This window comes from Odontesthes bonariensis, chromosome 8 (assembly GCF_027942865.1).
Source record: "Odontesthes bonariensis isolate fOdoBon6 chromosome 8, fOdoBon6.hap1, whole genome shotgun sequence".
Lineage (NCBI taxonomy): Eukaryota > Metazoa > Chordata > Actinopteri > Atheriniformes > Atherinopsidae > Odontesthes > Odontesthes bonariensis.
This window is the reverse complement of record NC_134513.1, coordinates 4,788,116-4,860,204: the sequence shown is the minus strand read 5'-3', so window position 1 is coordinate 4,860,204 and position 72,089 is coordinate 4,788,116. Positions and strand designations below refer to the sequence as shown.

General features: G+C 41.3%; 1 protein-coding gene across 1 annotated transcript; it reads right to left on the bottom strand.

The window, feature by feature from the left end:
- Positions 1-21,178: 21,178 nt before the first annotated feature.
- lrrn3b (leucine rich repeat neuronal 3b) lies at positions 21,179-40,322 on the bottom strand. The gene is made up of 2 exons (XM_075471391.1): positions 39,939-40,322; positions 21,179-27,013 (listed from the first exon to the last, which is right to left on the bottom strand). The coding sequence occupies exon 2, from the start codon at positions 26,607-26,609 to the stop codon at positions 24,480-24,482; it is 2,130 nt and encodes a 709-aa protein (XP_075327506.1). The 5' UTR covers positions 26,610-27,013; positions 39,939-40,322; the 3' UTR covers positions 21,179-24,479.
- Between the last annotated feature and the right edge of the window lie 31,767 nt (positions 40,323-72,089).

Sequence of the window (72,089 nt, the reverse complement as noted above, 5' to 3'; positions counted from 1 at the left end):
TGTTTGGAAATACGCCAAAAACCACCTTTTTTATTTATTTTATCTCCACTTTTTCAAATTAAAAACTTCTAAACTGCCTGAATCGGATTTTATTTTGAACACGTTCGTCCTAAACTGGCTTTTTTAAAATTATTATCTCAAAATACACACGATTTAAAGGGATACTTTGTGTGTGAAGCACTTATGAGTGGTCTGTGTTTTACCTTGAGCAGATGGGGGTCAGACTGTTCTCAGTTTGGAGGAGTAGAAACAAATCTTGGCAGATAAATCGAGCTAAAAGCTCCTCAGAAGGGGACCATGAGAAGAACACACTTTTTTTCACCCCATATGAAACAGCTCAAACCTCTCACTGGAAAAAAATCAGAGTCTTACCAAGTATATTTGTCTTATTTCTAGTCAAAATATCTCATTACACTTAATATAAGACACAACTGCCTAACAAGTACCATTTCAGCCAGATATAGGGACTTGTTTTAATACAATACATCTGGAATATCTTGTTAACTGAAAAAGTCTTGAAAACAAATTGTTTTGAGTTGGATTTCGTATGAAACAAGCTTTTTTTTTTTTACATTTGAAGAGGTTTTTAAGCTAATTTCAAGATCACTTTTATCTCAAAAGTCCTAAATATCACATCTTATTTCAAGAAATCTTGACAAGCCGATTTTCACTAGTTCCATTGGCAGATTTTTTTGCTTATTTCAAGCAAAAACGTCTTGTATTTGTTGTTTTTCTTACTTATTTTTGGAGGGGCATTTTTTCCAGTGCTGGTTCAAGCAGATTCTGCATGCTGCAGGTTTTTAGCGCTTCACCTCTGCATCAGGGAGTTGTTTACTCTGTCAACACTTTCTCACAAAACAACAACAGTGTGTTGCAATATGGACTGTGATAAGTGGACCTTAGTCTCACTTAAAAACAAAGCAGAATATCCCTTTGAAAATCAGCTTCAAAATCAAATTCAAATTCAAATCAAATCAAATCAAATCAAATTTATTTGTATAGCACATTTCATGTACAAAACAATATTAACATTAATATGAGTTCCCCTAGTCTGCCTGCGGTCCCCCAGTGGCTAAAAATGACGATAGACCTAAACCATGCACTGGAAATTATTCTCCGCCTTTGGTAATGTGACCATGCAGATGGCCTGATCGGGAAAGCCGCCTCTTATGACGTGGCGCCTCATATGATGTCGAGGTTGTTTCCCCCCAGAGCCCATATATGGCTATGCCAAAACTGCCTTTCCCCGCCCACAGCTCTTTGGCCAGCTCATTGCGCTGTACATGGATGTAAAAAATCTGTTTAGAGCTCCTGCATCAGAAACTCTATAGAGCCAGTGGACAGATTTAGTTTTTTCTGGGAAAGTGACGACAGAACCGAAGAGATTTGTGTTTGTGTGCGCCAAACATTTCACCGACGAATGTTTCCAGAACTTGAGCCATTACGAGCTGGCCTTGCGAACGTCTGGAAATGAACCCTGGATCAGTACCAACTCTCTTTGGCCCAACTACAGACCTCGGACAAGTAAGTAATTTAACGCTCTATAATTGTGTTGCTTTCCTGTATGTACAGTATAGTTACATAGCTTGTTACCACAAGAAAGGGTTTGTATCGTTAGCTATGCAGCTAATAGCATCTGCAAGCTCTTATCTCTGCCAACAGGGTTGTTGGAGGTGTTTGCATGCCCATGAGATGGTTAGCTCGCTCATTTTAGACCAAAACCCCCTACTTCAAGCTTCCTGAAGAAGAATGAATCCGCAAATTCAGTGCATTTCATCAGGATAATGATTCATTCATGGTTCCAGCGCTAGCGCTACGTGCATCTTTGCAAACCAGAGCAATCCGATGAGAACGTCAAAATCCTCACTCCTGCTTTCCCCTTCACGCACGCCTTTTTTGTCGTCTTGCTGTGTCTTGTGTAGCACTTGCTTGATGTTTGACTGTGTTAGTAAAGTTGTTCACTAACTAGTTTGTCATATTGTCAAAGTAAGTTCATTTCAACAAGTTTCGCTAGTTTTACGGCATAGGGCTGCCGTGCCATAGCGATTCACAAAACATTTGCGCATGGTACCACGGGCGTAAGTAAGGCCACACCCCCACCCTCCGCTTTGCCCCGCCTTTCTCCTCCTAATTTCCATTTAAAGCTGCAGACCCTAAGCAGCTAATTCTGAGGATCCTAAGGAAAGCTCATTTTTGGGACTGGCTGTAATTCTGCACCAAGGCAGAATTTTGGGGGAAAAAACTCAGGGGACCACTAAAGCCTATAAAAAATATATAAAAGCCTCCATTTATTTTCATGCCATGGCACCTTTAAATTAATTTTAAAAAAAGCAACAGGTGTCAAACTTTTTTTCGGGTCCCCAGAATCTGCTTTATTTGCTTATTTGCTGCACGTGTGTTCTGTGCCTTTAGCACTCGGGGATCGTTCTGTACAAAGAACTTTAATTAACATGCTTCATGTCCGTGTATAGGTTTGTATAGACAGTGTAACTATTCATTCATAGATGCATTAACAGTACGTGCGAAGCCTCTTCTGTGCCTGTGTGACGACAGTTTGTGTGTGTGTGCCTGACACCTGACCACCACTCATCAGTCCATCTGTTGTGGAGGCTTTCGCGGGCTCAGGCTGCTTCTTCTGTCAGATGGCAGATCTGATGCAGAGCTCACATCCTGCAGACTTACAACTCCAGCATCCTCATGAGTGAAGTCGGTGTGAAACGCTGGAAACTTCTCTTCCTTGGTAACAGCTTTAGGAAGCGCGGTGCTGCATACAAAAGCGCTGAACTTGTGCATTGCACCGAGGGGCATAGCAGGTTTGCAGTTAATTCTTTATGTTTGGAATGAAATCCAATATTACTTTTTTTAAGGCCAGCCTTGACTTCCATATACACTGTATCTAGTAAAAGTCTCATAAAATCTTGTTTTATATTGTTATATTGTTTTATATTGTGGCCATGGGCACACAAACCTGACTCTGCACGAGTTTAAGCAAATGTCAAAGCTTTAATGAACTGCTTGTATGCTGAATCAATATTGTGTTATATCAATAGGCAATTAGTACAGTAAACGCTCCTTCACTAACATGAAAATTTTTACTGACGTGAAGTTATGGAGTCAGCTAGTCTCAATTAAAAATGCACAATGGAATGCAAACGTTTGGGCACCCAAAATTCAAAATTCCTTCCTGGGAATAACTAACCTCGTAAAAGGCTTCTTTGATACTTTAATTATCTCACTTGTTATCTTCACTTTTAGGATAACAAAATGAGGAAAAAGCAAAAGTTTCAGGCCATCCTGACTGACCTCCCCGTTTGATAACAGTCCCAGCTTGTACACACTTGCTCTGGGAGACTTTTGGATTTTTTTACTCATTCTAATACTGGAAAAAATCTAAGTCTTACCAAGTGTATTTGTCTCATTTCTCGTCAAAATATCTCATTACACTTAATATAAGACACAACTGCCTACACTGGAAAAATGCCCCTCCAAAAATAAGTCAAAAAACAACAAAATAAAAGACGTTTTTGCTTGAAATAAGCAAAAAAATCTGCCAATGGAACTAGTGAATATCGGATTGTCAAGATTTCTTGAAATAAAATGTGATATTTAGGACTTTTGAGATAAAAGTGATCTTGAAATTAGCTTAAAAACCTCTTCAAATGAAAAAAAAAAAGCTTGTTTCATGTGAAATGTGACTCAAAACAATTTATTTTCAAGACTTTTTCATTTAACAAGATATTCCAGATGTATTGTCTTCCAACAAGTCCCTATATCGGGCTGAAATAGTACTTGTTAGGCAATTGTGTCTGATATTAAGGGTAATGAGATATTTTGGCTAGAAATGAGACAAATATACTTGGTAAGACTTTGATTTTTTTCCAGTGTGTGAAAGCTTTCCACAGATTTTCCGGTTATGTGCTGGTTGAGAGGGGTCGTGGCAAAACGCCCATCAACACCTTCCCCATGCCTCTTGTTTCGACACCGGCCCAAAGCATAATCAAGCCACCACCGTGCTTTTCAGGTGCTTTTTTTAATCCAATCCAGCATTCTAAATCTGTATGATGCCAACATCCTTACCAAATCCGTTGGAGAAGAGATTTTAGTGGGATTTTACCCTTTTAACGTTGATTTTAACAACAACTTGTACATTAATGCAAAAAAAAAAAAAAGCCTTAATGGAGTATGACCTTTTATTCATTCCATTTTGTATTTTCAGTTGACATTTTGATGTTCTTACTGAATTTCAAGTGAGTTACAGTTGAGCACAGCTTGCCAAACAGCGTAGGCAGTATTCAAAATTAATCTTGTAGCAACTCGATCACCTCAATCTATGGAGTCCCCTGTGATGAGGGACCTGGCCTTCTGGCTGTGTTATTCCATTATAGAGCAGCTCATGAAAAAAACAACTTCCTCTCTGCTCATCTTCAGAATAAGATTTCAATTGATTAAATGCCACTGTTGGAAGGGAGCGACATCGGATTTAACCAAAGTCTCTCAGCATGTCGCCATCGCTCCAAATAGGTGGAGTTCTCAGGAAGTAGGAGAGTGGCAGGATTAATGTGTAGAGAGGCAGAGTGGGATGAATGATGGAGGGAAGGAGTGAGAGGAGAGAAGCAGCGGGGAAATGAAGCGTGCGACGGATTGGGCGGAGATAAAGGGATGCTGAAAGAAATGTCTCCCTGATCCGCAGTATTATCGTCCAATGTGTCTGCGTCAGACTTGGCAAAGACATCATTAAGGAAATCTGAGGTTGTCTGGATCCGCGGAGCAGCACTGGAAAAAATGCCCCTCCAAAAATAATTTAAGAAAACAACAAATACAAGACGTTTTTGCTTGAAATAAGCAAAAAAATGGAATGCCAATGGAACTAGTGAAAATCGGCTTGTCAAGATTTCTTGAAATAAGATGTGATATTTGGGACTTTTTAGATAAAAGTGATCTTGAAATTAGCTTAAAAACCTCTTCAAATGAAAAAAAAAAGCTTGTTTCATATGATATGTGACTCAAAACAATTTGTTTTCAAGACTTTTTCATTTAACAAGATATTCCAGATGTATTGTCTTCAAACAAGTCCCTATATCTGGCTGAAATAGTACTTGTTAGGCAGTTGTGTCTCATATTAAGTGCAATGAGATATTTTGACTAAAAATGAGACAAATATACTTGGTAAGACTTTGATTTTTTCTAAGTCTTACCAAGTATATTTGTTTGTATATCTGTTAGTATATCTGGAATATCTTGTTAAATGAAAAAGTCTCGAAAACAAATTGTTTTGAGTCATATTTCACATGAAACAAGCTTTTTTTTACATTTGAAGAGGTTTTTAAGCTAATTTCAAGATCACTTTTATCTCAAAAGTCCTAAATATCACATCTTATTACAAGAAATCTTGACAAGCCGATTTTCACTAGTTCCATTGGCAGATTTTTTTTGCTTATTTCGATCAAAAAACGTCTCGTATTTGTAGTTTTTTTACTTATTTTTGGAGGGGCATTTTTTTCCAGTGAAAGGAGCCCATTTGACCTTTGGCGTGGAGGAGTCAAAAAGTTTGTTTCCAGTCAATAGCCCGACGGAGGTGGCTCTATGAGACGGCTCCACGTGTTTAGGTATGCAGTTAGAGCGAGAAGGACTGATGAAAAATGTAGAAAGACCCCAAGAGAAGGTGGTGATTGGGCGAAAATGAGAAGCCGAAGGGCGCCCTTCCCTACAAGTGACCCCTGATTGAAGGGACGCTCAGTGGCGAGCTCGAACTCCTCTGCAAAAAAAAAAGGCACATGTTTCATACTCCGTCATGATGAGGCATCCCTGCAGGGACGGAGGGGTGGGGGGTGCGCAGTGGAGGAGTGATAACCCGCTGAGGAGCTGAGGGATGAGAGCCGAACGGGTATTTTATTTTGTCAATTGGAGTGTGCAAATGGAAATGTCAGAGCGGCCGGGAAACTAATGAATCTGATAGGAGAGATGCCACCTCTTTCACCGAATGCCTGATCAATTGCTATTGTCTTTTCTGAGCGCTGATGTGTTCTGTTGTTATTTTTTGATTGTTTTCTCCTCCTGGCCCGAATGTTTGTGGTTAAGAGTTTGATGGGGAATTTTTGAGTCGAGGAAATAGAGGAATCGATCTCGGACAGGAATCGATGGCTTCATCTGTTACTTACAAGTCGGGACTTGTCAGAAGTGAATTGGGATTCGGAGTTTTCTATTTCACTTAGTAAACACAAACAAAGGAGGGCATGTCGGCCCCCTGAACAGCACTGGAAAAAATCTAAATCTTACCAAGTATATTTGTCTCATTTTTTGTTAAAATATCTCATTACACTTGATATAAGACACAACTGCCTAACAAGTACTATTTCAGCCATATATAGGGACTTGTTTGGAGACAATACATCTGGAATATCTTGTTAAGTGAAAAAGTCTTGAAAACAAATTGTTTGGAGTCATATTTCACATGAAACAAGCTTTTTTTTTACATTTGAAGAGGTTTTTAAGCTAATTTCAAGATCACTTTTAACTCAAAAGTTCTAAATATCACATTTTATTTCAAGAAATCTTGACAAGCCAATTTTTACTAGTCCCATTGGCAGATTTATTTTTGCTAATTTCAAGCAAAAACGTCTTGTATTTGTTGTTTTTCTTACTTATTTTTGGAGGGGCATTTTTTCCAGTGTGTTTGGATGCTTCTCCGCGGATTGCAGTTAAAAACATCAACTTTGTCTTTTACTTATTTCCATATTTGTATTTTCCGACAGACGTTGAAATTCCCTAATGGCAATAACAGAAAACAACTTGTCTCGCTTCAATTAGGGAAGTAACTTCCTTAACCTTGGAGCAGTTTTGTGCATCAGCGAGACAAAGTGAGAGATGTGCTGAGTTTAAATTTAGACCGACAATGATCCGGCGTGTCAGGGCTTTGTGCTTGTTCAGTCACAATTTCTGGTCCCACAATGAGAGGCTGCGAGTGCTGCGCGGGATAAAAAGAAAACCCTGCATTTGTGCTATTCCATTTTGACAAGCAGGCTAATTTCTGCCCAGGGTCATCAATATTTCTGACACTTCAGTGGTGGCATAAATATAGAATGAATGTTCCTTTGTTGTGCCGGAGGGAGCCACACGTCTGCGAGCATCAACAGAAATCACTTGGATCCGTCTGTTAGCTCGTTCAGCTAGTTGACAACGCTGTCGCCAGTCCCCCCGGAGTCTGCCTGTTTTTAATATCATGCATCATAAACAATATTCAATTTGGATGACTGAACTATGAAAACACGTTGCAGTGGGACGGGGAGATGACAAGAAACCAACCAGCTGCATGAGTGATGAGTACAAGCGTTGGTCTGGGTTAAAGCGTTTCAAATCTATGTTTGAGTGTTTGTTTTGATTAAATCTGAGGACAAAGAACTGAAGAATCAAGCTGCTGTTGTGTCTCAACCAGAGGTGGGTAGAGCAGCCAAAAATTGTACTCAAGTTACTTCAGAATAATATGACTCACGTAAAAGTAAAAATAATTACCTGAGTAAGAGTAAAAAAGTGCTTGGTGAAAAAACTACTCAAGTACTGAGTAACTGTTGAGTAACGTCTGATTTATTTGTTAACACAAGCATTCAATCAGACAGACAAAGATACTAAATAATCATCTTTAGGCAAATTAGAGTTCATCCAATTGATCAAATAAATTAAAATGAATTAATTAATTACGAATTAGCTTAAATTAAAAATAATCCAGGTAAATTCAAGAACTTCAATAAAAAATAAAAGAGACTTAGGAAATGTTTAAAACATATGTAACCCATATGTAACCTAAAAAACAAACATTCATCTATCCATGGGGGAAAAACGAGTTTAGGAAACTTAGCGCTACATGTTTCCTCAAGTTAGATGTTGAGTTTCTGCTGAAATGTGCGTTTGTTTTGGTTGACACAGAAGACACATAATGTAGCTGCTGTTTCTCACTCTTTGTAAGGTAAACATGCTTTCAGTATGAGGCCTCGTCTGCGTCTTCATTTCCCACCGTTGGTTCTGACATTTTTCATCTGTTTCTTTGTTTGTTTGCTACGACTGCTAATGCTAAAGCTAACCCGTCCCGCCGCTGAGATCGAGTACGGTCACGTGACCAGACTGCACGGCTGTGTCTGATTGGTGGAACACAGTCAGGTGGTAGAGCCTTTGGTGGAAGTCTCTCTCTCTGTCAGAATAAAACATTAAAATGAGGCGTACGCGGGGGGATAAAAATAATGAGGCGCAGAATACCAAAGAGGTAAGAAGAAAAGTAACCAGCTCATTGTAGCCTAATGTAGCGGAGTAAGAGGACAGTTTCTGCTGCACACATCTACTCAAGGAAAAGTAAAAGTATAGTGATTTAAAACTACTCGTAGAAGTATCATTTTAAGTAAATGTAACTCGTTACTACCCACCTCTGGTCTCAACCTGCAACTGATTCGCTCTTCCAACTTCTTTTTGAGACATGTCGCTGCCATCGAACTCAAGATGCACTGGGGAAAACATGCCCCTCCAAAAATAAATAAAAAAAAACAAATACAAGACGTTTTTGCTTGAAATAAGCAAATAAATCTGCCAATGGAACTAGTGAAAATCGGCTTGTCAAGATTTCTTGAAATAAGATGTGATATTTAGGACTTTTGAGTTAAAAGTGATCTTAAAAGTAGCTTAAAAACCTCTTCAAATGAAGAAAAAAAGCTTGTTTCATGTGAAATATGACTCAAAAGAAGATGTTTTCAAGACTTTTTCACTTAACAAGATATTCCAGATGTATTATCTTCAAACAAGTCCCTATATCTGGCTGAAATGGTACTTGTTAGGCAATTGTGTCTTATATTAAGTGTAATGAGATACTCAATGAGACAAATATACTTGGTAAGATTTAGATTTTTTCCAGTGTGACATTTCTTTATGAAATCGTGAAACATTTGATGTTTTCTGTGTTCATCTAATTTGGATTCTATACAGTGTCCCAACTTTTTGAGGGATAATTTGTGCTTTTTCTTGGGTTACCTCAGATAATCTACATCTGTATATTCTCCCAGCTGTGGGCTTTGAAACCTCTTTGTCCTTTGATTGAATCCCCCTCGTTTCTTTTACTCCCTCGGGGTTTCGATCAGGCTCAACGGCCGGTCTCACGTTTTCTCACCTTGCTAATCTTTTGCCGGAGTTGCAAACGATGGCACTTGCTCAATCTTTAAACCCCTTTCGTTTGAAGCCACTGGGTTGTACGCGGCAACCGGCGCCTCCCGGCTCCAAAGGAAAAGCCGATAAAGACAGAAATAGTCATTTCTCAGAATGGAGATCCAGAGCAGAGCCTTTGCTACTAATGGCCTGCAGGACTAAGAGAGAAGAGCCAGGCCCTCGTTATCACCCATGTTCTTTTGGAAGCACTTCAGAGGGCCGTGGAAAAGCTTTCTCTCATGACAGAATTGAGACGGGGCTAACAAATGGTGCAAATCTCCACAGCAAGTAACACAGAGTGCATAGATACTGTGCTTTTAGTCACACTCATTTATTTTTCACTCTCTGAAAAGGCGGCAGCGAGTCCTCACAAAACCACGTGAGAAACAAATGTTCAACGAGGCCTCCAGAAAGAGCTGCTTTTCTTTTTTTTTTTTCCATTGGAAAAATAATTAACATGATGGAATTCCACCATTAACATAATACAAGTCAATACATTACTCAGCTTCCTTTATTGCATAGATGAGCAGCTATCAGTCTGTGGAAGCATCACTCTGGAAAAATCTATATCTTACCAAGTATATTTGTCTCATTTAGTATCTCATTACACTTAATATAAGACACAACTGCCTAACAAGTACCATTTCAGCCAGATATTGGGACCTGTTTGAAGACAATACATCTGGAATATCTTGTTAAATGAAAAAGTCTTGAAAACAAATTGTTTTGAGTCGGGTTTCATATGAAACAAGCTTTTTTTTTTTACATTTGAAAAGGTTTTTAAGCTAATTTCAAGATCACTTTTATCTCAAAAGTCCTAAATATCACATTTTATTTCAAGAAATCTTGACAAGCAGATTTTCACTAGTTCCATTGGCAGATTTATATGCTTATTTCAAGCAAAAACGTCTCATATTTGTTGTTTTTTTTACTTATTTTTGAAGGGGCATTTTTTTCCAGTGTACATTACGGTGAAGTGCAGATTGCCTGTCTGTTTGTTAGCCCACTCACTTAATTTGAGTTGCAGATAAGTTCATGTAAAACACAATTATCATCAATATGAAACGGTCATTCCACTCTGGCATGAACTGATCTTAAAGTCGGGGATTCGTCTTTTGTGGAGATGGGAACGAACACGCTGGAGAGGAGAGGAGAAACACGAGCATCCGCAGTGAGAAAGGAGGCAAAGAGCAAAGGGAATTTATCAAAAAGATAATGAAGATCAAACACACAGCCTTGGTTATTGTTGTTCTAGTTTCCAGGGAAGCGTGTAATGAACTGAAGGGATGTGGTTGTTTTGTATAACCTCACTGTGTGGAATCACACTGAGCTGCCATCCACACGTACCAGGGGGTTGGGAGGATGATTGATGGCAGACTGCAGCCATTTGAGTGTTCATTTTGGGCGCAAGTTTAAAACATTGCAATAAACAACCCTGAGAGGTAGCATGAAGACATGCTGTCTTTTCCTTCCTCTTGCCTCATCAGCAGTAACAGCTGAACGCGGGACAAAACTGATGAGTATAAATGAGTATAACTGTGCTTGCCACGCAGTTAGCATGCAAACATGAGCAGTAATTTGAAACGTGTGTTGTCCAAAAGTACTGAGCAACACTCATTAGCACTACAGACTCTACGGCTGAATTAGATTTGAAACTTAAGCAAACAAGTTGCTTCCAGGCCTCCCATGGGAGGTGTTTTTCCAACATGTCCCACAGACAAGTGGCCTCACACACTGGAAAAAATGCCCCTACAAAAATAAGTAAAAAAACAACAAATAAAAGACGTTTTTGCTTGAAATAAGCAAAAAAAATCTGCCAATGGAACTAGGGAAAATCGGCTTGTCAAGATTTCTTGAAATAAAATGTGATATTTAGGACTTTTGAGATAAAAGTGATCTTGAAATTAGCTTAAAAACCTCTTCAAATGAAAAACAAAGCTTGTTTCATATGATATGTGACTCAAAACAATTTGTTTTCAAGACTTTTTCACTTAACAAGATATTCCAGATGTATTGTATTAAAACAAGTCCCTATATCTGGCTGAAATGGTACTTGTTAGGCAGTTGTCTTATATTAAGTGTAATGAGATATTTTGACTAGAAATGAGAGAAAAAGACTTTTTCCAGTGCAGTGATGTGGATAAGTGGCTGAATAGTGCTACACTGGAAAAAATCTAAATCTTACCAAGTATATTTGTCTCATTGAGTATCTCATTACACTTGATATGAGACACAACTGCCTAACAAGTACCATTTCAGCCAGATATAGGGACTTGTTTTAATACAATATATATTGAATATCATGTTAAGTGAAAAAGTCTTGAAAACATCTTGTTTTGAGTCATATTTCACATGAAACAAGCTTTTTTTTTTCATTTGAAGAGGTTTTTAAGTTAATTTCAAGATCACTTTTATCTCAAAAGTCCAAAATATCACATTTTATTTCAAGAAATCTTGACAAGCCGATTTTCACTAGTTCCATTGGCAGATTTTTTTTGCTTATTTCAAGCAAAAACGTCTTTTATTTGTTGTTTTCTTACTTATTTTTGGAGGGGCATTTTTTTCCAGTGCAGTGATAACTCAGAACTTGCGAGAGATATATCTCTTGCTAAAGATACTGTATCTCTTGCCCAGCTTTGAAATTCCTCACTGAGTCCCCAAGCTGGTGACTGGGGAATGGGAGGTTTGGGAATTTATGCTGCTGTCCCTGTGATCCAGTTCAGGATAAGCATCAGGAAATAGACGGATGCATAAAAAAAGAAGATTTTAGTTTCTGTTTACTCATTTTGGGGACAGATGAAGACTTCTAGCATCTTCAAAAGCTACGAGGCAATCGATAGGAATCTTTGTTTCAACCATTTCCGATCTCAAGAAATTTCTGTCTTAAAAAAGTTGTGTTCCACGGTTCTGATTCCTCAATTAGTAGAAGAGGAGTCTGTGGAGGGGAAAACATAAGATCTAAAGAGCTTCAAGCTGACCTGGAGAAGCCAAAGATGTAAAATCCACGTGTACCCTAAGCTACTTACTGACTGAGGGTGAATAGCAAAGAGGACAGATAAAATCTCTGTGGGAAAGGAGTTCACCGGTTTGCAAACAGCTGATTAAATGATGCCCATAAGGAGAAGAACATATCTACAGTGAAACATGGTGCACTTTCTATCACGCTGTGGAGTTTCTTTTCAGGCTTCAGAGCAGTTTGTGCTGAGAATTTTGGATTAAAATCGTCCAAGCACCATCCTTTCACCAATTATTTTCCAGATGGAATCCCATATAGCAGAATTAGATTGAAATAAGATTTAAATTTATGCTGTCATGGAAACCCAATTGGCTGATGTGGAATAAATGCTGGACTGTCCCACCACAACCGACAGTAAATCTGTAATTAAACCAACCATAGAAAAAGCTGGTCTGTGCACAGCATTTAAACACAGTTTATGGTAAGTTGGTCTTTCAATCTGCCAGTTTAACCGTTATTCAAGGTTGATTCAATGGCATTTTTTAGTATTTGTTTTCAAAGTAGTCCAGAGACAACGCTGCAGCTTTGGAAAACACGATGCAAAGAGAGAAAATACAAACAAATACTAGTCAGGTTCCCTGTGTACAAAAATGTACTTTTGTGGGAATTTTTTTGGGGGTTTGTTGACCCATACATTTTTGGAATCTGCTGACCTTGGGGATTTCAAAAACCAATGTTGCCACTCTAACAGACACCTGTATGGCGGCCATTTTGGAATTTCAAAACGGGCGCCATAAAATACAGAATTTCAGCTACCTTGGCCTCTAAACAGCCTAAAAACTCAATTTAACATGCCAATCATATGTTTTCTTGGTCAAGGAATCCAATGGTGACTTCAAAATTGTGCTCTGAATCGTGCTGTGGCGCCCCCAAGGGGTGGGAAAGAAAATTGTGGCACCTCCAAGAAGTGGAAAAGGAAATTGTTACTCTAATCCCCCTTAATGACCCCATGTTAGAAGTCCGGGAACAAAATACTTAAAATTTCTGCATATGATTATAAAACTATAATCTGTACATGAATGTGATATATATTTATTTCACCATAGGCTGGTAACAGTCGGGACTCAATATAAAATTCTTTATAAGGGGCCTGAGGGGCTAACCCAGTGTAAAGCCTAGGACGGGTCTGTTGTCTCTCAGCGATGAGTCCAATCATATCGGATTGGAGACACTGGAATTGCTGGCAATGGTCTTGGATAAAAGAAGTAACTGGATATTAATGAATGGCTGGTAAATAGAGACAGGGAATGTTCAATTTAACTAGAAAAAATGCATGTATACGGAAAATATCTTCATTTATTTAACAACATGTGTGCAGCAAATGCAGAAGCAGAAGTATTCGAAGCTCTTCTTGTGATTGTCAATACAGGAATGTGTTAATCCAGCTTCAGTTCTTTGCCCCAAATTGTCTTATGAATCAAATTAGATCATCCTTAGCTAGCTGATGTGTATTCAGAGCGGTCGATAAATTCTTTTTAGGGGCTGCTAAGATCGCGTATCGTCCTTTCTGGGACCTGAAATCAGAGAGCTTATGGGCACTGCTGCTTTAGGATCTGGAGTCACAGTTGAAAACCATGAGCCTTTAAGAGGGAACAGTCCCATGCCAAGCACCCTGTATATTATGTCCAACACCACAGTGAAATGCAAGATGTTAAGGTTGTCAACATACCGAGCCCGTCCAGTCATAGGAACAATAAGTGACAGATGTGTTCTTTTCTGGTAAAGCCGGTAAGCGCCAGCAGAAGCCCACAGAACTGAGCCTCGAAGACGGACTCCTCTGGCTGATAACTCGGACATGAGCCTCATTTAAAGTGTTTGATTCATGTGTAACAGCTGCATGGAAAGAAGCAATGTGTGTAAAGTCTGCCCTTCTAGCCCATCACTCATCGAATGACTCCTTAAGCTGCTCAGACTCAGACGAGTGTTATTCTTCGTTTCTCAAATTCCTAGGAGAACAGCAGCACAAGCGTGCTGTTGTCTGTATGTGTTTCAGTGTGTGCGTGTGCATTAACATTGATTTTTAAGCTAATACTAAGGCTAGTTTAACACAAACCAGATTTAAATCGTGCAGTTGAAATTGATTTTTCATTACAGGACAGATTTGGGGCTTTATATGCAGCTTTCACCACATAAATGGCAGAAATACATAAACATATACTTTGCAGCAATAGTGTTGCTTATTCAATAATCTGCTCTTAATGAATGAAGCGGAGAGCAAACGGTGCATTTAGTCTGGAGGAAACATCATCATCATTTTTCATGTGAGCAGGCACAGAACCAGAGGAGGAATGCCCAAGTTCACAATGAAAGTTAAAGTTAAAACCTGGTTTTGTTGAGTGATTCTGCAACCAAACACTTGAGATACATTTTGTATTTGTAGCTTTCCTCTACAAAAGTCCTAAATAATCATGTATAGTTTTAATATAAGGTGGTAAAATTTAAACAAACTGGTTTATTCGCATTTGGTCTTGAGTATATTCTAAATATAGGAGTTTAATTATTCCCAGGATTGTAGGCAGCACCTATGTATTTCTGTTAAAAAGGTAATTGCATAGTAGTTAACGGGCATTGTTGTGCATTCAAATGAGATTTTTAAAAAAACAAGTTAAATAAAGCTCAACAATCCTAAATGGAATTCTCATCATTTCATTTTAAATAGCTACACTGGAAAAAATGCCCCTACAAAAACAAGTAAAAAAACAACTAATACAAGACGTTTTTGCTTGAAATAAGCAATAAATCTGCCAATGGAACTAGTGAAAATCGGCTTGTCAAGATTTCTCTTAACAAGATATTCAAGATGTATTGTCTTAAAACAAGTCCCTATATCTGGCTGAAATGGTACTTGTTAGGCAGTTGTGTCTTATACTAAGTGTAATGAGATATTTTGACTAGAAATGAGACAAATATACTTGGTAAGACTTAGATTTTTTGCCAGTGTAAATATGACAAATTTTTAATATATGTCAAAAAAGAGTTTTAAGTATGATACATTATGTTAAACACTGAAGTCATTTCTAGACTTCTGAATAGCTCTGAATTTGCTATTAGTTTCAAAATACTCCAAATTAGCTTTGTTTTTCAGTTTTATCTCACAGTTGTTTAACTTTAAAGCTGTTTGGATTCACGGTTTGTAGCATGTCGGACACCAGCAGCTCATTGTCCACAGCACCAACATGTGAAGGCGCTTGTATTGTAACCTGAAACCACAACGCGTTAGCCTAACCATGTGTGTCTTATAATATGAGACCAACAATGTTTTTTTTATGGCCAACTGATCCCAAACGAGAGCCAGTTGAAAAGTGAAAAATCCTCCGAGGTTAGGTCTCCACATCCATCACCCTCCTACGTCCTTTCGGATCACGGTGTGGTTGTGCAACATTACAGAGTTTCACATTAAGAAAATCACCGGCATTTTGCAATTTTCATTGGAAAATGTGGGAATTTCACACATTTTGAGTGAAAACTGAATTTGACTGTATCACATTGAACTGGATTAGATTCCATTTGTATTTAATTGAGCTCACATTTGACAAATTTGATGTTCCCGTTCCCTAAGAGCTGTCCCGAGGTGTCTGTAGATTGGTGCAAACACAAAAGGAAACGATTCAAATCAAATTGAACTGGGATGTTATCATTTCTGAGGCTTTAATGATAAATCTCTACATTTATGTTGCTGTTACACACTCTGGTCTGAGGCTGCAGTTTCTCACTGCCAGGCTCATTATTTAATCATCAATTGACTCAATATTACTAAATCAAACCCTTAACTTCACTACGGAGAACCAAGATAGATGGGAGAGAATTAATCAAGCCATGTTGGAGGCTAATCCTGAAGGCAGATGAGATAAGATGAAGGTTTTTTCTGGAAACAAACACTCTGGCACAGCGGATTTCATGTGCTTTGTTCAAAAGAACTGAATTTCTTTCTTTATTACTGCCAGCCTGTGTTGACACCTCACTTGCTCGTCAACAGAGGCCCAAAAATCCCCAAACCAGCAATCTAAAAACAAAGCTGTGCTTTGATGTTTCTTTCTCTTTTTACTGCGTCTCAGCATCACTGACGTTTGCTTTTCTCCTGTCCTGCCTTTTTTCGCTGCTATTATTTAAATTTTCTTTTTTTCGCTGCCGTCTGAAAACCTGCAATTTGAGGCTTTGTGATTGCTGAAAAGAGGGGGATAAGAAGGGGTGGGGGAGCTTGATACAAGAGATTTTATGCATGATATTTTCCTTTGTTTTTCTGTTCTTAACAGAACGATCTGAATAAATTACAATCAGTGGATGTAATACGGAAAGATGTGGTTAAATGCACAAAAAGCACTCGAAAGTTGAACTCATTGAGGTCAAGTCATTATTTCTATATCCGCTATTTAAACGCTACTATGGTTAAATGAAAAATTGCGACATTTGTTGCAGGCACTCTATCAATTTGGCCATTGCATAATGACCAGACTCCACTGGCTTTTGTAAATTCTGCAGTTATTCATTGCTTATAATACAAATTCAAGAAAACTGGTCTGCTTTAACCTCAAAGCTTTGTTGTTACGAGGCCCGGAGTGGCTAATCGGGAGGACCGGGACAATTCCCGGTGGGCCGGTGTTATACCGAAAAGTGCATGCGGACAAATGCCTCCCCATTCGCGGGACCAGCAGGGGATGCATTTTTCGGCAATGCATAGGCTACTTCGGCAGACCTTTGCCGAAAAATGCATCCCCTGATGGTCCCCTGCTTTAAAGAGAGAATGGAATGATATAACTACATTATCATTTGTTTACCCGATTGAATTAACAGATGTGAATTTCAATAAGTTCAAAATTGTACAAATTTCATAGTTTTAGATTAATTTTTAGATTATTTCATCTGGGCTATACTGAGTAAAGATTGATATTCATAGAAAATGTCTCCAACCGTCTTTCCGGCTTACTATAAAAGTGTTAGTCACGGCCCTTACTTTGGAATATTTGCACAATAATATAATAACAGGTGAAAGAGATGCTATAAAATGTGCAATTGTCGGATTATCATAAGTGTACATGTATTATTAATCCACATGAAAAAATGAGAAAAAAAGATGAACGAATGAAACACCATCGTCAACTCAATATTATCGCTGTAACTTTATTGGATAGATGTAATAATCCACACCTGAAACGCTCCTGTTGGGCCGGTGTTCAGTCATGGCAGTGGGTTGATTACCTGGACCGCCTCCACTGGCTGCTCTCGATTTAATTTTTTTTTCTTTTAAATTTTGCAGACGCATCCTGACGGAACACTTCAGGGCACTCAGTCAGTGGTGTTTGAAAGATGGAAAGTAGAAAGATCAAGGGTGGCGCGGAGAGGGCTAGAATTAAAAAGAGGAAAGCTCTGAAAACGCAGCTAAATATGCAAATATTGGCAACTTTTTCACTAAAACGAGCTCGTGGTTTGTCGATGAAACGGGTGAGGCTGCCTGCAAACCACCGTTCAAGTTAAATAATCATCAACTCAGTGAACTGCGTGACGTTGTGGCATATAACGTTATATAATTTAAAAACTTTGTCTTGTAGCCCCTCAGAGTCAGAAGATGCAGCACCGAGCAGCAGCCATGAGCCCACAGGTCCAGAGTGGGCAGGTGGGATTGAGTGAATATTATTAGAAAGTATGGTGTAGACCTGCTCTATATGAAAAGTGCCCTGAGATGCTGGATGATTCAGCGCTACATTAATGAAACTGACCTGAATTGATCAGAAGGCTTTGTAAAAAAGGGAGATTTCTGCTGAGAATTATGATTTAGTGTCAAAAGCAGAGCCAGTAGTGATGAGGGTGTGAACAAGCAAGCATTAGTTCCAATATAACCACTTTCTATGCCCAAACGATAGTAGTGACCCGTTATATTTTTTATCATTAAAAGTAAGATAGTAAACACACAAAGTCCACAACTGAAATTATGTTGCAGCCTGCCACCCTTCCTGAGTCTGGTTCTGCCAGAGGTTTCTTCCTGTTAAAAAGGAGTTTTTTCTTTCCACAGTCGCCTCAGGCACGCTCAGGACGGGAGATTGGACTGAAGACAAGTTTCGGTGCAATCTGTTGGTTTCCTTAGCTAGGAAATAGTTTTTGAATTGGCTCCGTATGAATGAATTGGATTACTTTGTGAATAATTATGCTTACAATGAATTGAATTCCATTTGGCTTGAATTGGACCTTATTATTTAAGTGCCTTGAGATGACATTTGTTGTATTTGGCGCTTTATAAATAAAAATGAATTGAATTGAATTGAAAGAGAATAGGGTAAAAGTAATATGAAATAAACCTGCATATTTTGCCATTGAAACTATCTTGGTTAAGTCAAAATGTGTTTTCCATATCAAATGTCAGGTTATAATTTTAATAATAGGTTGTGATCTAAAGGCATGAAACTCCCTGGTTGTTACCAACCTAAAAAACTTACCTAAATCCTCTTCAAACCCTCCATCTGCTTAATGGAGAGCAAAAATCTACAGGAGGCCCTTTTACGAGAGGATCCGAGCGAGGCATTACGTAAACCCGCCTGCTGTAAGAAGGCTGTACTTACACAGGGGCAGTAACTGTAGGTGGCTCCTCCACCGTTTCACAACAGGGCTTTAATGTTTGGCGGTGATTAATGAGGGCGACTGTGGATGTCGATGGCCTCTGTGGTGCTAATGAATCTGATGGGAGTGATGGCACATCTGTGCTTTATAATACCCACCAAAGTAAAACAAAAGGGATGTTCCCCTATGTCCTAACATGTTTGCGTGTTATGAATGTGCTTCCTTATTTCTTTCCTTTCATCCTAACCCTATCCATCATTAATGCGAGCACATGCATGGGAACAACTCATTAGTTTCTGCATCGATCCGGCTCGGGCGCAGACGGCGTGCCCGCCTCGCGCAGGAAACTGCAGCGAGACAAAGGGAAGCAGCAATCAATCAGCAGCCCAGGAAACCAATCATCTGGTCTTCCAATTAGTGGGAAAGCTCTCTGTGGAGGCACATCATTCCAACGTTCAATCCAGGTTGAAGTTTTTTACAGCAGCCTCTGCAAAAACTTGTGATTGTCCATTTATCAATTTGACAGATAACTTGGATTGAAAAACCCTAAATCCCCCCCCCCCCATTATCGAAAACAATTTGATGGATAGTAAGCACAAACATTTAAATCATTCAAATCTAAAGCAGATTAGTTAGCGAGTCAGTTATGATATTGGTTAGATACTAACTACACTAATTATATATTTTTGATTGTTACACACTGGAAAAAAATGCCCCTCCAAAAATAAGTAAAAAAAACAACAAATACGAGACGTTTTTGCTTGAAATAAGCAAAAAATCTGCCAATGGAACTAGTGAAAATCGGCTTGTCAAGATTTCTTGAAATAAGATGTGATATTTAGGACTTTTAAGATAAAAGTGATCTTGAAATTAGCTTAAAAACCTCTTCAAATGAAAAAAAAGCTTGTTTCATATGAAATCCGACTCAAAACAATTTGTTTTCAAGATATTCCAGATGTATTGTCTTCAAACAAGTCCCTATATCTGGCTGAAATAGTACTTGTTAGGCAGTTGTGTCTTATATTAAGTGTAGTGAGATATTTGGACTAGAAATGAGACAAATATACTTGGTAAGACTTTGATTTTTTTCCAGTGCAGCTTTGAAAAATTGCCCCAAATATTAGATTATAAATAAATCATTTAAAGAAAGTTTAACTTCCAAGAATTAGTCATAATCGGTCAGTCAGACTGGTTAATCCAGACAGACGGTGCTGGTAATGTCCTCAGTGGGCATGGCTAATATATTTCTAATGAGCTTCTTAACTTGGTTGTTCTGTTGTTTCATTATGTTCATACTTTTGTTTGCAAATGTTGTTTTTCTTTAACTTCATGTTCAGTGTGCTAAGCCATTACACCCCCACAGCTGGACTTTTTCACTAGTTCCATTGGCAGATTTTTTTTGCTTATTTCAAGCAAAAACGTCTTTTATTTGTTGTTTTTCTTACTTATTTTTGGTTGGGCATTTTTTCCAGTGTTTTCATGAGTCATTTTAGTGAACAGTGCAGTGGCAGTGTTTGGAGGGAATGTGTCCTAATCGTCACTAAATTATGTGGGTTTTACCTCTTATATTTAGGCAGAATTTACTCAACAAATTGTCCAAAAAACTGTTTAGTTTCTATTTTTCTATTGGTTAGAATCTACAAGTTGTTTATACAGTAAAGTCAGTTATTTCCTGTGAAGAGTTCCTGTCTTATTTAATTATATGTGGAAACTTTGCTCATGAGCTAATTAATTTAGTTGTTTATCATTAATGCTGTTTGTGATGCTTTATTTCTATGTGGGGAAACGTTTTGACAAGACAAATTAACATCAGAAATCCAACTGATCAGATTTTGGTAAAACCTTATAACTCCACTGATCCATACCGCCTCCATCTTGGATGAAATCCTGCACACAGCAGAGCTGAAGACAAACAGTGGTGTTGTCTAACTTCAGGAGCTTTGATGATCTGTTCGGTTATTCATTTTCTTTATTTTTTAGCCTAAAAAGCAACGGTTCTGTGCAAGTTTTGTAGCTATGCTAGCATGCCGGTGTGGCTGAAACAGTAGGAGAGAGACTGGAAATAGATCACATCACAAGGGAAATGCTGGAATTTGCATTCCATCTCTGCTTTTTCAGGGAACAACATGGGAATGCATGTTCACAATAACACCGGTCACATTCTGGGACACAATGCAATGCTGTGTGTTAAACATTTACCTCAGGGTGCTGGTCAGAGGCAGCAGCGTCAGAGTTCGATTTCCCGGCTCGGGCATCCGGTCTCTCTCTGCCCCCATTTCCTGTAAAGCATCTTTGCATAAAGGCCACTAATCCTCGATCATTCTTAGCGTTTCACCTGTCAGTCTTTTTCACATCAAGTTCAATCTAAACACGTCGAAAAAGACTGTGAGACACACAACAAATTACACCGCAGCAGCAAAACTGCTGTTTTTAATTAATAAAAGGTCACCGTGATAACAAAGAAGTACTTCACATGACTCCAAAGCCAAATTCATTTTCATTCTGTCGTGAAAGCAATCAGAGCTTTGTCATTGCTCCCCATAGGTCATCTGCTTGTTTCTGCCTATAAAGGCCCCTTAAAAGCAAGCGCTGGCATTAAATATGGTATTAGTAGCAGGATTGTAAATGCATGTTGACATTTTCACTTTTCAGTGGAATGTGCCCGCCTGTGTGGAAGTTTGTAACTTTAATAACGTGATAATTCAAACATATAAAAACGCCCGCAGCAAACAGAACGCCGCTTTCTGCAGCCTGCGAGAAGCCAGAGATTTTTATTTTATCTTCTATCGGATGGAAGGGAAATTAAATATAGGTTGTTTTTTTTGTGGCTTTCAGAAAGGAGAAAACAATTATTCAGCCTGGTCTGAATAGAAGCTTTTTTGGAGAACTATCACATGGAAAGCGTTTAACCAGGACCTTCCTGCAGGAAATTAGTTATTATAGTGGAGTGTGCCTGTATGCATATTGATGTAAGAGCAGTTCTGAAAGAGGTGAATGATACTATAAGATTTAAACAGGCTTTCAAATTTGCATTTGTTAATTATAGGAAAATGACTTGACAGTTACTGACCCGCTGATCGTCCTTGCTGGAACTAAAACAAATTCAGGGTTCCCATCAGAGGACTTCACCGGGAAATTAAAATAAATACATAACCAGCAGGAACTCTCATCCATAAGCCTTTACAGAAAACGGTTTAATATCTGTCACAGTGCAGATAGCTTTTTTTCAATAGAACAAGGTGGTTTTAATATTTTAAACATTATTTCTCCTTCCTCACTGCGGATTAAACGGTGACGGCTCTCTGGCTCTTTTCATGTGGGATTTCAGTTAAATCCAGAGGATTGTATTTTTTTTTCTAATATAGGTGCATTGAATGTACAAATCCAAGCAAAAGAAGCCTATGGATATCCCAAATTTATATGCCTGCCGATGGTGTAGGAGTGTTAACAGCCACCGGTGAGAGAGAAGGGGGGGACAAAGAGATGGTGGAAATGCATGAGATTGGGACAAACAGCAGTAATCAAATCATGACTTGTGGGAAAAAAAACAGACATTATGGCTAATACCGACGAGCTGCTTTAATCTCAAAGAGCATGCAGGCATGTGAACTAATTTGGTGGCTGTTCTGCCTGTCATGTTTTGTTCCTTTTGAACATGCGCTGAGAGCTACTGAAGCTACAAGACCTTTGATTATGAAAGGTGGGTTGATTTTGTGTGTCTTACGCATGTTTTCTCCATGAGAATGTGGGCTTTAGCTCCACCACACTTGTTTGTGCGCATGTTTTTATAGCTGTTCTTACAAAAGAGAAAGACTTGGTCCGACCTGAGCGTTACCTAATGAGCGCGGTGTGTCATATTTGAACTCCCTTTGTGTTTGACGAATAGCCGGGCTCTAAAAGCCTCTGTCCATGGTGCTGAAGGCTGGGCCTGATGTATGAGTGTTAGGTCCCGTTTGATAAATCCGCCATGTCACTCTGCCTCTGACAGCCATTCATCATGCTTTGCTTTCTCATGTGAAATGTTCGGTGTGCTGGATAATTCAGTAAGACAAATAAAATGTGAGTCCCGGAGCTCAGACTCGGCTCTATCCCGCTCCTCATGACTTTTCTGTGCTGTACTTTATCTCGATGTCAAAGGGACGCCGTGTCCCCGTCTAAGCATGAGCAGCGGAGGCTGTAGCTGTAAAACTGTGACTATATTCAGACCAGCTGAAGGACAAACATGTTCTTAATGAGGCGGCTAATGAGTTCTGTTCTTTTGTTGCTGCTTTTTTTGCTCTTCTTTAAGGGTCAAGACAACTCTTCAGCTAAAGTCCCTCGACTTTTCCTCCAGTGGTCTGACTCAGAAGAGTTCTCCGTTCTCTACCACTCGGTCATTATCAATGCTTTGTTAACATATGCAATGCAGAACTCATGAGACATTATCCAGAAACGGCTGCATATGACTAACTGCAGCATACACAGATCCAAGAATAATGTAGTGACTTATCGGTGTGTTTGTTAATGCTATTAGGATAAATATGAGCGGAAAACAAAATGAAGTAGACAATTGTTTGTAAAAGAAACAATGACATTTATTTTTTTTCTTAGCGCTTTTCTTAATTAGTCTGTTGTGCCCACTGATCACATATAATACAGTTAATATAAAAATGGCTTTTTAACTTTACACTCAAAGCAATAACAAAATGTTTTCTTAAAATATGTATGCTAAAAATACTGAGAAATTAATTCCACTTAACGTATTGGAGTATAGCTTGTGTATTTGCAATGATGACATGACTGTGTTTTGCTGTGGCTGACGAATTTCCTGTTCCCTTTCTGCTTGCTTCATGTAGTTCTTGTTGTAGGCACTTACCAGGGTATAACAAACCACTTCTTGAAGAGATAATACATCACTCACCTCAGTTTTAATCAACCTCTTATATTAGTTTTAGTCAAACGTATCGGCATTTTTTTTTTCCTAGTGAGAACTACAAAGCATAAACAGCCATTTGGCAAATCTCCTCTCTAGATACCCATTTTGTAGCTGAATTTCATTAAGCTTAATGTGATGCTGTAATCAAAAGTAGTCTGCTCCTTGCCGTAATTTAAAACCCATTTAAACTGTTCACACACAGAGGATTTGTCATTACATCAACATAATAGAATATATAACAATATTTCCAAGAAAAATCAAAGAGTCCATTTTAAATAGAAAAAAAGGGGGTATAGTTCATCAAAAGGCTTACACCATAGTCACTGTTATTTGTCTACTCTACTAAATCTCCCTTCCCATATTAGACAGGTGTTATTACGGTTTCTCTAACTCGTCTATGGATGTTTGACAAAGCACAGACGGTATTGCTTGGGACCACACGGACAGTTCCACAACTCTGAACACATTTAACAGTCAATTACAAGAGAGTTGACCATCATCATCGTCTTCACTTCCATTCCTCTGCCTGCATTTCTGGATGAATGGTACTGAATTATATCTTTTTGCAGTAAATACCCCTTTCCTCTTGATGTTAGCTTGGTTTGATGTTACTTCTACAGAGCCACCACTTCCAATGGGATGGCATGTAATCTAGTTCAAAGTGTTCCATCCCCGTCCAATAATAGATTTGCCAGTTTATCTTAGCTGGGGATCTGCAATGGGTATGCCTTTGAAAACAGTACAACATTGTTCACCCCTGCCCGTGGCCTTGTCCAATCATTGTAGTTGGTGTGAGGTGCTCTAACACAGCTGGGCTTCTTAAAAAGCATTGTCAGATACATTTATGACCGTGGCTTTAACTTCCACGCCACTTGGCAGCCCCTTACCCGAAACCCACAGCTTGGTAAAGAAAGAAGTGTGCATACCAGTAGCTTCCACTGGTGTCAGCAAAGCTTTGGAGTCGCATTTCCTTATATCCCCATAAATGTGGTGGTTCCTCAGAGACACGTAAATAGATAGGCAGGCCACTGAAATCACAGCCAAGAGCACTCCAAAGGCAGTTATTACAGCTGCATCCCATTTTTCTGTGTCCTTGGCTGCCAACTCTAATCCCTTAGTGGTGACATTGACGCATTTGGTGTCATGGTTGTAGTGAATGCTGCGGATATCCACACATACTTTGTATTGAGTGGCGGGGCTAAGATGGGTGAGGTTGTAGACCCGGACGTCTGAGGGAAACCTGGTGGTGAACGCTGTGGTGGGATGGTCGGCATCTGCTACGGTGTACCATTTAATGTTTGGAGCCAGTGTGCCAGGGCCGGCCTTCCAGGAGACTAGAATGGAGTTTGTCCCCACCGATTTGACTGTGATTTTCAGAGACCCATTTGTAGGTTGGGGAAAATATCCATTCACCTCTACTGAAACAGATTTAAGATCAGCTCCAACCAGATTATGGGCGACACATGTGTAAACGCCAGCTTCATTTTCGGTTATGTCGTATATGTCAAATGTTCCCTCTGGGTGCATGTAGAACTTGTCAGACACGGTGTTAGGCAAGACCCTGGTACCAGATGGGGTGATCCAGTAGATGTCAGGCTCTGGTTCAGCAAAGGCCCGACAGTGGAGGGACACAGAGCTCCTGTTCTGCGCTTTAATGTGGCCCGGCATGCTTTCTGGTGATATGAGTGGCAGACAAATCTCCATCATTTCCCTGAAGTGTACCTGCCGAACATGCTGGCCCTCATATTCCGGAGGCTCCACGCAGTACAGTGAATCAGGCTCCATGAAGCGAATGTTGGTTTTGTTCATGTTCATCCAGCGCACCACACAGTCGCAGCGGATGGGATTGCTATGCATGCTGACCTCTCTGAGATTTGGGAGCGATTCGACAGTAATCCTGTGCAGGGCACTCAGAGCATTGCCGTTTAGCATTAGGGTTTCCAGCCGTGGCAGTTTGTAAAAAGCATTGGGATGGATATAGGAGAGTCTAGGATTGTTGGTAGCTTCTATTTTGGTCAGCTCAGGGAGATTATTAAGGGCAAAGCTGTCAATGGAAACTAGCTCTGGCATGCTGTTAATTCCCAGTTCTTTCAGATGGAACATATCCACAAAGTCCCCTCTCTGTATCCTGGAAATGGGGTTTTTATTCAGATCCAAAAACTTGAGAGTTTTTACATTTCTTAGGGCAGCGTGTGGCACCTCAGAGAAAATATTATCATAAAAAGAGATACTCTCCAAGTTGTCAAGACCGGCCAGTGCATCATCCGGAAGTTGAGACAGGTTCATTCTGGTAAGAACAAGACTGCGAAGATTACTGAGAGGTTTAAAGTTCATGTTGTCAATAGAAAGAACTGGATTTTCCCCAATCATCAGGATCTCCAGATTTGGCATGGGTTCAAACCACTCTCTTTTAATAACCTTCAGCTTGTTAGAGTTGAGGTGGAGTCGCACAAGGTTGCTCAGGCCTTGGAAAGCCATTGAGGAAATGGTTAAAATGAGGTTGTGATTCATGTAGAGCTCCTGAAGGTTAGATACATCTGACAGACAACGCTCGGGTAGCTCACGTATCCAGTTCTCCTCCATATGAAGGGATACCAGCTGAGAAAGATTGCCCAGATGGATGTCATTGATGGAGGACAAGTTGTTTTGCGATATATCTATCTCGGTGATATTAGCCAGGTAATCCAAAGGTTTGTCAATCTTGGCGACATTGTTTGTTTGAAGTAATAGCACTTGTGTGCCCAGCGGTAATCTTTCTGGCAGGCTGAACAGTCCCAAATCATTACAGTCGACTGTCTGGACTTCCATGTACACTGAACCAGGAGAGAACCAGGGTCTGATTTCACATATGCAGAGCTTTGGGCAATCAGGCCTCACCTCAGTGGCCACAACAAAAGAGGCCATGGCCAAGCCGACAAAGAGACAATCCACAAATGACACGTCCTTCATATTGGACCGATTCCCTCCAATAAGAAATTGGTCTTCGTAGATGGAGAGATCTGAAGTGTATCTTCACAAATGATGAATCATTTGCTGCAGCTGCAGAGGCGACTGACTCACCACTTCCTCTACCACACCGGGCACCGCCAATGGGCTCCCTAGGGTTTTTTTGTCTTGTTGTGTGGGTGTCCTTGAACGTAATGACCAATCACTCAATGCTGCCTACCAGTTTGAGGGTTTGGGGCCAAGGTTACAGGCATGCAGACCCAAAAAAGATGTTTGGGGGGGTTGAAAAAACTTCTATTAAACACTTTTATTGTCATCCACGAAAAGTCTGTTTTTTCCTTATTGGTAAATGTCCTCATTGATTGTCTTCACCAGGTTCCAGAGTCCAAAGCCCAGTCCATTCCTACCTGTGTAAGACAAACGAGACAAAGAGGAGAGCGGTGAGTATTTCACGACATTAGAAGTGGTCAAGGGGTGTCACGAGAGAAGGATTTGGGCACATTGACATTTGTTATAGGCACACTGATGCATGTTGACATTTATACATGCTCTCTTCAAGACATAGAACAATGGATTCATATCAGTTTGACCTTCTAGACTTCATTTTAAGGATGTACCACATGTGCCCTTGTAATATGGCATTAATTTGACGCTAGCACTGTGAGTCTATTTTTGTTTAAAGAGAAAGCTTTATTATGATTCCTAAATGGCAGACATCCTAGGGCTTAAGCACTAGCCTTTAGGGGGAGCTGCTCAAAGCCACTGGAATATGTCAGTCACCATAGCAACAGGTAAACAGGCAGCCAGTCAAACAACACGTTGAGACGATTGGGTTTTACATGCAAACAGTGGATCTCCCCCGGATGTTTCTCGCCTGTTTGTTGAAGACAGCAGAACTGACAGCCTTTGACATTGTTGATATAGATCATCTTTCTGCAGTCTACAAATTCCTTCTCGAATAATAGAGCAGGTATTCAGAAGTCACATATTACTAACTGGTGGAACGCATATAGATGTGTAAAGGGAGGAAAGTATGATCACTTGCTTCAGTTAACTCTGAAATACAACATTATGCATCATCACAGGTATGTAAATTTGTTTTACAAACAGTAGTTTGCATCTTGTGACCTTTCTGAAAATCCAATATTGTGTATTAAACTGGCAACTGCATGAATTACCATGCAATATATCGTAAAATAAATGCCAATTTCAAAGATCAGATTTCTCCCCCAAAGGCTAAAATATGGGTCTCCAAAGCTCAATTCCTCTTAGAGTTGTGCATAAACTGGGCCATATATGGTTTAAGTGACAGGTGAGTGCTGTGGTCAGAACCCAAACTACTTTACAAAAAGGGGCCAATTGTAAAAAGAAATGCAACTGACTGAGAGGTGAGTCAATGTGACCAATCCAATACACAATACAAACAACAGTGGGGCCTAAATGGACTGTACTTATGTAGCGTTTTTCTAGTCTGACCACTCAAAGCGCTTTTACACAACATGCTACATTCACTCACACACACTCATAGTCCATATACAGGCTACACAGTGTTTTCTTCTATTCACTCATACACCGATGGACACATCGGGAGGCAGTGTGGGGGTCAGTATCTTGCCTGAGGACACTTCGACCTTCTGAGCTGCAGCCGCCCCTAAATTGTTGTTATTTATCATGTTTATTTTGTTGAGTGCAGAGCCATTCAGTCCGTATAATAAGAGATATTTCATGATTTTCTTTCTGGGAATTTCAGGCCCATGTCGTTGGTTTATTTTTGGCCCAGTAATGACATTGAATTCATCTAATGGGTGAAAGCACAACCAATAAAAGGTCAACAAAACCGCTACTTTGGATTGTCCTTCATTGAGTGTTTTAAAGATTCTTCAGTGATTTTGGCTCCTACATTAAGGATATTTATTCAGCTGTCCTTTAATGATCATATACGGTACATTATAAATGAAACGATGGTGCATTATCTTGCTTGTGAATCAGACATCCTCTCTTTTTTTAATGCAGTGTCTCTCGTACTCCGCAGTTGAAGTGTACCATGTAATTTGTCGTATGTGAATGCCTCCTACTGAACAGATGGGATTGATGGTGCTTGTGATATTTTGGGCCTAAAAGATCAGGCGCCACATCATGGGGAACAGTCAAAAGAGACGAAGGATGAAATGGAAAGAATCAAGGGAAGAAGTGTGACGGCAGCTGTGAGACACGAGAACAAGAAAAGAGAGAAATGATTTCATTTCATCACCCGTGCCGTTTCCACCTCAGTGGCCACAGGGGAGGTGTATGGGGGGGGGGGATAAAAAATAAATGCACAAGAACTTCTGAAAGCAGCAGAAACGCTGCGGTTTGCCCCGCCGGTGGAGCCGTGCCAAGGCTTCATTCCTCAACCTCTGCTCCAACGTTGGCTGGAGTCTGGTTTGGACGAGGGAGGCAGACGGGGAGCCAATGAAAGCGCGGAGAGAGAAAGCGGCGGGTAGGGTGGGGGGTATTATTTTTCAAAAGCACCTGGCACTTTAATAAGCTGCTACACCCAGAGCATTCTGATAAACAGGGTTTAGCCTCTCTCCCTCAGCACCGGCTCCTCGGTGTGGGTTATGCAGTTGATCTGCACCCTGGAAGCACGGCGCAGACTCCGTAATTCAGCCCGCGGTGTTCGGGTCTCACCTGTGCTCACTTTGGCTTTCCTTCTTAGTAATCACAATTACCAGCAGTGTAATGTGGTCGGGTTAATTGTTATTGCTTGGCTATGTCGCGCATTCAATTCAGCTGGCTCTTTACAGGGTGTGTTATTTGTTTTGCGGATATAAATTTTGCCAACGGGGACATTTTTTGGACTGGCTGGTTTTGTGATCCATTATGTCCATGAGAGACTTAAAAGCATTCAGAAAAAAAACAACCCACTTAATATGGAATAATAAACAGAGCTGGAATGCTTGTGCAACACATGACATCGGGTAGTATGCCATTAGATACTGGAAAGGCTTGAGTATTGACGTGAGGATAACATCACAGACATTAAAGAAGTTTAGAAATGGGGACAAATTGAGAAATGGATTGCATTCAGTTCGGCTAATGTTCATGGTTAAAAAAAAAGACAATGTGCTTAATGCTAAATAAAGAGGAGGATATTTTATCGATGGTAATGTAACATGAAAATTGTAGATTCTTCTTATTCTTATCACATAGATGCCAATTAATGTGATAGTTAGGGAGAGACACAAGAGGCAAGTCCAATGCTTTTAAGATTTGATTATTTCATACGAAGTATTTATCTATAAGCATTTACAAAACTTGTGATACACTTAGCTGTCAGATTGTAAGCTATCAGCTATCAGTTAAAGTGTTCAACAGTAACTAGGTTTCCAATAAAAGAAAAATATATTTTACAATTCATATCTTTTAAGTCTGTTTTAATAAAATGAGAACTGAGCTCGCAGTATATTACCCAATCTTGTTTTATTTGATCTTATTTAATTCGCAGCCAGTATTATTGAAGATTTTATTCCTAAAAGTATTAAGAAAACACCTTTTTTTTCCACCTTTCTCTTTATTTAATTTAGGGAGAGATCAAGGATATCCTCTTTAAAAACCTTTGACATTAAGATATAACCATCATCAAACAAGAATGCATGAACACTCATATTCTAAAATATAACGCATCGCTGCATATTTAAACAGAAATGTTAAAGATACTCTACTGTGAGTGGATCAACTCGACGAGCTGTTCAAAATGTTACCCTATTCACCCACATATCCTTCAACTTTATGGTTTCATTTACAGTTTCGCTCGGGGTGACGGGCTGTTGAAGGAGGAAGCCGACTCAGTCACATCTTGTGACGTCTCGTCGTGCAGATGTGGTCACGGCGCTGAGACTTCAGGCGTGTTTTTTCGTCTGACCACGACAGCTTTTAGTTAATTGACTGAGTCACATAAAAACAAAATTAATTTGGCATCATCGCAACAGAAGCTGTGCAGCGTACAGTTAAACAGTTTACAGAAGCAAGGCTTCAAATTAGAAGACTGCAAATGACAAATGACACCTCCTCAAAGCACAAAATGTGTTAACACACCAGCAAACCAGAAAGCTTTCAACACCACATCCTTTATTTACTCGTCTGACTGTTTAGTTACAGCGTTTTAAGTCGGGATGCGCCAATACCGCCACTGGTATCTGGTATTAAAGTGTTCTGATACTACAGAACCGAAACCAGTGTGACAGGAGCTTAATTTTCCTGCAATGTGTCTGTGTTTGTGCAATATGTTGCACTAAGAGGAGGTTTATATGACTAAAAATGCACCCAGCAGAGCTCTTAGATCCAAGGACTCAGGTCAGCTGGTCCAGTCCAGAGTTCAGACTAAACATGGAGAAGCAGCATTTAGCTGTTATGCTGCCAACAAGTGGAACAAACTGCCAGTGGAGATTAAACTTTCACCAAATGGAGACATTTTTAAATCCAGGTTAAAGACATTTCTTTTCTCATGTGTCTATGCATGAAATCTGCACGATATCTTTGAACTTATCTGGAATGTTGTTTTAAATTCCTTTAAATTATTTTATTTGTTTCTCTTTATATTCTTTTATGTATTTTTAATGCTTCTTACACTTCCCGCGGCAATGCTTTTATTTTATGTGAAACACATTGAATTGTTTTGTACATGAAATGTGCTATACAAATAAATTTGATGTGATAAAATGCACAAAGTGCAGCTGTATTTGGGTTGAATATGCCTAAAGAAAAGAAAATCAGCGACTCTAATCACCCACAAACTGATACCGTGCGACTGCATTATTATGACCCCGGGAAGAGTCAGCCTATATTCTAGAGCAGTGGTCTCAAACTGATCCGTTAAAGGGCCGGTGTAGCTGCAGGTTTTTGTTCCAACCCTGCAACAGCACAGCTGACTTGTTCCATTCAATCAACTGAACTGGTTAAGACCTTGGCTGTGTTCGAAACCGCATACTACATACTTCCATACTGCATACTCATCGATCAGACAGTATGCAGAGCGTTTACCCACAATGCATTTCGCTCCTGCCCGAGCCGAAATCAGCCGGCCTGAAGCTGATTTCTCTTAAGCTCTAAACTCTGTAAACTTTAGCAACATTTGAAACATTTTCAGGTGAGAAAGTAGTCGTTTAGATCCCCAACGTGTTGAAAACCTGACAAAATACCGGCTGTTTACAATTTTGTTCCCACGAATTCGGCGCTACTAAAGCTAGCCGCAGTGAGCAACGCACTTCTGGTTATTTTCACAAAATAAAATACCCGTTGCCTTTTATCATAGGGAAAGCCATTACCATACAATTGGTGCTTTTGTTTTGAAAACAGGAAGTGAACCTACCCTCGTTGTAGCTAGCTTGAAACTGCGGTTTTGACAGGAAATGACGATTGTCACGTTACGTTGCATCTTGGGTAGTTTGAGTATGAGTAGTAACCTCATGATGCATACCCAACATTTCGGAGAATCTAGTATGCATCTGGGAAAAAAGTCAGGAGTAGTAGGAGTAGTAGGAGAAGTATGCGGTTTCGAACACAGCCCTTCAGTGCAGACGGTTCAGTTGATTGAATGAAACAAGTCAGGTGTGCTGCCGCAGGGTCGGAACAGAAACCTGCAGCCACACCGGCCCTTTCACGGATCAGTTTGAGACCACTGCTCTAGAGGTCCTGCGACGCAAATGCTCTGACTGTAGAGTCCACACACTACTTGTACAAACCTATTAGTGAAGGTCCAGTCAAGTTACCCATCCGCAGCCCACCAATCTACACACATATCCACTGCTGCTGTACAGAGCTAATTTTCACAATCCGCTGCTCAGTTGCTGGTAATTGAGGCAGAGTGAGGGGGTGGGGAATCTGGAGGACAAAATGACTTGCAGGGGAGGAACCTGTCTCAGTAGCGGTTGTGGTGTTTAAACCTTCATTGGCATTTAGAATGCTGTCACGGCAAGAAATATTCATCTAGTTATATCACAGCAGAGGAATTGGCCTAACTTCAGGCAAAGATTGGGATGAAATAAGGATTTCTTAACGAAAAGAGGAGAACAACGTTGTGTGGTTTCACACTGAGTGTCCGCAACTGCTGGACGAGAAGAAACTGGGTTAATAAGGCTGCGGCAAATTGAATCTAAAGATGGATGTTTGGTATTTGTGCGTAGAAAAGCTTTGGGTAATCTCCAGTCCAGAGATACATAATCAGCACCTGGAAATATAACTCAGGAAGCTTGAGATGGGATCTTCTGTAACCTAATCTCCACCTGCATGAACACATTAAGCCTAAGTGGTGACATTTGTTGAGGAAACCTTTTATAGGTCAGGCTAAGGTGTTCACTCATGGAGCTAACACGAGTTCCCAGGTGTCAGAGGAAGGGAGGGGGAGCAATCATTCAAGCCATGGACTCCAAAGCAGCTCCATTACAGTAGGAGGCTGTCAGTGTAGCCCATGGGCTTTTCACTTTGCCCAGTGTTAATCCTTCCTCTGTACATTACAACAAACAAGCTCCTTGTATCCGGCTCGTTACAAAGCAACCTTAACTGTGTGAAATACAGCTGGCTTTGTTTACCACAACAGAGTTCCATTACCTACAGACACTCCCTCCTAACGGACCCAAATAGATTATCTGTGAGGCTAAATCAAAGCGTACAGCTGCCTTTTCACACATGAAATGCATATTTTGAGGCATTATCCTTCATTTGGCGATACTGACAAACATCTCCAGAGGAAAATATCTGTCTCTTTACAAGCCAAATGCTGCAATATGCAGAGATAAGCCCGAACAATGATATAATGATAAGGCTGTCTAATATTGTGGGTGGCGAATTCTGCACAAGCTCAATCAGATTTGAATCAGGGGAGTTTGGAAGCTGGTGCAATGCCTCAGGCTCCATGAGCCTTCTCTGTTGTTGTTGTAGTTGTTCTTGGTTCGCAGCAGTGTTTTGGTGGGTGGTGCATGTTGAAGACACAAGGTTTCCCAATAGAACATAGCATTGCAACGAGATGATCAATGCTATTCACTTGGCCTGTCACTGCTTTTCACTCTGCAGCTGATTGGCGTCTTCACAAGGTCGATGCAAACTCCGTCTGCCTGCTGCTTGATGCAGGACAGGCAGCCTACAGCGTTGTTTTGGCTCTTTTTTGACTGAAAGCAGCTGCTTTTACCAGCTGAAAGCCGAGCTGGGGACAGGTGTGTATTATTTATGGCTTGGCCACAGCAAACAAAAGACCAGCAACACACAGAAATGTACTGAAAGGGGGAGGTTTTAAGAATGCTTTTCCATTACACAGATGTGTTTGCCACTGTTGTTCGTTTCATGAATCCCATTCTTCACATGCAGCATGGTTTTTATATAGATTCCTATCAGTACTTTCTTTATATTATATTCCTTTCCTCTGGTTTCTTTCTGGGAAACTCGAGGCGTATAAAAACGAGATGATGGAAAAAGAACTTGTCAGATACTCAAGCAGGTACTTGTAAAACTTTTTTTTGTTTAAGTTGGGAGCTACAACATTCACTGACGTACTCCAACGAGGAGGCAGTTGAGAAACGCCTGCCGTTGCATCACCCTTATCAACTCGTACGTCTTCTGCTCTTGTCAGGCACAGGTTTGGCTCTTAATTAAAATCACACATGACATATCTGAGAATCCTGAGATCTCGCCTCGTTAAAATACTGAAAACCGTTGCTGGCGCCTTGTTGCCCGGCGTTTTATAACATGCAGCTTCATCTGGAAACCCGTCGGACGTCTTGGACAGAGGCTTCGTGTCAGAGATTCGCCCACTGTCAAGGTGAAAAGCTTTTCTGTGCACATCTTGGCAACGCCTGGCCTGCTCTCCCACCAGGCCGCCCCCATTACACTAACACCGGGGATGTTGCGGCTGTTAATGGCACAAATACAGTTTGATTAGAGAGCAGTGAGATATGACCACTTTAAATTAATGAGTGTGCACAGCAGGGGCAGAAATCATTGGTCCTGGTGACTCTGCAGTGCTAATTCAGGAAAGCCTGACTCAAGTTGTCTGGGCAGCCAAACGGCCGGGCAGAACTGTTTGTTTTGTGCTGTTTATTGAAATGAGTTGTAAATCCGTTCCCTCGCCTTCGCGGGGCTCGGATGGGCTTTAGTGAAGCGGCGACATGGAGGTGATTACTTTGTTGCGGTTTGGGTACTCATCGATGCCCCGTGTGGAGACGCGTTGACCTCCCGCTCAAGTGAAGATGAAATCATTTATAAGCGACGTAAGATCTTAGAGAAACAACAGGCACGGATGGGAGGATTTGTGAGACGTAGGTTTTTTGTTGGAAGCACACCAGCCCTCGGGGAGCTGATTATGAGGCCCGCGCGGTTTAAATGGTAACAAGGCAGTATTGCATCTGCGGAGACATTACAATCACCGTGGTAAAACTGGGTGGAAGACATAAAGGTCAGACATAAGTGGAAAGTAGGGCACAGCCGAATTGCCTCCTCTTTCAAGAGAATAGCCTGTGTGTTATAGAGATGGCTCACTGGGACTTTTGATCCACTGGTAATAAGCCTTGCAAGACTTTCTTCAAGTCGGCCCCCCCCACCCTCCTCCCTTTTCTCCCTTTTCCTTCTCTTGGTTGCCTTTTCTCATAATTATGAAACCCCTTCATTTCTCTTTTAGAAACCTGCTCTCATGTATTTCTGCGCTGATAAAACCACGAACATTTCTCCTTATGTTTTGCTTTTAGCATCACGACCAACACAAGCAATGGACTGCAGAGAATGTAGCCTTTTTCTCTGACCATCCACTTGTTTGTTTGCTGTCTGCCTTTTCCGGATCTTGTCATCCCTGTAATAGTTACTTTTTAATATTGAACTTCTCGTGTTTTATCCGTTTCTGCCTCCGGTACATACAGGAAGCTGTCTCGCAGCTAAGCAGCATCTCATGCGCCGGGCTGTGCTGATTCTCTGATTGGCACAGCATCTTTGAGACGAGTGCAAGATGTCCTGCAACACATAAACCCTGACAATATTTGACACTGACAGCAGGCGCAGCCCTTGTACAAAGAGATTAAGTCTGTGGAGGAAACTGCAGATCTGGGTGTGACTTCTGTTCACTTATTTGGTCTTTGGTTAAGTTTTAAGCATTGAATTCACTTGTTAACAGCGAGGAAAAGATGTTTGGGCTCAAACTAAACCTGAGTAGCATCATATGATATTCATTACTGTGGTCTACAACTAAGCAAAAATAAGCGCTGATGTGTTTTTGTTACCTTACACACAGGTGTTCTTTCACACAGTGCCATGTTTCTACGGTAGCCCCAAAGGGACAAATCAGAATCAAACACTGGCTGTGCAGGGCCTCGTGTGTTTTTTTCAGTTTCTCACAGCACGGGGCCTGTTCAGCTGGTTGTAATCTGCAATTTTTTAAGCTAGAACATGGACAGAAAATATGCCAAAGGCTTTGTTACAGTCTGGTGCCAATAGTTCATAACAAAGCTAAGATCTGTGACGTGTTGGGAGTGGGATGAGGGTCGATATACATCCACTGAGTTAGTCCCATATTGGGAGGAGACCTCTGGAAGGCTTTACTGTCCCTCCCTCTGCCCTTCACCTCATTGATTTACTATTATACCTTATTCAAGGTAAAGGAGAGTCCATTAAAGGGAACCTTCTGTCTGTGTGTGTGTGTGTGTGCATAATGAAGCCTGCTGTATGTAGGTGTGTCCGTGCGCATTCACGTGGGAGCAGATGGAAACCTTACATCTGCACTTGTATGGCCATGAATCAGTGGCCCGTCGACTGTTAATGTAAAATCAATGTTCCAAATTAACCACAGGAACCCCATCCCTGGTTTTTCAGCCCTTTTCTGGACAAGACATGCCCTTGGGCTGAGTGAGGGAGAACACACATGCTGCACTATCGAACGCTACAGCAGACCCACCTGCCTCACGCACACACAGCCGGCAAACAGCAACAAAGATCCGTGTATCTGCACACGGGCCGATAAAGGTGTTCTCATGAAGAAAATATGCTCCTTCGCATGATGCATGGTTGACCCACCACGCAGGGAAAGAGCACAGCATAGGTCCCCTTGTCTAATTCGCATAGCACTGCATCCATTAAAATTAAGCCAAGGTATCCAGCTTAAGGCTGCCGTTGATAAGGTCAAAGGCATAGCGAACATTCCAACACTCATTTCCCCCCTACATAATCGCACTCACTCTTGACAAAAATCTGCATAATGTTTCATGTATAGCTGCTAGCTAGAATGAAAGAGGGAGGTGTGAGGAGGGGAGGACAGGCGGGGAACGGAGCCAGCGGCATATCCCTCAAAGTCGGTGCCAAATTGAATCTGCAGGTGCAAATGTGGCATGTGTGCCGCCTCGAAGATGCACAGCTATCTATATTTATGTGAATAAAATATGGCTGGTCAAGGGGCCACAAGCCTGCAGGGAATAAGTCCCTATGGCAGACAGAATCAATCATTATATGCCGGTGAAATGCATTTATCGCAGGCTTGGAACCTCTTTATTATAATTTCATGGAGTTTGATGTGGGCTTTCTCTTTCGGTTTTCATTCGCTCCTTCTCTTTCTTTGCAAAAACAGAAGATACAGCGCTTCCAAACCAGCACGGTGACTTTTACTGCTCAGAGGTTCGATAGCACAATGACAAGCTTATTTGGAATCAGTCACCACTTAGTGTATGTGCATTAATTTGCATACTATGTGTCTGCAAGTGTTTGAGCATTCCTGCCACTTGCATCCATCCATCCATCCATCCGTGTGAATGCTGCTGGATGCATATGTCCATCCATCTGCATCACTGCAGCTTTGTCAATACCTGACAACTGATCCAGCAGCAGCACCAACCTTTGCATTAGCACACAGAGTCTGTATGTACATCAGCACCAACGCAGAGCAGATGGGCTGCACAGCAGTGGCCCTTTAGATGTCCTCCTCCTTCTCTGCTCATGTTTGAATCTGCAATGTGGGCATATGTCTCTGTCTTGTCCACCTCTGATATGAATCTGTGGAGCGGCAGACTAATTAGCAGATAATTGCTTTTGATTTTATTGCCATCGTCCGTTTAAGTTTTTGTGATAACTTAATATCAGCTATGGAGCACAATGTATTTTTCGTAACTCCCACACTCAGTCTAGAAAACACGTGAAAGTTAAATACCTAAAAATCAAAATGTCACTGGATACAAAGGATGCAACACATCCTATTGTGACCTTTGATATGGACTGAAAACAGCCAAATGTCATGCATGTTGCCATCAGAGCACATCTTGATCCTCCATTTTCTTTCTTTCTATTTTTGTTTTCTTTCAGAATAATTTGGGTCTCATTCTGTCCATCCACTAAATCCTAAACAAACACACAAAAACAACCCCCACACTCCTTCCTCCCCTTCGTTTTGTTGTGTGACTCTGCTTATTCCATTTTAATGGGTGCCTGTGTTTGGACACAGCATGCTATCAGTGAGCCTATGCTTGGCAGCACACCGCCGATCCCCCCACAGTCGTTTTGTGAATATGTTTACATGCATTTGATTCAGGATTCAGGTAGATCTTCGAGCATCCTGTTAAAAAAGGTCCTGATTTGATTTTTCTGATTTGGATGCCACCACAGCAGGTTATAGTGTGGATGTACTGAACTCCCCTCCCAGCCAATAGTGGTATTTGGCACCCACACATCCTCTCACCCCACAGGAGCATGCTGCCCTCTGACTATAGAGAAATTAATATGGAACACCCACACTGTGCTGCCTGTCATACTTTCAATGCCTTCACAAAGCCACTGCAGGCACAATACCTTTTCCACCCCGGCTCTCTTTCTTTCACACGCAGATCAATAGGCAATTCGCAAAGCCACTCACTTAAAGCGTATGACTTGTTGTGAACATGTAATATTGATTTGTTTTGAACAAATGTGGCAAAATTAATGAAGTAACCCATTACTGCTTTAGCTTTTTTTTTTTTTTAATCATCTTTTTGGGGGGAAACTGCAACGTTGCAGAGTGTTTGGTGTGTTCGGTACTTTACTTTGCATGACATTAAAAATTACAGCTCAATGTTCGCCTCACAAACATTTACTCTCTGGGATCATTCGTGTGAATATGATTGGAGCTACAAATATGGACTGACCTGCAGGTAGTGAAATAAGATGGGTGCATTTCATAGCCTAGTGTGTGGGCTGCGGCTTTCTCAGTGTGGCATGGTGTCTGATGTGAGGGCACAATGGCTCTCATGTGGCATTTGACTATAGGTTTCATATAGAAGCAGCTGCTTCGGGTGAGTCATGTGCACTGTGGAGGCCAGAGTCTCTTCTATCCACCCCTGGGAACAGCAAGCGGAGAAACACTCTCACTCACACACACGCAGAATATTATACAGCGATCAGATTGCATAGCCCCTTCAGCCATTATCTGTTTATCTGGGTTTGAAATATTCAGAGAAATACATCTGCTGTGTGACACGCAGTAAGGACTGAAGGGGAACAAATCTGAGCAGGACTGAGAGACGCCCGGCGCAGTTGAGGGATTAGTGAATGCCATCCCCACTGCTCTGTTCCTCCAGCTGGATGTGTGGGTGTGCGGGCACAAAGCAGGTGAAGTGGTGATGGTGAATGCTTCTCAGTGGCTGCGTTAATTACGTAAAAGCCCTGGATGCAATTGTGCCGAAATGGCCGTGAAGGCAATCTGTTCTGCATTGGGAGGGTGCGCGTGATGTTGCTGTGTGGTATTATGTGAAATGTACTTTGGTGGCATGTGTGGGTAGCAACTTCTCCGTTTGCAACAGGAAGGTTTTAACAGGAGAGCGCGAGGCAGAGGAGAGGGGTGATGGAGCGGTGGTGGGGAGGAGGGTGGCCACCATTCTGTGCATTTCTTCGAGACGTGTCTGGTGCGCGCTCAGTGAACAGGACCCCGAGGACATGAGGCTGCCAGTCCGTCATTCGACACGCACACGCGCGTCCTTGTTCCACGGCTGTAGTTAATTTGGCCAGTTTGTCTGAACGCGGTCTGAATCTGCTCCGGTGAAGGCGCATCCTGACTGGTTGCGCCAAAGCGCGTCTCCACGTCTAGCGAGGGTTCGAGGCCGGTCATCAGCCCAATTATTCTGCAATATCTGCCCCTGATTTCAGCAAGCGCACGTGACTGACTGCTATTTAGTCAACGACTTGACACGTAACACGTAATTTCCATAAGAAGAGTAAAACACGACTGTCCTGTAACGCATCCCCGAGTCACAGGATTTAGGCGTTTTTCATTAACTTGGAAAATGCGTCGCACAGGCGGAATCATGCGATGTGGATGATATGACAACACACATTTATCAGGATTAAACAGAGTAAACTTACCCGATTTGATCATCGTTGCATGAGGAGAAATGTTTTGTCTGTATTCCCATTAAGAGCGCCTCTCCGGTGATGAGACAGCGCCAGCGCGCAACATAAAGCCAGTCAACAATGTGTTGTCGTTTCACGCAGCTGATGAGAAACCAGTTCATCGGCTCTCCTCCGCGGGAAAACGCACGGGATTCTTCATGTGGGGAAAGCAAAAAGAAGAAGAAGAAGAGGAAAAGTCCAAAAGCGGGTTGGTGAGAGTGAGAAGACAGCTTCATGTGTCCCCCGCGCCCTTCCCTTCCCGTCTTCACAGCGGCTGTTAAGGACGGATCTCTTCCCTCGATCAAGTGTCAGGCGGACCACATAGATGCGCCTCCGTCTCCTCAGCAGTCATTAATATTAGCACAAACCCCGACTCTCCAGAGAACAGCCAATAGCGTCAGAGAAGCTGGCGAGGTGCTCGCAGCATCCGTTTTCTGGTTGGCTGAGAGGAGCCGTCAGTCATATCCCAGAAGCCTGCTCACATCTATGTCTTCTTCTGCTGGAGGTGAAGAACGCTGCAAAAAATATCCACCTTAACAAGTCACTGCACTACAGGAGAGCCATGGAATGTGTTTAATGCTATGGAAATGACAATAGCCTGTGTTTTAAAGGTTTATGCAGATAAAACATCAGAATAAATTGTTCATCTTCACTCTACAGATCCTTTACTTTCAGTGGAGCCAGAGGACCCGGACCACACTGCCTGCCTGTGAAATATCAAGAATGTTTTATGTGATTTAACTTAGAACAGGTGTAAATTAACTTTTTTTAATCATGATCTTCTATTGAATGGATGTTTTGGGCTGTTCCACCATCGTGTAACCTAGTCTTCAGCTTTGTAAAAATCTGTGAACATGGAATCAAATCTGACCAAAAAAGTCTCACTGCAGAAAATGAAATGAACACAAAGGTTCATTTATTTCATTCATGAACACAAACATGATTTGTCCACAAAAGGTATTCCGTACAGGAGCAGCTTTTTGCCTGCTGGTTTGCATTTAGCAGATATAAAACAAACGCACTTTTTGAGGCTGAAAAGGATGGAGGATGGCGCCTTTAAACACAACCGCCAAGATCTAGACCTGTCCTGTGTTTCACAAGCAGCTCTACTTTAATTAGCTCTAATTTAAATAATGTAATATTTCTCCATCACTCTGTGTTTCGTGGCTGTTTTACACGTTAAAAACTACTTACTTAAGCTGAGCTGTTAAAAACGAGATAGTAATTATGTATTTAAAATAAGTTGGTTACCTTTAAGAAAACACTGTGGCTTGCATTGAAGCAGATATGGCATTGCAATATACTTTACCAGGATAACTGGTCCCACTGTTTGGATCGCCTTGTTGCTGAAAAGTGCTATATAAATAAATTTCACTTCACTTCACTTCACTGTTTGACACCTGAGACGCACACAAAGCCGATGTACTCCTGAAATATTGACTTTAAAGGTAATGCAGTGGCTGCAGAGGCAAGTAGCTCTTAGCTTTAATGCTGTCCAAAGAAGCAGCAAGCAGAGGAAATACCTAAAGTATATTATTCAGCCATGTTTTAGCTACATACTTATATCACACTTTGCTCCAAGAGCCGATCATTTTTATTTTATGACTTCTAATTCAGAAAAATGTAACGTTCACCATGATTAATTACCTCAGTTAAGTCATGACTCCCAGCAGACACGGTTGGGTCATTTGAAAGTTTAATGCTGGGTTATTCCTGTTTGTAGGAGAATCAGCAAAGGACAGTAATTAACACGGCAGTCTGTCACAGAAAAAAGGAGGCATTCCTCCTTTTAGTCTGTGAGAATGACGGCATACGGTTTTAATTATGTAATGATAAAACAAAGAACAGACTCAATGCTGCCATGCCTATCCAAGATCACCTAATTACTGATAAAAAAGAGTATATCTGCGGTTTCTTTTTAACAGGGAAATATATACCAGATAACATATCAAACCTGGAAATATAATGCTCGACATCTAGGATGCAGAGCAGGAACAAAAAGGACAAAAAGGAGGAGGAAGTTTAAACAATTTCTTCCATTTTATGGGAAATAAGAGACAAAACGGAGAGGACCTGATGAGAAAACCGCAGAAACATCAGGACATGGGTGCAGGAACAACCCTTAACACCTATACTCAGCTTTAAGAGGAAGACAGAGTCTGCAGACAGGCAGGTAGCAGTAAAGGAGGAGGATTACAGCGCTTCTTAACAACGGATGACGACCTCTGAAGCTTTCTATCACGCCTTCCTCTCTGCCATACTTCAACTTTGGAAATGTTTCGATATCTTTTTATCTATCTATAACAATAACATACCTTTTAGAGTAATTAGTACTGAAACAGTACCTTTTCCCATTGATTAATGAAGTGTTATTTAACTGAATTCAGCCGAATTCCACACATTTTTCCTCACAAGGCAGCTTCCATCCCTCGTTGGCACGTTTACGCATCACATCAGGCCGCGCTGCTTTCTTGCTTTCTTGCTGCAGTGCTTGCTTGTGAAGTCATTACAAACTCTGGCAGCCCCGGCTTGTACTTTCTGTGTGCAAATCCATTTGAGATGGACATTTTTTGCAGCGCGGTGGAATGAGGAAGAAAGTGCAGGCAGGAAAGAAAATGGATATCTGTACCTATTAGCTCCAGAGCTCAGGTCTCAGATCCCAAGAGAATCTCTAACACAATGTTCTACAAACTGATGCTCCTGGAGGTCAGACAGGGCTATCTGCAGCGCTGGAGAAGGAGACATGCTTCATCTGTCAGCCCAGAGCGTTCTGATCCAAAGACCGCTGTACTTCAGGCTGTTTTAACACCAACTGTCTTATATTTCATTTGGCCTGCTTTCCAATATAACACCTCTCTGCAGGTTGTAGTTTCCCATTATCAGTGACGGGGGCGGGGACGATTCTGTAAACCTTTAGGGAGTTATCCGGTTAAACAGCTCTTTTTTAATCTCCCCTTCAGATTATTTAAATTTCATGTAAATTGCAGAAAATTATTTATTCTCATCGTTTTCTCATAAACGGATGACCTTTATGAATAAATATAATGCCATGACACTATTTAGACAGTTCTCTTTGATTGAATGCAGATGAATCTGCCATCCGCGGTGTTGCCCACTCAAACTTCTGCAATTATGCAACTTTCTTAATACTTTCCCCCCCTTTTTTTTGCATTGTATTGCTTATTCTGCATTTTCACGATGCTGGATAGGACTTGACAGCCACTCTCCACCTGTGATAGTTTTCAACAGACCTCAGCTCGTTTAACTGTGGAAAAAAAGAGCTTGTTGTCTCATTTTTCATATATTATGCTGAAAAAACCCTTCTTTTTTATGTTTATCTGTGATTATAAAGCTATAACGGTGCTGAAAAGGTGAAATAACTACAGGGTTTCTCTATGTGGGAAAGAAAATACGTAAATAAGCAAATTTACAGCTTGTAGTTTCTGTGGGAGAATTCAAGTTAAACCTGCCATTTATGGCACCTTCTCATCCTTCAAATCAGAAACAGAGGTTCCAGTTTCGGTGTCTGTGATTAGAGCTTTCTTAGGGAATGACAGGTTGTTGCAGAAATACTGTCTGGTTGGTATCTTCGGCCATAGCTCTTAAGTATGTATATTATCGTGTCACCAAAGCTGTTACTCTTAACCACACTGTAAGATCATAAATCCTGAGCAATAAATCAAGCCTTCGATGCCGTAATTACCTTGACCTTGCTGAGTTGTGGCGAAGTTCTCCGTCTATGCTGCCTATTATCTGTAATGAAAATCATCTACAAGGAGTGTAGATCTTTAACCACTTTTAGCTTCTTCAGAACTGGCCGTCTAAGCAATTTTTAGCCCCAAAAGTGACGACGGTGCACCTGAATTTCCAACTTTATGGGGAACGCGCCAAGAAAAAGTCGCCGCATTTGGACAGAAAAGACAGAGATAGTTCTTTTGTCCACAGTAACAGGTGTTCCAGATGTTTGCTGCAGATTAAGATCCTCACAAACTGTAAAGCATGTTGAGGGAAGCTTTATGGTTTGAGGTTACAGCTTCACATTTGAATAATATTTAGTGTCCTATATTAATGAGGTTAGCTCGTTACCTAGAAGTTGGCTTCATACTAACCGAAAGTGACCCTCTAATAATACAATGATCTCAAGCATTCTTGCAAATTAGCAGAGAAATGGTTAAAAAAGCATCAAAAATTGTAGCTGTCTAGATCCTACCAAGCATTAAAGGTCTGTCAGCTGCTACAAATTCACACACAAAGCAATAAAGTAACTTAGTAGGGATCTAACCCAGGTCACCTACGTTATAATCAGCATAATAATCTGCTGTTACCATGGCAAACACCACTTATTTAAATAGCTCGTAAGTGAAAGACGCAAGTGAGCGTGCCGTGCAACACAAAATAAAACACAGTCGTGTACATATGCATGAAAATTAAAAGCGCACATTTGTGTTTAACTTTTAAAGATTGACCCTGTATGGAATTTAGTGGCAGTCTCTCTCACATCCACTAAACTCGTTATCACACTAAAAGTGAGAGTGTGCTGTTAGATATTAACAGCTTTTATGTGTTTAAAAGTATGTGGTAAAGTTTTATAAATATGCTCTTAAAAAACAGTCATGGATGCCAAAAAGAAATAAATATATAAATAACATTTAGTCTATATCGAGGTAAGATAAGGACAGCTCTATGTTTAATGTTTGGGCTTAAAGCAGCAAATACTAAGCTCTAACAGCTCCATTATTTATAAAGTTAAGCATATTTTAACCTTACATGTGGACTTAATTTAAGCATCCTCAATATTTATAGAAGAACCTCATGCCAAAAGAAGGGTGGTGGCAATATGTTATGGGGGTATATACTATATAAAATTTAAGAGAACTACAGCAAAGCAACAATATTGAATCCAGGTCAAGTGCTCAATGGAAAGGAAGTAAAGCTGTATTAAAGGTGTATTTTACTTGTTTTTCTTGTGGTTTTGTTCAAGCCATCTTTGGTACACAGTATCAGAAAGGAATAAATCAGTGTTTGTCCAAATATACCCCAAGCAATCCTGCACAGGAGGTTTTTATTTTGCCCTGAGATGTCCAGACTCGTCCCCGTTGCTGCTTCCTCTGTCTGCTGTTACAGGACGACAGGCCACCTGACAGGAGAGCTCGTTTACTGCAGAAGGCAGACCACACACACATCATGTTTCACAGCTAAACAGTGACACGCTTTGCTTTTCAGCCTCTGGTCTCATTGCATATTTGTAACAAATGTCAGTACTGAAACAACAATGAGATGTAGCCTCCACAGAGTGCGTCACGGGCACAGATCTTCATCGTGTCGTTGAATGAAGAGCCCCTGAAGAGCCCCTGAAGAGCCCCTGTCCGGAACACTCTCCAGGTTGTGGCATCTGTGTTCTCTTGTTATAGATTGAAAGAAGCTTTCGTAATCAGCACCTCAAACAAAGTCCAGGTAATCTTCACAAGCAGCAAGGTCAGGAGGCGGTTTTGTAAAACCACCCCAAAAAGAAAATGGAGATGGAATAAAAGGAGCCAAAGCTGCACGTCATCTGCCAAACACGGTGGAGCCAAAGCAAAGAGGTCGACTGTTCATCAAAAACACAACAACCACACCGACGATTCTATCATTTCAGTCCCATGTAGTGAGTTCCTGACATTATTCATGCAGCTATCAATTATTTCCAAGTTGTGTCACAGCTGTACCTTATCAATATTTCACAGTGTCAGTCCTATTTTCTGTCAGATACGTTTAATGTCCACATATTAACCTTTACACCTCCCCACTCAGCTTTAACTACATGGGAAGACAGAGTCAGCAGACAGGCAGGTAGCAGTAAAGGAGTTTTAGCTTCTTAAAAACAGATGCTGTAATCCTGAGAAATAATGTCTCTGCACCCCAGATGCTGAAGGCTTCATTTAGTTCAAGTGTAGATATAGCTGCTGACAGAGACATGGAAATACTTTTACACACCCAGGCTGTCTGTTTTTAGCTTCCCACACAGCATCATCTTCAACTTATGATATTCAATCGGGAAAGAAAGGCTCTGAATATCTGACAGATCTGAAACATTTGCCTTGTTTTTGGCTTTGATATCCATAAAATATACAGTATTTTTGGCAGTGACAGATATCACAGTTTTTCTTCTGTGCACAACTATTGTTATGTAGATTTGGAGCAATTGAGATTAAAGTTATTGACTGCTTTTCATTTTATTCTATTAATTCATTCTTAGGCCAGAAATATACTTGCTTTTGATTATGGATGTTTATCCCGGCTGCCTCTTTGTTTGGAGCATCCCGTGCACATCCTCAACAGTTAGCGCTACGTACTTGCAATTTTCTGCGCCCACGCTTGCAAAAAAAGCTCATTTTGCGTAAAAAGAGTCAATTGAAGGGTAAATTTCTGTTATTTTGTTTCATTTAGAGACCCCTGTGGGGTCTGCAAAACCCGGTAGCTGAAAAATACCCAAAATTTAATTGAACCCGTTAGCGGAACTAGCGGAAATGTCATTTTTTCGTTCCGCCACTAATTCGACTGCGACTGAAATCCCAGACTCGTCAGACCAGGCAGGGTTTTTCCAATCTTCTATTGCCCAGTGCCGCATATATGCGCATATAGTGCAAACCCACTTTTTGTGCCACTGTGGGCATAACCTATGATTCACTCGTGGCTTCTTTCAGGCTCAACAGATAGATCGCAGATAAACTCAGCTGTCAGATATATTCAGAACCGTTTTTAACCTTTGCAAAAAAGTAATAAAAATGAATGTGTATTTCAGCGTGAGGGTGTGTGAAACCAATCAAATGCGTGAGAGTTGGCATCCCTGTACTGACATGTGCGCATGTGGTTGGGTGTGGCATGACATGTGTGCTTCATACAGTTCATTAAAAATGTATAACATGTATAAAAATGTATATTTAAAGAGTAACAGTGTTTAAAAATTTAGCAAAAGATATAAGATGTTGTTTTACAAATAATTCATAATGTATAGAGGAAAAAGTTCATGATAAATACAGTTCAAGGTATTAAAAAAAATGGTAATCGAGCTCAAGAGCCAATCAGAAAGCATTCACTGTGTAAGGGGCGGGGCTAATGGTGCAGGTCAGTGAGCATGCGCTGGGAGACAGATGCTATCAATCAGAGAGCTAACGTCAGGAGTTCAGAGTGGGAAACATTTAGGAGTAATCTTGGTCGACTACCCGTGGTCCTTATATTGCTCTTCTATGTGATCTGCAGAAGGTGAATATAATGTGTCCGCCATGATAGCCACCCGCTAGCTAGCGTAGCATCCCATGTTGTGGTAGCATAGCTTTAGCATGTTGCTGATTTCTAAATGCTAAAGTGGTCTAACGTTAAGTCTGTACGATATAACGTGACGATATTATGGCTCAACACAGTTCATGTAATTAAAGCAGACGGATGCTGTGAAGAGAGAGGGATTGAGACGGTTGCTGGTGGATGAACTCCCTGGATTTCGTTGTGTGTTGCTGTGTCTGGACTTGTGACCGCCATTGCCTTTTTCTCTTCTGTTATCCACTTTTTGCCCCTTGTTTGGATCCGTGAGTATTGAACTAACATGTCAGTCCTGCAACAGAATTTTGAGTTTGCCCTTTTGATGTGGGTCCACATGTGATAAATGTGAATTTAAGTTTTTTTTTTAATTTAATCATACATTTCCCTTCCTGAGAGAAGAGTTAACAACCATTTCATTTATTTTTCTGTGTAAATTAAAGGCCCATTTATGCCCTACGTTAACTACGGAAACGGACGCTTTCACCCGGTTCCGGGGGGCGTTTCATCCGTCAGTTTGTCCGTAGGTCAAGAGTTTAGCAATCCGGTGAGCTCCGGGCGAAACGGAGCAATACCAGAGGAATTCGTGGGGGCAGTAGAGAGTCAGGAGCGTGTTGGCTCCGGAAGTTATGGAGGAAGAAGAAGAACGAAGAGTAGGAGATTAAAAAAATGTAAGATTTAAAAATGCCAGGTAATGGAGGAGAGGATTTGTGAGATGGTCAGGGGGTATATACATTTGTATGACTGCAACTTCCTCAATTGACGCCATGTTTCTCAAACCCGCGGCCGACAATGACTCAATATATACCGCCCTCTAGAGGATTTCTTAGGGACGTGCGCAATACGGACGGAGGCATAAACAGAAGCTCCGGGAGCAACGTATGGACCGGACAGACGAATTTCGTCCGGTTCCGTAGGGCATAAATGGGCCTAAACACCTGTTGAAGGTTTTCTATAAAAAAAAAAGTCGTGGTGATCCTTTAAAATTTAATTAGTAAAACTGAACAAAGTTTAGATTCATTTAAGATATTTTTCTGAGATCATAGTAGCCATTTTTCCCTGTTTTGGTACGAACTCAAGCTCAGTCTCACTTTAGTAAGTAGTTTATTATCCTTAAACTAGAGATCTGGGTTCCAGTTACATATTCATTTTGTTTTGGCCTCCGTGGTCACTAAACCTTTCGAAGTTCTCCGGCGGGCTGTCGGATCCGCTCCTCACGAGCCTTGCTGAAAAGCTCATGTTATGAGTATGTTTCAGAATGCATTGTGATGTTTTCAGTCTCAGTATAGCTAAGGAAAGTGTTTTAATTTGGTTAATAATAAGATTTGTCTGGGAAAAGTTAGTGAAGCTAGTTCAGTTTAGGCCTCTTGCTAAAGCTTCACATATTTGTCACTTAATATTACTATTATAAGTATATTTATATCATAGTTTGCCAGATTATCTTTTATCCTGTGACAATTAAGCGGTTTACAGTGGCAAATACTTCTGGACCCAGCTGTGGCTGTTTATAATATATACTGTATTTTGTTCCTTTACCGATCATTGCACTTCTAAGAGACAGTAACTAGAAAAATAAAACTAACTGCTTCTCCAGAGAGGATTATCTCTGCCGCCTCTAAGCCTACTCTGTACTTTCCTGGATGTTTAGGATGAATGGGGCTCTGATGGTTACTATACCTTGAGCTGATGCTGCATTTTTTTCTGCCTTCTATTACCTCTACACGCCGGACCTTTCCAGTAAAAGTTCACCGCGGTGACTTCACACCTCATGAAGCCACTCAAGGGTACACTCAGCAAATCATAAACCCCTTCCAAAAAGTGCTTGGCAGAGTTGAGAGGGAGCCAGGGACTTTCAAAGGCAAGAAAACACAAAAGCACAGCCTGTGAAAAATATGCATCAACGTTAATACAACAAAAAAAAACATTGTTTTCAGAGAGGAGGGGTAAAAAAAAGGCCTTAGGTGTTTATAATGTGAGTAATGCTCGGACTCCTTCCTGTTTATTGTGGGGTTTAGGGAACATTCTTGATGACATTTTGTAATGTGTTCTGCAGAGGAAGAAAAGGCCGCAGAGGGCAGTAGAATTTATTGACTGAATTTCACAGTAATAAATGGGTCTTTTACAAGTGGCATAAAGAAAATGATCTGTTCTCTGCTGAGGAGGTGGAGATCTGTAAACTTCTTATATATGTCCTGCCAGCAGTCATGGCAGCCATCACTTCAAATGAATAAAGTTTCACACAACAGACGCTGACTTTGCTTCTGATGAATATTGTGATCGAGGTGTTTGTAGAAGCATGTAAAGCACCCGAACAGATGAGCTGCAGCTTAAACCCTCTCAAAGCAATAAGTTAAATCTCCTTAAGCAAAGTTTGAGCAGCCTATATTCGGCACTGTGTTCGCTACCACTGTTTTACATGTTTTTAAAAAAAAATAATAATTCTAGAGACGACAGTCTCTGAGGAAATCCCCAGAAGAATAATTTTCTAAAGAAAAACCGCTGTCTACTGTATGCTGAGCAGTGTTCCTCAAGCAATCCATATCCCTCCCAAAACGTTCATGCCTTTCTTCAGGGTGCTTTCTGACTGAAAAATGGTTCTATTTACACACTGTGCAGGTGAACTGTATACAAGAGAAGTCCTTTTTGTCTCAAGTGAACATGAGACAGAAAATATTCTCTCTCTGTAGCAAAACATGGCCTCTGTCACACATAAAGACTTTCATACTGTGACTATCTTTAGTTCTGATTATGGTATATATTCACTGAGCTCCGTCATTTATTTCCATCCAGAGTCGCCTGAACGTTTTGCAAAGATCTTCTATTGCCGACAGATGAGTTGCACTGATGAGTCGAGTCCTCGGTGAGGTCTCACGCTCCCCGAACCTCTCTTTCAAAGTCTGAGTCTGGCGTTCACACCTCTGAATAGTCCCACTCCATCTGGGAAGAATAAAAATCTGTTGATGGGAAAAGATATTCACACAGGCAGCTCACCTAACATTTTGGGCACATTTTGCTGAACCTGGATCATAATGCTGCCTCTGTCGCTGGATGCAGCACCTCATCCTGTATCGGGTTAACCCTGGGCTCAGAACACCTTTTGCCTTTGCTCCAGAGTCTTTTTTTTATTTGCCTCACTGACAAGTGGGGCATTTAGCTCAGAATCCTTGTGCGTTTACGCTCTTACCTTCACTTTTAAATAGGGATGCACCGATACCGCATTTATTTAAACCGAGTACGAGTACTTACCTTTTAGAAACTGAGTACCAATATGAGTACTAATCAAGGCCATTGCAGTTCTTACATTTAAAGGAGAACTGCGGTATTTTCAACATTAAGCCTCTTTTATGAGTCATCTGCAATGTTTTAGAACCCCCCTCACCGCTTTTTCAATGTTTACTGCTGTCTCCGGTATTTGCCTAATTTTGATTCTTCTCAACCTGCTTCAGAACGGCAAGTCATGCGCATGTCCTAAAAGGTCCGTAAAAGCACAATAAACGTCCGTTTTCAAAATAATCAACTCACCGGAGTGGTTACTGGTGTGCACTGGTAATCCATATCAAATTTCGTGGCAAAAAGTTGCTTCTGTCGTGTTTTATTTGACATTTTGTACTGGATGTTCGTTGATATTACTCCGCCACCGCTAAGAAAATAGTGCGAGCATGAACGAGCTGCCAAATAAAACACGACAGAAGCAACTTTTCGCAACGAAATTTGATATGGATTACCAGTGCACACCAGTAACCACTCCGGTGAGTTGATGATTTTGAAAACGGACGTTTATTGTGCTTTTACGGACCTTTTTGGACATGCACCGTACTTGCCATTCTGAAGCAGGTTGAGATGAATCAAAATTAGGCAAATACCGGAGACAGCAGTAAACATCAAAAATGCGATGAGGGGGGTTCTAAAACATTGCAGACGACTCAGAAAAGAGGCTTAAAGCTGCGGTCGGCAACTTTTTTTTTTAGTCATATTAGCTTGAACTGTCATGGGATTCTGGAAGTAGAATATTAAATAGGCTGTTTAGGAAAAATAACGAAATCTGTAGCTCCCTCTGAAGCCTGTAATCATGCTTACAAAAACCGAGCGCTCCCGGCTGTTTTTAACCAATCAAGTTAGGGTGGAGGAATCCTACCTGTCAATCACAGCTTGTGCACACGCTGCTGAGCGTGAGTCTGCCCCAGCTTGTGTGCGCTCACACTGGTGTGAACTCACGTGCACAACCTTGTCCACAGAGGGGGAGGGGTTTGGCGGGCGATTCGGAGCTTGTTAGAGGTTGGGGGAGGGACCTGAAAGTTGTATCAGTTTGAATTTTCCGACTTTAGACTCGCAATTTTGAAAACCTGCCGACTGCAGCTTTAATGTTGAAAATACCGGAGTTCCCCTTTAATCACATTTTATTTTCTTTAGGCTTATTCAACCCACTTTGTGCCTTTTAGTCATATAAAACTCCTCTTAGTGCAACGTATTGTTTTAACGTTTTAACTTTCACAAAAACACTGCAGGAAAATTAAGCTCCTGTCACACTGGTATCGGTTCTGTAGTATCGGAACACTTTAATGAATACCGAGTAGGGGTGGGATGATATACTTTGGTCACGATTCGATTGTATCACGATTCTTGATAATTGCGATTCTACAAGTATTGCGATTCGATATAAATCAGTAATTGCAATTTTCTTCCTCCTTAAAAAAAAGTTGAATCATACACTTCTAGAATGAATGTCGTTCCCATAAACGATGCACATCAGTCTGTGTCCAGCAGCCGACATTTATTTCAACTGAGACAAAAAGAGGCATTTTTTTTAAAGTTTACAGTTACGAAATGAATTCAAATGTCCACACAGCACAAATGTGGGCTACGTTTAACATAACTTAATGTAATGAATTGATGAAGTTTTTCTGTATACGGATATGACGTAATATAATCGATACTGGGGAGAAAAATCGATTTTTAAAATCATCCCATTAAAAAACGCGATATGTACATGAATCGATTTTTTTCGCGTCGTTTTAGGCAGCGATCTTTGTTATCATTTGTTATTTTCTGAGGTGTTTTTGGTTTGGACCTGGGTCCTCCTTCGCCTCCACCTCCAAACTGTGACAGTTTGACCCTCCTGAAACAGGATATTTTCTCCTCAACCACAGGATTTGTCCTCAGACTTAATTTATTTGTGATTTGATTAACTAGTTTAGTCAGTGGCACCTGGTTTAACTGCTATATTTTTTGTTAAATGAAATCCTCTCTGGTCGTTCTGAACAGAAAATATAAAAGCCAGTCATTTCTATTTTGTGTTATTTAAATCCTGAGGAGGTCTGTTGTAAAATAGTGGTAACGTACCGATATTCCCAGATGATGAAGGCCAGTCGAGGTCTCGGCAGCCATGTTCCCTTAATTCCATTCTTATCTCCACTTTCACATCTACTTTTAGCTAATAACACCCACTCCAACATGGGTGACGTCAAACATTAGCCCTCTGGGTGATACTTTGAGTAATAGTTCAGACTCACGTCGCAGGCTTGGGTTCACTGTGTACAGCTGTCAGAGACGGAACAAGCAAGCTTTATTTAAAAACCCTGCGGTAACGACAAAACCTTGATGTCAGACTTAACACCAGGTCCCAAAATTACCATCTAAACCCTCCGGGTGCTTCCTTTGCACATTTCAGGAATAAAGACAAACAGGAGAAATGTATCTCATGTCTATTTTATTTTAGATTTTCTTAATAGCTCAGATATGTGGTAATAAGTTGTCTATCTCGGTCAAATTAAAACAATGAATAGGTTGAGTTCACAGGGACAGTCGGTGTCACGCTCGCTCAGATTGTTCCGGAGCCTGAAACAGGGTCACCGTCAAATACAAATGTGTCGATGTGATGCAGGGTCCTGACTGAAGAGTCATTACTGTAGATTAAACCTAATGCCCTTCAAAGACGTCTGAGAGGAAAATGCATCTTCTTCTCTGTAATTATACTCAAGTGATGGATGATATAAGACTCCCTTCAAATGACGATCCATGGGTGAGTTCAAAAGCAGCGAGCTGTAACATTATGCACGACCCTTTCCCTTTTTTTTTACCTTTATCTGTGATGTAACTGTCAGAATGAAGAGTGAACTAACACTCAGAAGTCAAAACTAAATCAAAATCAAATCAAATTTATTTGTATAGCACATTTCATGTACAAACAATTCAAAGTGCTTCACATAAAATAAAAGCATTGCAGCAGGGAGTGTAAGAAGCATTAAAAATACAAAAGAATATAAAGAGAAACAAATAAAATAATTCAAATGAATTTAAAAACAAGCAACAGTCTAGATAAGTTAAAAGATAGTTCATGCATAGACACATGAGAAGAGAAATGTCTTTAACCTGGATTTAAAAATGTCTACATTTGGTGAAAGTGAGAGAAGATGGATGCAACGCTCATGAAACAGCTAAACTGAGCTGTGTGACCGCAGGACAGTTGAGTGTTTAATGGCAAATATTTGACATAAGTGCAAAAAAAGAGTATTTGCACAAATATATAAATAAATAAATAAAATTATCTGCTAAATAACTTCCCAGGGGCATCAAATTTTAGACCTGTAACCTACCTGAATGTCTAACACAGAGATACTCATTGCGCGGCTCGCACTCGCATAGTAGCTTATAACAATATGGTAACAATAACAATACATTTGTTCAAATAACATACAGCGAATACTGCACAGTATTAAGTATTTTTATTAAGTATTAATTAAGGCTTAATGGTGTTTCCTAAAGGGGGAACTGTTAAACCTGGCAACGCAGCCCGCTTAAACCACCTCACACTTGACCGCAGAGCACGTTAGCTCCTTTAGCCAGCGCGAGATGCAGGCACAATGTATCGGTTTTTAATTAAAAAAGGGCAAAAACCAGCACAAAAACCATGCTCATCCTGAATGTCTCACTATGATTACAACTACAAATACAACATGAAGAAAGTCAAGGACATGCACGCCAGCTTCTGCTCATCCCAGTATTAAGGTAAATGTGGTCTGAATTGAAATTATTTTTTTTTTTGTGGGATGTTTTATTATGTAGAAATGCATATTTGTAAAAGGGGACTTTAGTAAGTTGGCGTAAAAGTGGCTCTTCCCTTGATTTTGCTCGGCCAATGTGGCTCTTGTGAAAAAAATAGTGAGTATCGCTGGTCTAAAAGAAGACTATAAAGTGGACAGAGGTGATCAAATAATGACCCGGCCCTCTGTTTAGCCTGACTTAAAGTGAGATTTACTCTGGGGGAATACAGTACAGGTCTCTGAACAGATATTCGTGGGTTGCCTGTTCAGCAAAAAATGATCCTGACCAGATGAAGCACCCGTCACACTGTTTGGATGAAGGCAACAAAGAAAATAGTGCAAGAAATGTGTCATTTATTTGTTATACTTGCCAATAATTCACTTTTTTTTAAAATTTAAATGCTTGATCATTACAGTGAGCCTAATGGCTGGGGCTTAACAGGAAGCTCCTTTTGTTGTGTTTCAGTTTTAAAAGGACGAAGGCGAAATAAAAGTAAACTTTACTCAAACATCCTGGCATGAACCAATCAGGCAGTGACGCAGGATAACTGCAGGCAGCGGGAGAGTCTGGGAGAACAAAGTGAAGGAACACAGGTTAAACAAGCAAAGATGGCAGATGCACCGACGAGCAACAGAGTGAGAGATGCGACTATTAATACACAGAGGACTCATTAGGGAACAAAACACGAGTGAAAGTAATGAGGAACTCAAAAAAAGGACGGAGTAACCACAAAGGAAGGTAACAGAAATAGACTGCCGACACAAGACACGAGTATCTTCAGATCGAGGAAGACGGAGAACAGAAGTAAACATACCAGAGGAAGAAGAAAACAGGGCCGTTTAAAATTCAGGTGTGACGCTCAGTAACATTTTAGACTGACTGAGAGTAACCACTGTGTTCATGAAAGGAAACAAATCCTGGAAAATATCATTTGTGTCTGTCGTGTGAAGATAAGGGTCAAATTAATGGGAATTCAGCCTGTTTTTAAGTTAAATTTAAGTCTGGAACTCTGTTAGTGGGATAGAGACGCCATTCTTCCAGAGGATAAACCTTCATTTGGCGTTTTTATGATGGGTTGTCTCACACTCTGGTTCAAATTCAGGTGTCAAGAGGTTCTAGCAGAGGGGTCGGCAACCTTTAACACCGTTTGAACCCGGTTTCCACGGGAAAGAAAACACCGGGAGCCACAAATACTTTTTGACATCTAAAATGAACATATTGTTCTTTTACTTTTATTTTGCTTCCGAAATCCATGAAGAGAAAATTCAATTTAATTTGTTTAATGAACACATTTTGAACGATAATTAAAAAAAAAAAAAAAAAAAAGCTGAGTTGAAGGTCTGTTTTTCACCAGAAATTAGGCGTACTGGTGAGCCAAAGTGATCTGATTAAATGTTGTATTTTCTTCAGATATTTTTCTTTTCTTACATTCCTCCACACTTGGCCTACCAGGGGTTGAAAGTCTCGATAAAAGCGCAGCGTTTTTGGCGGGAATATAAAATACACTTCATTTGGATACTTTTTAATTTGTTTTCCCAAATCACGCGGAGCCGCAGCGTCAGGATGAAAGCCGCGGGTGGCCGACCCCTGAGCTGGATCACGGTGACTTTGAAGACCACAACACGATACACATCAGTTTAATAAGTGGTGAATAAAGTATGCATCTCTCCCTCCAGCCATTGCTTTGTGTCATCCTGAAAGAAAACGCTCCCATTAGGATAGAAATGTTTCATCATAGGATGAATCTTTATTGATTTGTTCTGACTCTTCCCTCCGGTCAGGTTATCTTTCTGCGAACTGAAGGTGGGCAGAAAGCCTTTATGTCAAAGAATGATTAGGTTTACGTTTCAGAAGGGTTCAGTAAAAGTTCCCATCTCAATCAAATATAAATGTAGAAGGAAACCCGACAAACATTACAGAAGTTAAGCTGTTAAGGTTTTTGTGTTATTTGTTTAAGTGAAGTTCTGTTCGGCCCTTTTTACACAAGTCAGACCGATGGCATGGAGTTAAATCTGCATTAAGACACTGGAGCAGTCCCATTTCTCACCTCTGGCTCCAGTTGGCATCAATAAATGAAACGTTAAAGGGTGCTGCACTCAGGGCTGCAGTGACAGCAGCACACTTTTCTGATGTAACGTCTCACACGTAGGCTTTCAAACTGAAAGCTGCAGCTCGTGGACAAAATATAGAAGATTGTTTGAATTTTTTTTCTGTGACTTTTTTAACCTCTCAGCAGATAAGCAGTCTGCCTGTGTGGAGCCCAGCAGCCCAGCCAAAGGTAATAATCTAGCTTAATTATCTCGGAAAGTCCAGCGATGCCTTTATAATACAGTGGAAAGCTTTGGTTTTAAACTGTACGTTCATGTGTTATTTCCTCAGAAATGGGAAACTACTTTAAATCGGGGATTGCTTCACTAATATTACCACAAATTGTTTCAAATCACACCCACTTTTCAAAGCACGGCAGGCTGCTCGAAGTAACTCTGCAAACCTGCTGCAGCTCTCTTGTGACTTTGAGCTGTCTCGTTTGCTTCCGTCTCTTCATTTAATCCCAGACTCACTTGATAAAGTTGAGAACAGGGCTCAGGAGAAGCCCCGCCATCTGTTGCAATACTCTCTTGATCTTGTTAAAACTCATTCATCTGGGGTCATTCACATGCTGCAGAGGGATTCAGGTAGCAATCAGAGTCCTCTTTGATTGTTTTTGTGCATTAGAAACTAAACTAAACATCGATTTAAATCGCATATAGACATGTATGATAAATGGAGAAATAATTGGATAAAACGGACCCGGTATCAGCATCCTGAGTGTGTCATGCTATTACATGCTCAGTTTGTAATAATGACCTACTTCACATGTGAAAACTGGGCGTCTCTTGTGCAGCAGGTTCGTTTATACTGATGATAGAAGAAGAAAGAGTGACGTGCAACCAGAGAATGAGTCAGAGAGATGTCATGTTGGCTCCACAGACCTTTTGCTTCTAAAGTAAATCCTAATGCTTCAGTTGTACCCGTGAACCTCCCATCTTCGGTACACGTGCACACACACAAACTTCACAGCCGAAAACTAGAAAATATGGACAAATCAATATGAAGGAAATAACAAAGCAAACAATTTTTCTGAGGTTTGTTGTTTGGTGATTGACTGTTTGCGAAGCCTCACCTCCATCTCTATTGCAAGGGGAATTGATATTTTTCTTCTTGCAAAAGATTCATTAATTGAGACGGAAGTTTCTCATTGGCTCCATGCAGCAGGTGCAATGCAACCAAACCTTTCTGAGGAATCTCTGAGGGTTGCGAGTCTTTTTCTCTCGTTGCATCTGCACCTCGGATAGGAAAAACACTCAAGTGATGTAATGGCTGGCAGGTGGGCGGAGAGGATGCAAAATCGCGCCCCGATTGCAGCATGAAAAATCAGAAGGTCGGTGGTTAAATCCCCGGCTTCCCCAGACCCCATTTCAAAGCGTCCTCGGGCAGATCATTATACCCCACATCGGTGTGTGATAAAGGGGAAAAAAGCCCCGTGCACCACTCTTTACTCTGACCCCGTAACACTGTACAGATCAAAATAATGTGAATGTTGTGGGAAAGCACTTGAGTGCTCAAATAAACACACCACAATGTGATTATAAGTATAGTCCATTTGCCATTGACTGATGCATTTAAGCTCCACTTTGCTGTCATTGAATATTTATCTGTTTTTAGAGGCCAGCATGAAGAAGGTTTGTGTTCTGTGTCCAATCAGTGCCCAATCTGCCATCTGTATATAGATGGGCTTCTATCACCTACAATCAGCTGAGGTCAGACTCGAACCGGAGGGGAAAACGTCCTCCAGTGTTTGTGAGGACTATGAAAAGGTTCCTGCTGGTAATGACATCACATGATCCACATGCCTCCCTAATTTGGGCCTGTGGATCATACCCATTTTGCTCAGTTGAGACCGGACAGCTTTCACTTCTGACCTTCCTGCTGGGCGTGCAGTCGATGAATGCGGAAGATGAAGTTTTGCCACCGTGTCACGATAGCAGCTCAGCTGAAAGCTGTTCCTGGGGGCTGTTTCAGGTTGTGGCTCGAGCAGATGTGTCATAAACTGTGGGTTGATGACAGGAAAGCCCTTCCAACTCGCTGAGGCCACAACAGCCCAGAAAGCTTATCGATGTTTTATTCATTCGTACAATATGGAGAGGAGAAAAGTGAGGAGCTGGATGATCAAGGGTCACAGAAATGTAATAACTGTTGGTGTGTGTGTGTGTCAGAAGGTCAACACGGACTCTAGTTTATTCCACTCGACCTCGGTGACCCTCCTCCGAGGCTGCTGAACCTCCTGTCCACTCATAATCTCCATGTTTCACAGTCACAGCACAGTTAACGTTGGTTTCCATCGTCCTGTGTCGGGTTGAAGCAGTCGGGTTGAAACAGTCGGGTTGAAACAGTCGGGTTAAAACAGTCGGGTTGAAACAGTCGGGATAAAACAGTCGGGTTGAAGCAGTCGGGTTAAAACAGTCGGGTTAAAACAGTCGGGTTGAAACAGTCGGGTTAAAACAGTCGGGTTGAAACAGTCGGGTTAAAACAGTCGGGTTGAAACAGTCGGGTTGAAACAGTCGGGTTGAAACAGTCGGGTTTAAACAGTCGGGATGAAACAGTCGGGTTGAAACAGTCGGGTTGAAACAGTCGGGTTGAAACAGTCGGGTTGAAACAGTCGGGATGAAACAGTCGGGTTGAAACAGTCGGGTTGAAACAGTCGGGATGAAACAGTCGGGTTTAAACAGTCGGTTTAAAACAGTCGGGTTGAAACAGTCGGGTTGAAACAGTCGGGATAAAACAGTCGGGTTGAAACAGTCGGGTTGAAACAGTCGGGTTGAAACAGTCGGGTTGAAACAGTCGGGATGAAACAGTCGGGTTGAAACAGTCGGGCTGAAACAGTCGGGTTAAAACAGTCGGGTTGAAACAGTCGGGTTGAAACAGTCGGGTTGAAACAGTCGGGTTGAAACAGTCGGGTTGAAACAGTCGGGTTAAAACAGTCGGGTTGAAACAGTCGGGTTGAAACAGTCGGGTTGAAACAGTCGGGATGAAACAGTCGGGCTGAAACAGTCGGGTTGAAACAGTCGGGTTGAAACAGTCGGGTTGAAACAGTCGGGTTGAAACAGTCGGGTTGAAACAGTCGGGTTGAAACAGTCGGGTTGAAACAGTCGGGATGAAACAGTCGGGTTGAAACAGTCGGGTTGAAACAGTCGGGTTGAAACAGTCGGGCTGAAACAGTCGGGTTGAAACAGTCGGGTTGAAACAGTCGGGTTGAAACAGTCGGGTTGAAGCAGTCGGGTTAAAACAGTCGGGTTGAAGCAGTCGGGTTGAAACAGTCGGGTTAAAACAGTCGGGTTGAAACAGTCGGGATAAAACAGTCGGGTTGAAGCAGTCGGGTTGAAACAGTCGGGATAAAACAGTCGGGTTGAAGCAGTCGGGTTGAAACAGTCGGGTTGAAGCAGTCGGGTTGAAACAGTCGGGTTAAAACAGTCGGGTTGAAACAGTCGGGATAAAACAGTCGGGTTGAAGCAGTCGGGTTAAAACAGTCGGGTTAAAACAGTCGGGTTAAAACAGTCGGGTTGAAACAGTCGGGTTGAAACAGTCGGGTTGAAACAGTCGGGTTTAAACAGTCGGGATGAAACAGTCGGGTTGAAACAGTCGGGTTGAAACAGTCGGGTTGAAACAGTCGGGTTGAAACAGTCGGGATGAAACAGTCGGGTTGAAACAGTCGGGTTGAAACAGTCGGGATGAAACAGTCGGGTTTAAACAGTCGGTTTAAAACAGTCGGGTTGAAACAGTCGGGTTGAAACAGTCGGGTTGAAACAGTCGGGATAAAACAGTCGGGTTGAAACAGTCGGGTTGAAACAGTCGGGTTGAAACAGTCGGGATAAAACAGTCGGGTTGAAGCAGTCGGGTTGAAACAGTCGGGTTGAAGCAGTCGGGTTGAAACAGTCGGGTTAAAACAGTCGGGATAAAACAGTCGGGTTGAAACAGTCGGGTTAAAACAGTCGGGTTGAAACAGTCGGGATAAAACAGTCGGGTTGAAGCAGTCGGGTTAAAACAGTCGGGTTAAAACAGTCGGGTTAAAACAGTCGGGTTGAAACAGTCGGGTTGAAACAGTCGGGTTGAAACAGTCGGGTTTAAACAGTCGGGATGAAACAGTCGGGTTGAAACAGTCGGGTTGAAACAGTCGGGTTGAAACAGTCGGGTTGAAACAGTCGGGATGAAACAGTCGGGTTGAAACAGTCGGGTTGAAACAGTCGGGATGAAACAGTCGGGTTTAAACAGTCGGTTTAAAACAGTCGGGTTGAAACAGTCGGGTTGAAACAGTCGGGTTGAAACAGTCGGGATAAAACAGTCGGGTTGAAACAGTCGGGTTGAAACAGTCGGGATAAAACAGTCGGGTTGAAGCAGTCGGGTTGAAACAGTCGGGTTGAAGCAGTCGGGTTGAAACAGTCGGGTTAAAACAGTCGGGATAAAACAGTCGGGTTGAAACAGTCGGGTTAAAACAGTCGGGTTGAAACAGTCGGGATAAAACAGTCGGGATGAAGCAGTCGGGTTAAAACAGTCGGGTTAAAACAGTCGGGTTAAAACAGTCGGGTTGAAACAGTCGGGTTGAAACAGTCGGGTTGAAACAGTCGGGTTTAAACAGTCGGGATGAAACAGTCGGGTTGAAACAGTCGGGTTGAAACAGTCGGGTTGAAACAGTCGGGTTGAAACAGTCGGGATGAAACAGTCGGGTTGAAACAGTCGGGTTGAAACAGTCGGGATGAAACAGTCGGGTTTAAACAGTCGGTTTAAAACAGTCGGGTTGAAACAGTCGGGTTGAAACAGTCGGGATAAAACAGTCGGGTTGAAACAGTCGGGTTGAAACAGTCGGGTTGAAACAGTCGGGTTGAAACAGTCGGGATGAAACAGTCGGGTTGAAACAGTCGGGCTGAAACAGTCGGGTTAAAACAGTCGGGTTGAAACAGTCGGGTTGAAACAGTCGGGTTGAAACAGTCGGGTTAAAACAGTCGGGTTGAAACAGTCGGGTTGAAACAGTCGGGTTGAAACAGTCGGGATGAAACAGTCGGGCTGAAACAGTCGGGTTGAAACAGTCGGGCTGAAACAGTCGGGCTGAAACAGTCGGGTTGAAACAGTCGGGTTGAAACAGTCGGGTTAAAACAGTCGGGTTGAAACAGTCGGGTTGAAACAGTCGGGTTGAAACAGTCGGGATGAAACAGTCGGGTTGAAACAGTCGGGTTGAAACAGTCGGGTTGAAACAGTCGGGTTGAAACAGTCGGGCTGAAACAGTCGGGTTGAAACAGTCGGGTTGAAACAGTCGGGTTGAAACAGTCGGGTTGAAACAGTCGGGATAAAACAGTCGGGTTGAAACAGTCGGGTTGAAACAGTCGGGTTGAAACAGTCGGGTTGAAACAGTCGGGCTGAAACAGTCGGGTTGAAACAGTCGGGTTGAAACAGTCGGGTTGAAACAGTCGGGATAAAACAGTCGGGTTGAAACAGTCGGGTTGAAACAGTCGGGTTGAAACAGTCGGGTTGAAACAGTCGGGATGAAACAGTCGGGTTGAAACAGTCGGGCTGAAACAGTCGGGTTAAAACAGTCGGGTTAAAACAGTCGGGTTGAAACAGTCGGGTTGAAACAGTCGGGTTGAAACAGTCGGGTTGAAACAGTCGGGTTTAAAACAGTCGGGTTGAAACAGTCGGGTTAAAACAGTCGGGTTAAAACAGTCGGGATGAAACAGTCGGGTTGAAACAGTCGGGCTGAAACAGTCGGGTTGAAACAGTCGGGTTGAAACAGTCGGGTTGAAACAGTCGGGATAAAACAGTCGGGTTGAAACAGTCGGGTTGAAACAGTCGGGTTGAAACAGTCGGGATGAAACAGTCGGGTTGAAACAGTCGGGTTGAAACAGTCGGGTTGAAACAGTCGGGCTGAAACAGTCGGGTTGAAACAGTCGGGTTGAAACAGTCGGGTTGAAACAGTCGGGTTGAAACAGTCGGGTTGAAACAGTCGGGATAAAACAGTCGGGTTGAAACAGTCGGGTTGAAACAGTCGGGTTGAAACAGTCGGGCTGAAACAGTCGGGTTGAAACAGTCGGGCTGAAACAGTCGGGTTGAAACAGTCGGGTTGAAACAGTCGGGTTAAAACAGTCGGGATGAAACAGTCGGGTTGAAACAGTCGGGCTGAAACAGTCGGGTTGAAACAGTCGGGTTAAAACAGTCGGGTTGAAACAGTCGGGCTGAAACAGTCGGGTTGAAACAGTCGGGTTGAAACAGTCGGGTTGAAACAGTCGGGTTTAAACAGTCGGGTTGAAACAGTCGGGTTGAAACAGTCGGGATGAAACAGTCGGGTTGAAACAGTCGGGCTGAAACAGTCGGGTTAAAACAGTCGGGTTAAAACAGTCGGGTTGAAACAGTCGGGTTGAAACAGTCGGGTTGAAACAGTCGGGTTGAAACAGTCGGGTTTAAAACAGTCGGGTTGAAACAGTCGGGTTAAAACAGTCGGGTTGAAACAGTCGGGATAAAAAAGGAGGGTTGAAACAGTCGGGCTGAAACAGTCGGGTTAAAACAGTCGGGTTAAAACAGTCGGGTTGAAACAGTCGGGTTAAAAAAGTCGGTTTTAGTGTTTTTTTTATGAAAGTTTTATTCTTTTCAGTGTAAGAGAAGAGAGGAATATTGCCTGAGGATGTTTCATATCCCCACAGCCCTGACTGCACGCTCTCTGCACTCTTCTTCATCTTGTTTTCTTAATCAGTCATCTTTTCACTCCGTCTTACCAGATTTCTCCCCTTTCCTCCCACCTCGTCTCAGAGACTCACCTCTCCATTCTCCCACTGCTTCTCCTCTTTATTCACACCTCTAAATTCTTTCAACTTCCAGCCCCTTTCTACTCTTTGCCTCCAAGCAAGTCTTTCCCTCTCCTTCACTTTTCCTATCGTTTTTTTTTCCCTGTCAATCTTTTTTCTCTCTCTGTGCTCTCATGGCGTCCATTATCTCTGTCAGCCCCCTCAGCATCCAGGGGAAGATGCAGCACTGTCACAGTGGACGGGCTCCAGATAGGACGAGGCAGAGCGGGGGAAAGTTACAGAGAAAGGAAGAGGAGGGCAGAAGGTGTACAGATGACAACCCCCTTCATCGGGGAGTTTGGTGAAATGAGGGGGGTGCAGTTAGGAAGAATAAAGGGTGAAAGGAGCCTCCAACAGGCATGCAGAATGTTGTTTTTTTGCAGAAACACGGCTCTGGGATGGAGATTATGAAGGTTTACTCGTCAGTAAACACTCCTTGGATAAGATAGCTGAGTGCAGGATGCAGCAGGCAGATGTTGCTCGTATACAACTCGATGGCCGAATGCTTAATTCGCTTGTTGTTTGCATAACCAATTTCGCATCCGTCAGTTGAAGGGCATGTAGCTTCATGCTTTGTGAATTTATCAAGTCAAAGAGAGGGAAAAAAAATGGGCTCCTTCGGAGACGTGTGCATTTTGCCTCGCAACTCATGGTTTGTTCATGAGCAGGTTTCTGCGTGCTCAACTTGTTAGGTTAATGTTTTGATACTTCAGCTGCAGTAATGCACACACCATCCCTTGACTTTTACCTGAATTATTGATTCATAGTGCTCTGTCGTTAGTCGAGCATCAATGTTTAAACCCAAACTGCGTGTGTCCTCAAGTCGGGGCCGGAGCAGGTGTGGAATCATAGTTCAAAACAGCCGATAAAAGCAAACAAAATCATGAAGCATCAAACAAAAATAATGATTTATTTTTACATTTATTCAAACATGTATTGATATCAGTTCCCTCTGCTTCAGTTAGACCAAAATTAAAATCCTAATGGGCGAGCTCCATTAAGTGATGCCTCACTAATACTCAACACAATCCCATTGCTAATTAGCATCCTTATTAACAAAAGCCTTTGTCACATACACTTGCATATCTTACCAGAAAGGAAGATGGGTCCTTACGGTAATGCACCGTTGGTTAGCTTCAAAACAGCCCCTTCCCTGTAGCACTATGGTTACTAAGCTTTCGCTGTTTATCTGAAACCCTGAAGCCTTTTTTAAATGTAAGTACAGAGGAAAATGTATTGTCAAAGCTCAATATTTAAACCCTGTTGAAAGTATAAATAATTGATGACAACCTTGGAAAGTCTTAGATAGAGTAGCAGACAAAACCCTAAAAAAAAAAAAAAACCTCCCACATGAGGCGTTTATGCCAGAACTGCCAATGAAAAGTGAAGTCGCATTCATGCATTCACTCTGTTCCAGGCTAATGTTGGGTAAGAGGCAGCAAACACTCTGCACAGGTCATCTGTCCAACACAGAGACGAGCAACCAGGTACACTCCCATCACCCGTTCAGGCAATTTAGGATCACCAGTTAGCCTAAAATGCATGTATGTGGACATAGGAAGAACAGAGGCGCCCAGCTGAGATTTAACCCAAGAAACAAGAATAAAGAAACAAATCTGATCCCACTTTTATGTCCAACATTAGCCAGCCTCCTGTTAATGTGGAATAAACTGGATAAATACCACAACAATTCAATTCTTACTGTTCTGTTCTCTTCGTTTAAGTTGTTTTTCTGTAAGTTTGAATAACACTGTGCTGTTTATCACCGTCAGTGGAGGATTTCTTCAGTCCGCATGAGCACGAAGGCCTCTTCGTTCTCCTGAGGCAGCGAGCTACATAAACGGCTTTAATCTGTTATGTAGCTATTAATCATACATCACAGTTAAAATGCAGAAGATTGGATTTTTAAATGGGAAATGTATGAATAAAACAGACTGGGACGAGGCTGTCTCATCATGATTGACATGCTGTGTAATAATGAGAAGCGTCTAAACATCGAATGCTTTTTTTTTTCTGTGTTTTTATGCTAAGAAAACAACAGTTGTATTCACAGAAAGCATTTAAACCTGTTCTCTTAAAGATTCCTTATAGATAATATCGATGTTTTCATCATTCTCAGCAGGGGATCGGGTTACTTGGTGCTCAAAGACTACTAAGGCTTTTTGATGAAGGGATTACTTCACTGCATATGCAGTTTTTATTTCAACTTTTGAAAGCTTTTTCTGAAGTTTTCTGCTTCAAATGACACATTTTTCTTGGCAACTCGCTGACAACGTGCCATCCCAGAGTAATTACCCAACCTGCCATCACTTTCTTTACCTTTTAGTAAGCAGATCTCTGCCCGTTCGTCCTTTTTGAAACGTGTCAGCATCACCCTTCTACACTGGAAAAAATGTGATATGTGATATTTAGGACTTTTGAGATGAAAGTGATCTTGAAATTAGCTTAAAAACCTCTTCAAATGTCAAAAAAAGCTTGTTTCATATGATTTGTGACTCAAAACAATTTGTTTTCAAGACTTTTTCATTTAACAAGATATTCCAGATGTATTGTATTAAAACAAGTCCCTATATCTGGCTGAAATGGTACTTGTTAGGCAGTTGTGTCTTATATTAAGTGTAATGAGATATTTGGACTAGAAATGAGACAAATATACTTGGTAAGACTTTGATTTTTTCCAGTGTACATCTTCAGTGTTTTTACGTCTGGACTTTTCAGCCCCCGACTGCATCTTTATACGTTTTCCCTTTTTAATTGGGATGTTGTGAAAGCGAGTTACCAGAACAATGGCTGTTCTGTTTAGTGTCCCACCAGGAATGCTGCAGTCGTCAAATAGGCTTTTACACACCGAACCAGCAGCAGCGAGAGACCCCCTGCTGGGGCTTCTTCTGTTGCCGGCATCTGGGCCAACGCCGCGGCACTCTCCAGCCTCCATCCAGGACACACAATCTGTGCCTGCTCAAAAAGACATTGCTCACCAGGGCAGAAGGAAGCAGTAGTAAACACATTATACTACAAGGGAAACAGGATAGATTTAGAGGACAGTTATGTAACATGGCAGCGTCTACTTGGTGTTTTTCAGTAACTTTTACGCAGCTGGTGGCTTCATGGTCGTGATGACACGTTGGTTTTCAGTTTCTTTATCGCGCACGTCGTTTTGAAAGTACCACATTTCTTTTTTTTTTATGAGAAATTAAGACGACAATTGAGATGACACTCACTCACAGCCAAGAACATGCTTAGCTTGCCATATTAGGAGGACCCTTCAGTGACTTTCTTTTGCATTTTCGAGCATAAATTTGATAGAGTTCATGTGCAGATTTGGAGAATTCCAACACTTTGTTCTACATGTAAACATCGCTGGTACAGATAAACAACGCGTAAAGATGTATTTTATTTCTACAGCCCTTTACAGACAATCCTTACGTTGTACCAAAGTGCTTTACAGCAGGTAATAAATAAAGAGAAGAATAAATAAAAACAATAAAAGAACAGTGAAAGCAATAAAATACAACAAAATCAAATAAGATAAAAGTTACATCGTACTACTGGGTATTAAAAACAATCCTAAATAAGTAGGTTTTTAGCCTATAATATGTGTATATTAAAGAAATCTCTTGTTTTCTTTGATTGATGGTTACTGATCAGACTACACATCAACCTACCCAACAAAGTCCTGAACCAAGAACAATGTTCAATGTGTGCTCAGGAAATTTAACTCTCATAATTTAGGATATTTTAACACGAGTCCAAATAAAAGTGAGGATGATGAGAAATCAAGTCACAGGACATTTCTGTCTGCTCTCTCTTCTTATGATAGCAGCAGCAGGTTGATTGAAATACGTTGATCCTGATGGCTCATCTGGAAGAGATCAATGTGCTGCAGTCCCAGCAGCATTATAGCTCTGCTGCAGACCCACCATCGTGGAATAATTGACATTTGTTAGTCCGTATGGCTCCTCCACTTAAAAGGCTGTATGAGATTCAGTATCCTCAAGATAGCTCCAAACACACCTGTGACCCAGCACACAGCTGTTGGAGGAGGAAAAACATTCCCTCTATAAACACCCATGCTTCCTTCTTTCTTGTTATTGGAAATGGCTCATTTGCAGCATTTTGTGAGGCCAGCATCTGTGAATTTGCTCCTCTGCGGGTAAATGGTAAACATGACGGAAATATTTATTTTCGTGGCCCTGGAACAAGATTTTTTTTTTTTTTTAAATTTCGCCTGGTAAATTCGCTCGAGGAATTGTTTTACTGATGCAACACGTTGATGTAAAACTTTACTTTTTAAGTAAAAACCTTGGGACTGAGACATCGTAAAGAGAATTTCTTCCATCCGTCCATTTTCTATGCCAACTTAATCCAACTCGGGGACATCCTGGACATGTCACCACAAACAAACCGTACACGCTAAAAAAAAAAAAAAGCATTTAGCCTGAAAACTTACATTTTAAATAACAATACCGATCAACACTTATTTGTATTTTGTCTTATCTGCTAACCAGACTCCAAAAAAAGGGTCGGGATGCTGTGGATCAGTGGGTCGTCCAATAACCTGAAGGTTGGCGGTTCAATTTTTTTAGCTGGAAAAATATGAGCTCAACTTGAATTTAGTCGTACGAACATTTCTCCGAAACGTTGGGCCACTGCGCGGCGTCCTCTCCGCTTTTAAAGACCGCCTGTCGGCCAGTTAGTTGATGCACCTTTGGGAGAGCGACGTTGTCCCATTGCATTCTTCTTCATTGCACTGGAAAAAATCTAAATCTTACCAAGTATATTTGTCTCATTTCTAGTCAAAATATTTCATTACACTTAATATAAGACACAACTGTCTACCAAGGCTGCAGGTCCAGATGGTGTCAGCCCCCAAGTCCTGAAGGCCTGTGCAGAGCAGCTCTGTGGGATTCTGCAACACCTTTTCAACCTTAGCTTGACCCAAGAGAAGGTACCACTGTTGTGGAAGACATCCTGTCTGGTTAAAGTACCAAAGAAAACTCACCCTTCAGATATCAATGACTACAGACCTGTTGCCCTGACATCCCACATCATGAAGGTCCTGGAGAGAATCCTGTTGACCCACCTGTGTAAGCAAACCAGCACATATCAGGACCCCCTGCAGTTTGCTTATCGCCATGGAGTTGGAGTTGAAGACGCTATCATACACCTGCTTCAACAAACCCACTGTCATCTGGATAAAGCAGGCAGCACTGTGAGGATCATGTTCTTTGATTTCTCCAGTGCATTTAACACAATCCAGCCTGATCTGCTTAGTCTGAAACTCCAGAAGACTCAGGTGGAGGCCTCAACAATCACCTGGATTAATGACTACCTGACAAAGAGACCACAGTTTGTCAGACTGAAGAATTGTGTGTCTAACCAGGTGATCAGCAGCACAGGAGCACCACAGGGGACTGTACTCTCACCATTCCTTTTCACTCTGTACACTTCAGACTTCCAGTACAAGTCAGACTCCTGTCATCTACAGAAATATTCAGATGACTCTGCAGTTGTCGGGTGTATCAGAGATGGACAAGAAGCTGAGTACAGACAGCTGGTGGACCGCTTTGTGGCATGGTGTGGGAACAATCATCTCATCTTGAATGTTAACAAAACAAAGGAGATGATTGTAGATTTCAGGAGAAACAAGGTCAGATCAAACCCTGTTTCCATCATGGGCGAAGAAGTGGAGGTGGTTGAGGAATATAAATACCTTGGTGTTCATGTGGACAACAGACTGGACTGGAGACACAACAGTGAAGCAATCTACAAGAAAGGACAGAGCAGACTACTTCTTGAGGAAGCTAAGGTCCTTCAAGGTTTGCAACAAGATGTTGCAGATCTTCTACAAGTCTGTTGTTGAGAGCGTCATTTCCTCTTGCGTCATCTGTTGGGGCAGCAGCATCAGAACCAGGGACCTAAAAAGACTCAACAACCTGATAAAGAAGGCTGGTTCTGTTCTGGGGACGACTGTGGAACCTCTGGAGACAATAATGCAAAGAAGGATTTTGCATAAAATCAAGAGAATTATGGGCAACCCTGAACATCCTCTCCATGAGACTGTTATCAGAAAACAGAGTCTCTTCAGTCAAAGGCTTCTTCAGTTTGGATGCAAAACGGACCGCTACAGGAAATCTTTCCTGCCCACAGCCATCAGCATCTATAATAACTCTTTGATTTAATTGAGCTACATCAACATTTAATTTCCTTCTGGGATAAATAAAGTATTTTTGAATTGAATTTGAAGTACTATTTCAGCCAGATATAGGGATTTGTTTGAAGACAATACATCTGGAATATCTTGTTAAAGGTGGGGTAGGGGTTCTTTTTCTGGAGCATTTTTTTACATATTGCCTGAAATACTCTTCACAACCCCATTGCATACAATTAATTAAAAGTTTTGACACAAATATGAAAAGTTTTAGTGGCCTCTAGAACGTACAATCTAGGAAAAACACTATCCAATCATACTGAACGGACCGTTCACAATGATTGGATTCTGATGCCGTCTGTCAAACTGTAATCTGCTCCTCCCTCCCCCTCCTTCCCCCTGTGCGCGTACCCTGCTCTGTGAACGAATTACGCGTCCAGAAACTTGGCAGGAAGCTAAACTAGAGACAGCTTGGCTAGCACCTAGCATTATTAAACGTATAGTTAGCATATACTAAATACTAAATGCGGCAACGATCGATGCTTGCTGTCAGAACAGCGCTCGTGCACCTTCGTGCTCGTGCGTGTTCATGTACTCTAGAGGCGTGCCTTCGGGGGGAAAGTGAAGAAAAGGTTTGGGACTTTTTACCTGTGTATTTTCAAAATGCAGCTTCGCTGGACTCAAAATCCAGGATCTCCTATCCTACCTTTTAAGTGAAAAAGACTTGAAAAAATCTTCTTTTGAGTCTTATTTCACATGAAACAAGCTTTTTTTTACATTTGAAGAGGTTTTTAAGCTAATTTCAAGATCACTTTTAACTCAAAAGTCCTAAATATCACATCTTATTTAAAGAAATCTTGACAAGCCGATTTTCGCTAGTTCCATTGGCAGATTTTTTTTTGCTTATTTCACGCAAAAACGTCTTTTATTTGTTGTTGTTTTACTTATTTTTTGGAGGGGCATTTTTTCCAGTGTGTCGAATATTGAGTTCCATGATGCACCAAATGTTTTCAGTTGCTGAAAGGTCGGGACTGCACCCCGACTCTGACTCCTACTACCAAGCCATGCTGTGATAAAAGATGCAGTATGTGGTTTAACATCGTCCTCCTGAAAGATGCAAGGTCTTCCCTGTCTTCTGAATGGGAGCATTGTTGCTGTAAAGCCTGCATATACCTGTTCAGCATCTATGTTCCCTCTCCAGAGACACCAATGTGCCCCCATACCGTCAGAGAAACAAGTCCTTCTGTCCTTTAGTCTGGAGGAACTGACGTCCATGTTTTATCATATATCATATCTTTTAACCTACATTTGTGGACGGCATGTTGAACAGCTCCCAGACGGTGTTTTCATGAAGCGCTCCTGAGCCCACGCAGTAATATCTATGACAGAATCCTGCCTGAGGGCCCGAAGATCACCGCCTTGGTCACAGAGACGTCTCCAGATTCTCTGAATCTTTTGATTATGATATTTTGTTCTGTCTGCTGAACCTCTGCCAGTCTCTTTGCTGCTCTTTTTATTGCCAATCATACGACTGACCTGTCGCCAGTTAACCTAATTCGTTGCAACATGTGTTCATCCATCTTTTTCCTTTCAGTACCATTTACTTTTCCAGCCTTTTGGTGCCCTCATTCCAACTTTTGGAGTTCCTGTTTTCCATGAAATAGTTAGGATTCTCCCTTTCAGCGTTTACCTAATATGAATAAAATATTGGTTTATGATATTCACTAATGGTTGCATTCTGTTTTTATTAGCATTTTACAGCGTCCCAACTCTTTTGAATTGGAGTTGTAACATATATTCAGTCCATCTCAAAGGACGGGGTACACTAATCCTGCATTATCCCCCTGCCGTGAGCCCACGTGATGTAATACACTGGAAAAAATCTAAATCTTACCAAGTATATTTGTCTCATTGAGGATCTCATTACACATGATATAAGACACAACTGCCTAACAAGTACCATTTCAGCCAGATATAGGGACTTGTTTGAAGACAATACATCTGCAATATCTTGTTAAATGAAAAAGTCTTGAAAACAAATTGTTTTGAGTCATATTTCACATGAAACAAGCTTTTTTTTTCATTTGAAGAGGTTTTTAAGCTAATTTCAAGATCACTTTTATCTCAAAAGTCCTAAATATCACATTTTATTTCAAGAAATCTTGACAAGCCGATTTTCACTAGTTCCATTGGCAGATTTTTTTTGCTTATTTCAAGCAAAAACATCTTGTATTTGTTGTTTTTTTTCTTATTTTTGGAGGGGCATTTTTTCCAGTGTAAATATTTGTTTTCTTGTTTGAATATCAGCACTGATGGTTTTATTTATATAAACCCAATTCACTGTAAATTATTAATGAGTCTTTCAAGTTCCCACGATTAGTCTTTAGTAAGTAAACGTAATTCTTCCATGCCGTTTGCCATCTTTCTCTTTATATAACCTGTTTATTGTTGGAAATATAAAGGAAAATCATGCATATACACACAACTACAAAGCTACTACAAGCTCTTTTTCCTGATATTGCATTTTTTTTTAAAAAGGCCTGACAATAACTCCATTGCCATGGTTGTCGACACTTAATCCCTGTTTGTTAAATCTATTAATCAGCAAATGGTTTCAGCTCTTCTGTGTTGTTTACTCTCCGCTTGCCTGAGGAAATGATAAAACTGGCGTATACTGTGGGTGTAAAAAGGGATCCAACATTACTTTCTCCTGCCCCTGGGGGGGCCTGGGAGGCTAATCCAGCCATGACTGCACTAAAAAGCTGCGGCGTT

Excerpts from the sequence above, each read along its gene's own strand:
- lrrn3b (XM_075471391.1), bottom strand. The coding sequence starts at position 26,609 with ATGAAGGACGTGTCATTTGTGGATTGTCTCTTTGTCGGCTTGGCCATG.